At 40.9% G+C, this 59,073-nt stretch overlaps 1 protein-coding gene, 1 long non-coding RNA gene, 1 other non-coding gene and 1 pseudogene across 3 annotated transcripts; 1 reads left to right on the forward strand and 3 right to left on the reverse strand.

Moving 5' to 3' along the window:
* Positions 1–448: 448 nt before the first annotated feature.
* Positions 449–14,319, reverse strand: TMIGD1 (transmembrane and immunoglobulin domain containing 1). Its single transcript, XM_043900898.1, has 6 exons — positions 14,151–14,319; positions 12,748–13,026; positions 7,508–7,783; positions 2,376–2,479; positions 1,391–1,431; positions 449–565 (listed from the first exon to the last, which is right to left on the reverse strand). The coding sequence occupies exons 1-6, from the start codon at positions 14,230–14,232 to the stop codon at positions 562–564; spliced, it is 786 nt and encodes a 261-aa protein (XP_043756833.1). The 5' UTR covers positions 14,233–14,319; the 3' UTR covers positions 449–561.
* An 8,350-nt stretch (positions 14,320–22,669) lies between these two features.
* On the forward strand, positions 22,670–36,969 carry LOC122693396. Its single transcript, XR_006340894.1, has 3 exons — positions 22,670–22,851; positions 23,537–23,651; positions 36,852–36,969. It is a non-coding gene; the product is annotated as an uncharacterized LOC122693396 (long non-coding RNA).
* Positions 36,828–36,985, reverse strand: LOC122695875 (annotated as a pseudogene).
* A 3,073-nt stretch (positions 36,986–40,058) lies between these two features.
* Positions 40,059–40,131, reverse strand: TRNAA-CGC. The gene has a single exon. It is a non-coding gene; the product is annotated as a tRNA-Ala (tRNA).
* Between the last annotated feature and the right edge of the window lie 18,942 nt (positions 40,132–59,073).

A 59,073-nucleotide genomic window follows, 5' to 3' on the forward strand; every position in this document is an offset into this window, starting at 1 on the left:
TTTTTTTATAATACTGAATTCTTTCATTTAAAGGAATATCTTATATTCTGAGATTATATCATTCCTTTTTTAGTCCTAGAACATTTCTCTCTTGAAATGACAGTGAAGGTAGATATAATTAATATTACTTATGTGTTTCCTTGGTAACTTTAGAAATTGATCCCTCTATGTTGTGCCCAACTCCTGTGTTTTTTTGGTAGTGTACTGATTCGTGAAACCCAAATGTCTGTTAATCTCCTACCTAGAAAAATACACAATAAATGTAAATGGTTGCCAAACTTTTCAGGACAAATTTCAATTAATTAACATATCCTTCAAGGAGAAGACTTTAAAAAAATCTTACTTTTCAATCTTAACAGCTTTCTTCCTGAAAGTGTTCTGCAAGTATATCAAATTAGTCATAACAATTACTGCTAAAGTGCTTAATGAAACACTTCTTCAAAACCTCTGACAATTAGACAGAAATGAATTTAATAATGGCAATAAATACAGATGGGACTACATAAATCAAGGTGGTCCTGATGCAAAACTCTTGCTGTAATAGATGGCATCTCAGTTTTCTCATCTGAAATGAATCAAGAAATTAATCATCAGGATGATCATAAGCACTAAAGAAAAAAAATCAAAACAAAATCATACTGTTGATGAATAGAATGCTAGATTTCTAATTTATATTTGCTCAAAACTTTGATATAGTTCCTTGTATTTTGGCATCTAGTAATACTGCTAAAATTCTAGAAAATTTATTATCTTAGTGATTTTTTTAAAATTTGAAAATTCATAGTCTTGGAAAGAATGCCTCCATTCTTTCTATCCACTGCCTATCTCAGATATGCTGGAGCTAACAGACTAAAGGAAGCTCCAAAGAGAAGGCAGTATTTTGGATGAGGAATGTGGCTTCTGACCTGCTTGTGGAGGAGAAGGCAACGGTGGCTTCCCTCAGGCTTACACCGTTTGGCAATAAAAGGCAGTTGGACATGCATTAGCCTGCAATTGCTTAAAGAGAGAGGAGGCTTGAGACCAAAAGCAGGGAGGCTCAGGAGGAAGGGGATGTACATGTGTGCAGATTGCTGGTTCACTTTATTATACAGCAGAAACTAACACAACATTGTAAAGCAATTATAGTCCAATAATAAAAGAGGAAAATGAAAAACAAACAAAAAGATCAAAGGTGTTCTCCATTCTAAGCAACCTTCCAACCTCGCCTCACCCGTCTTCCTCTAGAGTGAAGGCAGATTCTCCTCCACCCTCCGTTCTCCTCTGGACCGCTTCACCTTCCAGCACCTCCTGTCTCTGGAGGAGTTTGCCCGTGATGGGTTTTATGATGCACACTACCAACTGCTATCCATCTGCTTGTGGAAAATCATTGAGCCCAGCCCAGAGTACTTACAAAGCTGTTCTGCACTGGGGGCCTTGATCCCTTCTGCAGAGCTGAAAGTAAACACAACAAGGGGCAATGAGTTTGCTGCTGTGCTGAGGCTAATGGAGAAACATTTTGAATGCCTCGAGGTGGCTCAAGGGACAGGAAACCCAAACGTCTGTTAATCTTCTATCTAGAAAAGTACACACCAATGCAGAGGTGGCTGGGAAAACAGCCAACTCTGCACAGGTCTAGGTCTTATTTCTTTGATCACATTTATCACTTTTATTTAACCTAAGAAAATGTAATTCCACACTGGCTTTTTAGAGACTTTCGGCCACCTTTGCCTTCCTTTGGGACTAGATTGACTGGTGGAGTCAAAGGCATAGCTTTAACCTATGCAGTCTGCATCACGTACTCTGCATCACTCTAACCAACAAGTTAACCATTCAGCAATTCAAACTCCAATGTGCTGCAGCCAGGGCCTGTGGCTGTGCCCAAGAGGTGAGCAGCAAGGGCCATCTTTTTCACACAGATCTCTGAATCCAGAGCTGATGTGCCTCTATATTTATTTCTTGTACCAAGGCACCATAACAACAATCAAGAGAAATTTTAAAGAGAGAAAAATCAGCCCCTACTTTTAACACTGCAACTATTTTCATTCAGGTCTGGTCTGTATGCACTTCTATCCTTTGTAAAGTTGTACTCCTAATATAGGAACAGCTTTTATTCCCTTGAGCCACTTCCAATTGAGATCTCATGGTAGAGAGACCAGATTGTTCAAGTATGGTTCCTGACACTGTAGTCAGTTATATCACCAGTTCTTTGCCTTTATTTAGATGACCTTATGGGAAGATTCCCCTGGAAGAGAGCATTACAACCCACTCCAATATTCTTGCCTGGAGAATCCCATAGACGGAGGAGCCTGATGGGCTACAGTTCATGGGGTCACAAAGAGCTGGACACAACTGAAGCAACTTAGCAAACATACACATAGCTTAAAATACTCAGATACCTTCATTATTCTTTTTCTTCTGGCAATCAGTCCAAAGACCAAGGTCAGAAAGACCACAACACATGCAGCAATAATGGGTTCTATTGGTACAGTCGAGGCTTTATCTGTTGGAAATGCAAAGACAGGAAATAAGAAAGTAACATTTATATGCTTATAATTTATGTACTCCAAGTATGTTCCAGCCACGGTGCTTTGCACTTAACATTTTGCATCCTCTTAATTAAATTTCCAAACAATTCCCAAATGTATTATAATCTTTTTTTACAGGCAAGGAACTAGGGGCTTTGAGAGGTTAGAACGCTTGTCCAAGATCACAGAATTAGTAACTAGCAGAGACAGGTTTTGAATCCATTTCTTTTTGGAAGGATATAATTTATTATCTATATTATTCATATTATTAACATGAGTAACTCCCCCAAAGTCAGATCTTTTTGTGCGTGATCCATAACTTTTGCCATGCAGAAAGCAGAAGTAGGCCGAAATCAATGCTTTTTCCTGTCTTGCAAAACCCGAATGATATTGTGAGAATTTCTTAAGGGAGAAAGAGAGAGAGGAGGTTTTAAAAGCAAGAAGAGGAAAGGTAAGGAATCTGATGGATTAAGGAGAGAGAGGTCTGTGGGTCCCAAGAGCAGCAAGACCCTTGTAGCTGTGCTGTGATGGTGCCCCCAGCTGGACCAAGACATTATAGAGGGGAGCTGCACGGTGCCCCTAGGGAAGAACTCTGAGCATCAGCCTTCCCAATCTTGGCAAATATTTTCATCTCTCTCTGGGTTTCCTGGGTGGTACAGTAGTAAAGAATCCATCTGCCAATGCAGGAGATGCAAGAGATGTGGGTTCAATCCCTGGATCAAGAAGATCCCCTGGAGTAGGAAATGGCCACCCACTCCAGTATTTTTGCCTGGAGAATCCCATGGACAGAGGAGTCTGACGGGCTACAGTCCATGGGGTCGCAAAGAGTCAGACACAACTAAGCAGGCACACACTCACACACATTACATGATGTGGAAGAACAGAGAGTCTACTTTTAACTAGAGCTAGGGCACCAGCTGCCTACAAGTGAAAGCCCATTCCCTGTTTTGTTTTCTGAACATCTGGTAAACTCAGAGCTCTTCTGTATTACAGGTAGAGTGCCTGTATTTGTTCACTCTTCAAGAGCTTATGAAATATTTGAGACCTGAAAAAAAAAGTATTGGCTCCTAAGTGTAAAAATAAAGTGGCAAAATTAATCAGAACTAATAAACGTTTGTGTGCTATGTGTGTGCTCAGTTGCTCAGCCACTCAGTCATGTTCAACGCTTCGTGATTCCATGGACTGTAACCCACCAGTCTCCTCGGTCCATGGGATTTTCCAGGCAAGAATACATCCAGGGATTGAACCCATGTCTCTTGCGCCTCCTGCACTGGCAGGTCGATTCTTTACCACCGAGCCACCTGGGAAGACTTTAATAAATGTTTAAGCTTTTATCAAATGTAACTTTGCTTCAACTATAACCCAACTGTTAAATAATAATAATGTTTAAACCACAAGAGCCAAATTAATAACTAATTTATAATAAAATTCAAAATGTATGCAAGTTTTAAATGCCCTTTCCAATTTTTAGAGCAAAAAAGTGTAATTATTACTTCATTTTAATATAGTTGATATGATATGAGGTGAAACTTACAAACGCAAGAATGCTTAAAGTTGGCAAAGCTATTTAAATGACTTTGTCTAAGCTCCTGGATTCTGATGCCCACCTTAGGAGGGAGAAGGGCTCCAATCGTGGCTATGATAAAATTTTTGAAATTTATAAGAAATAAAGAGTGTGTTATTTACTGTATAATTGAGTTTGTGCAGTGAGTGCCATTAACAGATTTTTGCTAAATGACGACTCTGCACTAGGTGCTGTTCTTAGCCCTGCAAAAAATAGAACAGGCATGGAAGGATCCAGTCTCTGAGGATCTCATGTTCTAGTAGGAGAGACAGACATTAAAGGAACAAAAACTACAGACTGAGATTGTATTTGTAAAGGACAAAGAGTTATGAGATAGTACAATACATGAGGGGTAAAAGGAAGAAACAAGGGGAAGAGAAGATTTTAGATTAATTTCAAAGTCTAAGCCCTATATACCTCAAGGTTATGAAATGGGCTTTATCCCTTCATAATTGTATGACACACTATTAATTTTTAAATAGTATTTTAAAAATATCTTTGCCTAATTTATTTATTTATTTATTTAATTTTACTTTTTGGCCACAAGGCACATGGGATCTCAGTTCCCCAACCAGATATCCAACCCATGCCCCCTGCAGAGGAAGCATGGAGTCTTAACCACTGGACCACTAGGGAAGTCCTACTACTTACCTTTTAATCGTTTTCTTCCTATTATGTGTCTAGTTCTGGTTCTGGATAATTTTAGAGAGTAGATTAAGCATCTTTGGCTCTTGCTCCCTTTTGGTTGTTGCTAACAGTTGTCCTTATGAGGGTACGGTAGCATCAACCCTCTGGAGAAGCTCCAGAAGTCCAACTGGACTCCTTAAAAGCGCTGACTCTGAAACAGCCAGCCCTGGGATACACTAAAAGACCTCTCATAGGGGACACCCTGTACTTGTAGTGAGTGCCAAGGAAAGATGTCAAAATGAAGGAGAGGCAGAGGTGGGGCAATTGGGGGAAAAAATCAGAAATCAGCCACCGATCGGAATGTTTTTACCAAGCTGAATAACATGAAGCCACACATAACAGATTTCACTCCATACACAAACCTGAAAAAAACTGCCTGACCCACTGGTTCACTCTGGATTCCAAGTTTCTTTTGAAAGTGAGTCTGGCAACTGTAACTGCATCTCTTCCCTGCACTCTCTTATTTATAACCAGATCTGGTATTCTCCCCCTCCCCAGCCCTGCCCATATTCATTATGGTAAAATAATCTCAACATGTGGCTAAAGTCTTGTGCTCAAGAAAAGATCCGTGATGTCATTTCCCACTTTGCATGGCCTCATTTAGAAACTACCCCCACTGAACCGTGAAGTTAGAAGAGCTCATGGCAAACCTGGCATTTCGCCTGGGCGCTAGCAGCGGAGCGCTTCTGCTCCTCAGGCACCCGACAGCCGGGGAAGTCATAAAGCAGCAAGAAATCAGAAAAGCCAGTTGGTTTGGAAGCGGTCCACCCAAAACAGGATACCGCCCACCTGAAAACTAATTTGCCAAGCTGGCATCCTGCTTGCTGCACAAGCTGCCTGTTTAATGTGACATGGAGCAATTATGATTCCTTTTTAATCAAGAGTTTGTGGGTTTGGTTTTTAAAGGAAATAGCCACTGGGAATACTGTCACTGTTCCACAGAACAAATTACTGAACGTGCCAGTAATCACAGTGATGGGCATTCAACTGGCAACCATTCCTCCTCATCATCCATTCTATTGGTAGCCCGCTAAGAATCCCTATGGTCACATGACCAACAGGGGTTCATTTGGCTTCCTGAGGCCTGGCAAGAAAGACAACGAGGGGGCACAGGGAGGCAGGTGGCAAAGAGAATCATGTTCTCTCAAGATACAGGAGCCGCAACTTGTTTGACTGCTTCTAGCATCCTGGCCCCACACCGGGAAATGTGTGCATGAGCATTTCATGCACCTGCTCCACCAAGTATCTTGCCTTTCTCTTTCTGTATGAAGGAGAAGTATGAGGACAGCGAGACACTTGGCGCTTTATTTGTTCCTTGTTGTCGCAGAGGTCATAAACCTGGGTAGAGAAAGCATGAAGCCAAGAGAAAGAACCCATTTCCCGCCATTCTCCCCATCTCCCTCTTCTGATTGGCCTATAGGGTACATTTCAGAGTTAGGAGTGATTTTACAGATCCATTTTCTTATCTAGTTAGTATCTTTTTTTCTCTATGTGTTGATGACTTCTCTCCTGTTTCTTATTAAGTTGTTAACTCAAAAGTGCAATTCCTACAAAGCTTGTTGCCCAGGAAAATTCACGGAAATACTCCTCCAGAAAACCCAGCAGATCTATCTCCTACTACTTGATTCTAGAAAACGAGCCTTTGCTCAAAAAGCTGTATCCTATCTGGAATGGGAATAATTCCCCTAAAAGAAAGGACTAGAATTCCTGGGGTGGAGATAATTCTCCAAAGAAAATTCTAGCTACTAATCATAATGGCCATCATTATTTGTTGTCACAAAAAAAATATTTACCAAGTATCTGAGTTTTGTACTGTGCTGTGAAAGTGTTAGTAGCTCAGTCATGTCCAACCCTCTCCGACCCCGTGGACTGTACCAGGCTCCTCTGTCCATGGAATTCTCCAGGCAAGAAACTGGAGTGGGTAGCCATTCCCTTCTCCAGGGGATATTTGCAGCCCAGGGATTGAACCTGGATCTCCTGCAATGCAGGTAGATTCTTTACTGTCTGAGCCGCCAGGGAAGCCCTTTGTACTATGATAGATATTACTTAAAAAGAGTGTTACCTTTGTGGATGGACCTAGAGAGTATCATGCTCTCTGTCCATTTGACAGATAAAGACAAGTACTGTATGCTAGCTCTTATGTGGAATAAAAATAAATGGATGTATAAAACAAAACAGAAACAGACTCACAGATGTAGAAAACAGGCTAGTGGATACCAGTGAGGAGAGGGAAGAATGGAGAAGCAAGATAGAGGTATAGGATTATGAGATACAAACTGTGTAAACAACAAGGTATATTGTACAACAGGGGCGTCCCAGGTGGCACAGTGGTAAAGAATCCTCCTGCCAATGCAGGAGATGCCAGAGACTCCCTGGGTGGGGAAGAGCCCTGCAGGAGGAAATGGCAACCCACTTCAGTATTCTTGCTGGGGAAATCCTGTGGACAAAGGAGCCTGGTGTACTACAGTCCATGGGGTTGCATAAGAGTCAGACAGGATGAAGCACACACACACATTGTCCAACACAGGAAAATATAGCCCTTGTTCTGTGGCAATATTCGTGAAATAATATACATTTAATTATATATATATTATATATAAAGAATATATAATAAATAATAATAATATTCTGTGTAACAATGTGAAAGGGAGTATCATTTGTAAAAATATTAAATCACTATGCATTACACCTGAAACTAACATAGTATTGTAAATAAACTATATTTCAGTAAATAAATAAACAGGAGAGTTACCTTTGACAATAAGGTGAAAGTCCTTGGTCTTTGTTTCTATCAGTGAACTGGCAATACAGCTGTAAGTCCCATTGTCAGATTTCTTGACTTTGGTGATCGACAGTTGAAGATACTCGCTTGTCTGTTGGATTCGGTGATGGGTCTCTAAATTCAAGATGCCACTGTCTCTATACCACATCATTTGAGCCCGGGGGTTGGATTTCACATTGCAAACCAACTTCACATCACTGCCTTCCTCAGCTGTTTGGAAGTCATTTCCACTTAGGAGAGGAGGAACTGCAAGATTGAAACATTTAGGTTTAATTAGCAGATAAGCATTATTGTCACTGTTGAAGATCTTCCTTCCATCTATCTCATTCATTTTACAAACATTTATTGAGCGCCTACCGTATGCCAAGTACTGGGCTAGGAACCAGGAATACAATGGTAAGTAACATACATCCATTCTCTTTTTCTTTTTTGGCTGTACCACACAGGATATGGGATCTTAGTTCCCCGACCAGGGATCAAACCTGCGTCTCTGTATTGGTAGCACGGAGTCTTTACCACTGGATGGCTAGGGAAGTTGCATACATCCATTTTCAAACTTAAAAGAGCTTTTAATGTGGTGGGGAAGATAAACCATGAAACAAATGTATATAAACATGAGTATCTGTCAAGTAGATGATTTGTAACACATGGAAGCATGTGTTACAAAGCCTTGAGACTTTGCTGAGAACTACTATTAAAAACCAATCTGTGTTACTTTGGGATAAAACAGTGTAATACTAAGAAAGCAGGCACTGCAGTGAGCCCCAATTCTACTACCTACATTACCTACTGTGACCTAGAGAAAGCTTCTTAACTGTAAAGTAACTGCTTAGTTTTCTCATCTAAAAAGTGGGATAACACCTTACGAGCTGCTGTGAAGATGAAAGGACAGAATGCCTGTGAAGAATTTACCGCAATGCTAGTTACTATTATTATTGTGGTGGTGGTAAAGGTGGGGCGGTTTGAGGGCTCCCCACACCCTCTATTTTTGCATTGTATGTGATCACACTTGCCCTGACCACAGATTTACCATGCATATTTGCATTTCCACAATGATCTTCCAGAAATAATGTCCTTCTCTCAGAAGGCACTCCAGTTGTGGCAACTCTGGCATCCATGAAAGGTGAGCGTGACCTTGAGCCCTTCTCATCCCTCTGTGTGAACGACTTCTTTTTTTTTTTTTTTAAGTCTTTATTGAATCAGTTACAATAATGCTTCTGTCTTATGTTTTGGTTTTTTGGCCACAAGACATGTGGGATCTTAGCTTCCCAACCAGGGAGTTCCCTGTAAGCAACTTCTTATTCCCTTCATGATAAGGACATCTGTAGACCCATGTGTCAAACACATTTTTCTTCACCAAATAATTCCAACCCTTACTCCCACCAGTGTTTTTCAAAATCTAGAGGGAGAAATGGCCAAGCTGAGTCTCCCCTCTTCTCCATGCCCCTTGCATGTTTTTTTGGCCAAGGTACAGAAGAGTAATAAAATGCATGAAAAATGGTGGGATTGCTGGGTCATATGGTAGCTCTATTTTCAGTTTTTTTAAAGAAACTCCATATGTTCTCCATAGTGACTGTATCAATTTACATTCCCATCAACTGTGCAAGCAGGTTCCCTTTTCTCCACACCCTCTCTAGCATTCATTGTAGATATTTTGATGATGGCCATTCTGACCTGTGTGAGGTGATACCTCATTGTAGTTTTGACTTGCATTTCTCTAGTAATTTGTGAGGTTGGACACCTTTTTTTTCATGTGCCTCTTAGCCATGTGTATGTCTTCTTCAGAGAGATGTCTATTTAGGTCTTCCCCCCATTTTTTGATTGGCCTGTTTGTTTTGTTGATATTGAGTTCTATGAGCTGTTTGTATATTTTGGAGACTAATCATCAGTTGCTTTATTTGTAAATATTTACTCCCATTCTGAGTGCTGTCTTTTTTTTCTCATTTCTGGGTTCCTTTGCTGTTCAAAAGCTTTTCAGGGCAGGAATAGAGATGAAGATGTGGAGAAGGGACATGTGGACAAAGGATGGGAAGAGGAGGGTGGGATGAACTGGGAGATTAGGATTGACAGATACACACTACCATGTGTGAAATAGGTAACAGGTGGGAACCTACTGTGTGGCACCGGGAGCTCAACTCTGTGCTCTGTGATGACCTGGGGGTGGGACAGATGATGGGGCGGGAGGGAGACCAAACAGGGAGGGGATGTAAGTATACATATAGCTAATTCACTTCACTGTACAGCAGAAACTAACATAACACTGTAAAGCAATTATACTCCAATAAAAAATGCATGAAAAGTGGGCAGTAGGAAAGAGAGAGAGGCAGAGAATGAGGGAAAAAGGAGCTTGTATAATCTGCACACTGAATAATTAGACCCTAAGTAGGCTGTGTTATTAATAACTCTCTCAGAAGAATGACATTTTGTTGCTCTTTGGAATGTGCTTGAATTCTGTATCCATGTCCAACAAGGATGTTATATGGTATTCAGATTGTAGGAAGCTGTGAGAATAGAGAACACGATGGCCAACTATACCAGTTCCACTTATGGACAGGTCCTATTAGTTATTCCTTTTTATTTAACTATTTAAAATGAATTTTACTGCACATCAGCTCTACATGCATGTTCCCTTTTAAAATTATTAGTACATTTCAGATAAAGTTAAGGTCCTCCTTGACTCCATCCTGGCCACTTCCTGACTCCCCAAAGATACCCAGTGCTACGAGTTTTAATGTAAATGCTTGCAGATCATTTTTTTGCAAATATTGTTTTAAAAATACATATGTTATACCCATAGGAAATGTATTGGTTTAGGACGGTGAGAAGGATTTACACAAAAAACTTCATTCTCTCAATAACTTGCATACGTTGAGAGATATTCATGTTGAACCACATAGTTCTAGCCCATTGCTTTGAGAGTGCTAGAGTATAATATCTGACCCTTTACTCATTTTATTTTGATGGACATCAGGTTATTCTCATTTTTAAAATGCTAAACAATGCCTCAGTAATCATCCTTGCCTATGTTTTTTTGTGCATATGTGCATGTATTTCTCCAGGGTTAACATCTCAAAGCAGATCTGCTGGGAGTTAGGGCAGGTACACTTTAAATTTTGATGGATATTGCAAAAGAGGTGGTCTCAATTTATTCAGCAATAACACATAAAAGAAGCTTCTAAACATTCTCCACCAAATAGTGTATTATGACGCTTCCATTTAGTTCTCAGTCTGCCATTTAGAACAATAATCCATAATATTTCCTCAAGATTGTACATGATATTCTTGCCACTTTATGACCTCATTTTGATTTATTGATTGATGAGTTTATGTCAGTTATTGTCACTATGAATCACTGACCAATTTTTTTTTATATATGTGCAACAATGATATTTAAGAGGTTATTATAGAGATAATATTAAATACAGAATCAGGCTGGAAAACTGAAAATCATTCCTTTAAGCCACTGGATCATATATCAGCACTTCTACTGTGTCTCTATTTAGAAGGTACAATGGAAAGAGCACTGGATTAGGAAACTGGGGATTTTGTGTTCTGTTCTCAGCCCCAGATGTGATCTCCAGATTAGGGCTCTCATTCTGGGCCTCAGTTTCCTCATCTGTCATTTTATAAGGATTTCAAAACCTCCAAGGTAACCCTGATAGTCTTGGATTCTAATAAAGTTGCCAAGGGATAGCTTATTAAAAATCACATTGGGACTTATTAATTGGGACTAAAAATCACTTATTGGGACTTCCCTGGTAATCCAGTGGTTAAGACTGTGCTCCCAATACAGGAGGAGCAGGTTTGATCCCTGGCCAGGAAACTAAGATCCTACATGGCGAAAAAAAAAAATCAGAGTTCATTTCCTATATTCATAGGAAATAAAAGCTCGTTTGCCCAGGAACATGTAAGTGATTCATTCTGAAAGCTTCAGGATGCCAGCAGATTCTGGACCTGAATTCCTTGTCATTTTCTCCACGCTTTTACCTCAGGAGCAATGGCATCAATTTTTCACAGAAAAGTTTGCTGAGCTCATGGGATCAGATGGCTTTGACTTTTTATTACCAGGTTCCAAGTCCAGAGCTTTTCCTACCAGACCATGCCATGTTATTACCCTTACTCACATCACCCCTCACCACACCAGCCACACCTGCCTCATATAGATCCAGTTTTCCACCCAAACCACCTAAATGCTCACCTCCATGAACATATTCAAAGGACCCCAACCTCAGATAGTTCCACCAATGGGTTACCAATACCTGTAACCCAACCATCAAACAGTTTCATCTTTGAGAGTTTAAGGTGATGCTAAAAGATCCCCAGCAGATATTTTTCTAAGTAGAATGCAAACACTAGAAACCACAAAGGAAAATATTGGTAATTTTAAATATGTAAACATTTAAAATTTCAATATAGCAAAAAAGTATTTTTTTTCAATATAGCAAAAAAAGTATTTTTAAATGCCCAAAATAAATAGAAGAAATGCTTGTAATTAATTCAAAATAAAAATGGCTAATTTCCTTAATGTATTGGATTGGCCAAAATGTTTCACCAACATCTTACCAAAAAACCCAAACCTAACTTTTGGCCAATCCAATACAAAGCCCTTAAACAAATCAATAAGAAAAAGGTAAATAACCAAATAGAAACATGGGTAGAATATATTAACAGGCATTTTGTAGGAAAGAGACATGAAAAGCTAATGCATTTATGAAAAGGTCAACACCCTCATTTTTAATTTAGAATATGAAAGTAAAATTTCAAATCAGGCTGGCAGATTCTTAGATTTTGAGGATGCTCAGGCTCATGCCAGTATGGGGAATACGTACCCTCCCGCGCTGTTGTGGGGTCATAAATAGGGCAGTTTGGCAGTATCAAGCAAATGTTAAAATACGCATACTCTTAGGGTCTTCCCTGGTGGTTGAGCAGTTGAGAATCCACCTCCCAAAGCAGGGGACTCGGGTTTGATTCCTGATCAGGGAACTAAGATCTCACATGCCATGGGGAAACAAAGCCCATGCGCCGGCAGCTACTGAGCCCACACTAGAGTGCATGCGCTGCAGCTAGAGAAAGCCCATGCACTGCAACAAAGACCAGTGCAGCCAATATATTTATCTACACGCACATACTCTTTAGAAGGAAGCTGCATCTACTACTTAGTGTAGTACAGACCACACAGACTGATTAGCCGTCTCTTTCCCCTCACTCACAAGTGACATTCAGCACCACTGAGATGGACATCGACTGATTCCTCCGCAACTTGCAGGTAAAGGTGATGCCGTTGTCATTTTCACTGATGCCCGAGACACAGACAGAGCTGGAGTTGATTTTGTTTCCAGACTTCAAATCCACTCTCCCGTCTTGGCGGTACCAGAGAAGTTCTTCATCTCGGGTGTGGTTTTGAACAGCACATTTCAGAGACTCTTGGAGGCCAGGCTCAGTGTCCAGAATATAGTTTTCAGTTTTACCATTCACACTTAAAACAGAACCTGGGAGTGCAGGAAGAGACTATTAAGATAGAGTGAACAATCTAAATGGCCCTCATTAGAGAATTGGCTAAATAAATTCTGTTACATCGGTACAATGAAATGCTCTGTGACAATTAAAAATAGCCATATTGACCTATGTGGTTTTACAAGGAAAAGATTGATAATGCACTATTAATTAAAAAAAATAAAAGGTTGAAATGATGGTTACCACATGTTGCTGCACATGGGAATCATCTGCCTAGCTCCCACCCCTAGACATTCTGATTAATTAATATTAGTGTAACCTGGGCATTGGGGGGGGGGTGGTCTTAAAAAGTTTCCAGGTGATTCTAATATGCAGTGAAATTTGAGAACCACTGGGTTAGAAAACGATGTGTATGGAATTATCCCATTTATACATACACACTCTCTTTCATATATATAAAACCTGGAAGAATACACAGCAAAACATTGAGTAGTTATCTCTTAATGATGGGATTTTACTTTTCTTTATTCTTCTCTATATTTCCTAACTTATGTTACAATGTCTGTTTATTACTTTTTAAATCAGGAAGGAAAAGGTTTCTTTCAGGTTGGGGTGGGGAACAAATGCAGAAAAGATTTTCATGTAAGTGGCATGCTCAAATAAACAGCAGAGGTTTATTTTAAATAAGATTAGTGAAAGAAAGTGAAAGTCACTCAGTCCTGTCCTACTCTTTGCGACCCCATGGAGTATACAGTCCATAGGTTTCTCCAGACCAGAATACTGGAGTGTGTAGCTGTTCCCTTCTCCAGGGGATCTTCCCAACCCAGGGATCAAATCCAGGTCTCCCGCCTTGCAGGCGGATTCTTACCAGCTGAGCCACCCGGGAAGCCCAAATATGATTAATAATGAAATATTCTAAAATGTAGGAAAATTCTGGCTGTGGCTCTGAAGAAAATATTTCACCCAGTCTTCTACTGTTAGAACCATAAAAACATTTTTCCATTTAATTTTTCACTATTTTATCTGACTTCTCTACTCTGAAGCATACCATCTATATAATCTTTCCAGTTTGGATTTTCTCTTTTCCCAATTCCCTTGATCATTTTATAATCTGAAATTTTCTTTATTTAAATAGAGGCCCCAAAGAATATTAACTTACTTGTCATCACACGTGGCAGAAATAGAATCATTAAGAGAAGAAATCTGCACCTTTGTATTAGGCTGCTGGTCTTCTGTGCCATCTTTAATGAATTTAAGTCTGATCTGCCAGGGGAAAAAGGCAGCAGTTGGTTCTGCACTTTGGTCTACACTGAGCTTATGAACCTTCCTCTTGTCTATTATATATTTAAAATAAAAAGTCCCAGATGAGTCATTCCAGTTATAACGGTACTATTTCTAGTTTTTAATTAAACAATCCTGTTCAAAGTACTTCTAGTATTCAGGGTTTTTTTTTTTTAAGACAGCAAAAAAAAAAAAAAAAAAAGGAAACCACAAGGAAATAGGCTATGGGAGAGAGGACAGCTATAGAGCAAGCCCTGGGGAAGGTAAAACTAGTCTTCCCTAGATAGAATGTCTTTTTAAAATAAATTATTTATTTTTTTATTGAAGGATAATTGCTTTACAGAATTTTGTTGTTTTCTGTGAAACCTTAACATGAATCAGCCATAGGTATACATATATCCCCTCCCTTTTGAATCACCCTCTCATCTGCCTCCTTACCCCATCCCTTTAGATTGATACAGAGCCCCTGTTTGAGTTTTCTGAGCCATAGAGCAAATTCTCGTTGACTATCTATTTTACATATGGGAATAGAAGTTTCCATATTACTCTTTCCATACATCTCACCCTCTCCTGTCAGAATGTCATTTTAAAAAGAGAAATGAAATTTACTTTCTTCTCAGATAGCCCCTATTGCACAAAGTTGAAAGTCTTTCTTGACTCATTCTTGGTAAAGTTGCTCTCTGCTAATAGAGGGTTTTTGAGACTTTCCAAATCCCATAGATTCAAATGGTTTGTACCTTAGAAAACACTAAATTCTGACATAGCTTCTAAGTCTTAAACCACATTCATCTGTCTTCCTGCTTCCTTCCACTCCGTCTTAACACTCCTCCCTCTTGACCCAGTATAGGCTAAAAATAATAAGTAACGAAGTTCTCTTTTCTTCCTTCTGCGTTTTTGCTGCTGTCATCCCTCGCCTAAAGATACTCCCTGCTTCCATCTGGGAGAAACATGTATTTATTACTTCCTTTCAAGAGGACCACTAAAAATATAGTAGCAACACACATGGAATGTTTTCTAAGCAACAGACATTGTGCTAAACACTTTACATTCATTTATTTCAGTGTTTCAATCTCAGTTAAGCCCCTAACAATCTTTTTGAGGTCATTTCTAAAGGTCTGGAGAGATCATATAACTTGACATTTGGTAAAACTATATCATCTGTAAATATTAGGGTGAAGATCCTAACCCAGGACTCCTAAGGCAATGTTCTTAACCACTCTGATGCCAATGTGAATATTTTCTTCCTTAAAGGCAGAGGAGAGGGTGGGATAAATTGAGAGAGTAGCATTGAAACATATACATTGCCATATGTAAAATAGATAGCTAGTGGGAGGTTGTTGTATAACACAGGGACCTCAACGTAATGCTCTGTGACAAGCTAAAGGAGTGGGATGGAGTGAGGCGTGGGAGGGAGATTCAAAAGGGAGGGGACATAGGTATACTGACGGCTGATTCATGTTGTTGTATGGCAGAAACCAACACAACATTTTAAAGCAATTATCCTCAAATTAAAATTTTTTTTTTAAATCAAAGAAACTGCTGTTGGGTCTTCCCTGGCTGTCTAGTGGTTAAGACTCTGTGCTTCCAATGTCGGGGGCGGGGGGGGGGGCACAGGTTAAATTCCTGCTTGGGGAGCTATGATCCCACATGCTGTGTGGCCAGAAAATAAAAATAAAAAGAGGTCCTTTCTGGTCCTTTCTGTTAATCCTTTCTGGTCCCTAACCACTCCATGGGCCTTAGCAACTTGGAGTTTTGTTCTCTTTACACAAATATTAACCTTCAAGAGCTGGAACGTACCTGTGTCACTTGGGGGCTGGCTCTGCTCCTCCCCATCCCAGGCCTGTCCTGACAGGAGCAAGTTTCTTTCCTGCCAGGTTCAAGCTGGCAAACTTGCATCAATCTTTCAGTAAGATGATATTAGAACTAATATTGATTCTTTTGTCATTTAAAATTTTTTCTAGTAAGATTTCTATCACAGCACTCTTAACAGTGATCTCAGAATCTGGTCATTAATAGAGTTTTCTCAAGCACTATCCACTATAGGTACTTAATAAAAACTGAGAGTATGAGCTTCTGGGAAGACCTCATCCTACCCTTTTAAGGAAGACTGCTGTCTCCCTCTCCCTCCTGCCCCATTAAGACAGCAACTTTTCAAAATGAATTTCCCCCACTTGACTTGTTTTTAATTTTAATTTTCATGACACTCTACTTTCTATACAAGGCAAAGTCTTACCGCTTACCTGCTGAGCTCTGAAAAACTGACTTCCGTGGCCAGTCGTTCCTCCATCTGGGAACCCTGACCTCTTTTCCTGTTGACATGTTTATAATACTTGAATTCGAACACTTTATGACAGTAGGGTCCAGTAAATCAGATACATTGGGTTCAAAGTCTGTTTCTCTTTGTGGGTTCTTAGAGAAGACAGTAATTGGGAAAGGCATCTTTTTGAGATCTAAGTTCTTCTGTGTACTTACATTACTGGGTGGGGCCAGATATTACTAACAGGGATGTAATTGTTCCAAGAAAGCCTGACCTTGTGCAAAAATGTGTAGCACATCTCATTGATGCTGTCATGCTCAAAGTTAGGTGGCTGTACTTGATAATCTGACAACTTCAGAACTGTAATGGAGCAAGTCCAAAGGGAGGTTTCATTTTCACAATAGCTAAAACATTTGAAGATTCCACGCAACTTAAGTAATGCTGGAAAAATATTACTTACCATTGGCAATGTAAGTACAAGCCATACTGAAGCAGCTATGGCCAGGAAAGTCTTATCCCTCTGAGGCTCTCAACTGACTGGGAATCCTTGCTTTACACTTTCAAGAATTAGCTGTTTGAAGATAACATTTTTTAATTGGTTAAAAATATGTATGTTTCTATATTTATTATAACTGAATATTTATTCAGTTATTTCCATTGACAGATGATCATAATGATTGATTAGGAAAAACAGCTTTCCCAAAGGCTATTTGAACATCTCTGATATGGTAGTATTATAGTCAAATTTCTTGAAGTTTTATTTTTTAAAGTTTATTATAAAAATATTAAGTGAATAAAAATCAAATTTTTGCTGTATTAAAAAAAATCATCCTAAAATATCCACCTCTGTCTCCAGAGAGACTCATAGCAGTATTATCTCTTTTTGCTTACATTGAGGGCAGTTTAAGATGGTTTAGTTTTAGTGGGATCTTAGATATTGTTGCTTTATTGTCCTTATTGAATAGGGTTAAATAATATTTTTCCAAAAGCCTTTGAGCTAGAAACCAGCAAGGCTGAAGGACATATATGCTGGTGGTGGAGAACCCAGAGCAAGGATCATGAACTCAGTCCGCAGATCATTTAAAAGCATGAATAGGGCCACACATAAAATAACAATTTAAATTTAATTTTATTCTGTGCAAGCTAGTTCATTGTTGTCTGGAAGACAAAAGGTGTTTAAATATTTAGATAAATAGTAATGACAACATTTACGTCTAAAAGACTCCAGTTTTTTTATGAGATACTCTATTTATCTTATTTAACTCTTGAAATCACCCCTCCCCAAAACAAGGAAAGATTTTGCAGAGAAATAGGTAAAGTAACTTGCTCAATTTCAATTAGCAAAGGCATTTTTACGGTAATATGTCTTTTACACTAGTCATACTAGCTGGCTGCAGGCATAGAGAAAAACAATAAAAGACGAAATGCTGCATATGCTAAAATTAAAAAGAAATGTATTCATCTGAGAAACAGCTTTAAATCTAGAAATACATATTCATGACTAACTTATACATAGGCTATAATAATTTGGTAATTAATACTCCCAATTTAATCCCTTTCCTAAAGAACCTCTAGTGAAACAAAAACCCAACTGAAAAAAAAAAAAAGAACCTCTAGTGGTTCTTATGTTCCAGTTGACATGGAAAGCTAGATCTTAGGAGGATTTCCCTCTAAACTCAGAGAATGTTCATCCACGCAAGTTTCCAATGGCGTACAAGTAAAATCTGATCAGGTCTGAAAGCAATCAGGTCCAGCCAATCAGAAATCAAGCTGTGGGGCAGAAAATCAGGATTTAAATAAAAGTTACAATTAGAACCACCAGAACTGGAATGACATACGTTTGAGTTCTTAGTGCTCAGAGACAGTATGGAAATTGTCTCCACAGTAGGAATAAGAAGGGCTGGTGAAAACTTTTGCCTCCTGATAGAATATTGAATATTATCTTCATCAGTGGTTTATTGGCTTCATTTTCCTCCAGATGGTAACTTTCAAATGCTTGGTCTTTTTTTTTTTTTTTTTTTTTGATGAATTTTGAACTTTTTTTTTTCCCATTTATTTTTATTATTTGGAGGCTAATTACTTTACATAAATGCTTGGTCTTAATTAGCACAGGGAAATGAGAAATGGAGGTGATTCACACTTTTCGTTTTCTTCTTCTCTAGAGATTTCCATTCCCTTCCCTTAAGAACCTGAAATGGCTGAGGGCTACACTGATTAAAATAAATTACACTGCTATTTTACACCAGTAAAAAATGTTGATGGAATTTACTTATGCCCGGTCCATTGAAACAATAAAACCCGCAGATATCATAAAGGAGAAAATCAGTGTATGGTACTTAAGAACATTGTATTTAGTATGTTAAAAATTATAAAACTAATTTTAAAATGTTGTGTTAGATAAGGTATGATGTTCAACTGAGAAAGTTAAAAAAATAGAGGCACTTTGTGTAGTTAATAGAATATGTGTGAGGGAAAGCTCATAGAGGACAGAAGAATAAAATGGGAAATATATAGATTGTTTTTCTTTGGTCATTTTCTTTAATTCCCCTTTACCTCAGACCTAACCCCCAAAACTTCAGATTTACCTCTAACAAAGAGATAATCAGCACCAAATACTGCTTTTAGAATCTGCAAATAGTTTTTATCTTTATTAACTATCACACATTATATAACTGCTTTCCTTTTTCATGTTAATTAATATTTTATTCTAAACATGTTATCTCTGATTTATAACAATCTCTGAGATTATGAAATCTGAACTAGAAGAATACAAAGGAACAGTTATTTGACCTAAATATATTGTGTAATAGTATCTGAATTTAGAAAATTAAATAGCTACATTGTACTGTGACACTTATATAACAATTTCTGTAAGTTATCTAGCAAACTTAAGGCTTTCTCATTTCATTTCTGTTTGATTCACATATGGAAACTAATCAGGGTGATAATAAAGCCAAGAATTCATTTCAGAAAGTTTAAAACAAAAATGATTTTAAAATTTAATATAGTTGTACTTTTTCTTCTGTTACTACCTACATAAATAATAATTAAAATTAAACATCTAATTTTATTTTCATGTATTATAAAATTTGACATAAAAGCAAGCAGTTATGCATTTTTATAATTTTGTTATATAATGAAATTCATGTTTATGTGTTTATAATAAAATTCACATATTTATGAAAAAAATATGTTTGTTTCTGATATCACTTAGATGCAGAATCTAAAATATGATGCAGATGAACTTATCTACAAAACAGAAAGAAACTCACAGAGAACAAGCTTGTGGTTGCCAAGGGTGGAGGGAGGCTGGATTGGGGGTTTGGGATTAGCAGATGCAAACTATTTTGTATAAAGAACAAGGTCCCACTGTATAGTACAGGGAACTATATTCAACTATATTCAGTGATAAACCATAATGGAAAAGAGTATGAAATAGAATGTATTTTATATCTATAACTGAATCACTTTTCTGTATAGCAGAAATTAATACAACATTGTAAATCAACTACACTTCGATAAAATAAAGTTTTAAAAATACACATATTTAAGGGGCTTCTTTGATGGCTCAATGGTAAAGAATCCACCTGTCAATGCAGGAGGCAGGGGTTCAATCCCTGCTCTGGGAGGATCCCACATGCTCCAGAGCAGCTAAGCCCATTCGCCACAACTACTGAAGCCCCATGCCCTAGAACCTGTGCTCCGCAACAAAAGAAACCACTGCAAAGAGAAGCCTGCACACTCCAACTAAAGAGTAGCCTCCACTTGCCACAACTAGAGAAAAACCAGTGCAGCAATGAAGACCCAGCATGGCCAAAAAATTTAAAAAAAAAACAACAAAACTCGTTTATGGTGTTGTTCCAACATGAATTTTATCTGGCAAGTACTATTGTTCCCATTCATACAAGAATAGAATAAAAAATTATTTATGGTTATCTGTACATTTTTAAAACATTGGTTAAGAACATCAGAGACCTGCTGCTTCCTAGCCGTGTGACTTTATAAAGTTATTTTACTCCTATGGGCCTTAGGTTCTTTGTCAATATGATGTGATTAATAATAGTGTCCTCCCTACAGGGTCATTTGAGGATTACATGAGATAAAGCATTCAAAGCAGCTACACAATAAGTTCTTATTAAGCAGTAGCTGTTATTATTATTAATATAGTCTGGGCAAGGCATAATAAACATAGCCACACTGTAGCATTGTTTCAGTAAGAATCACAACTAAGAGCATTTCCTGTTGGCTGGGTTGCAAGCACTGTCTAAGCAGGTTTTATATATATATATATATTTTTAATTTATTTATTTGGCCGTGCCAGGTCTTAGTTGCAGCATGGGAGATCTTTAGTGGTGGCATGTTGGATCTAGTTCCCTGACCACGGAGAGAACCTGGGCCTCCTGCATTGGGAGCGTTGAGTCTTTAGTCACTGGACCACCAGGGAAGTCTTGAAGCAGGTTTTGAGTTTGTTTCTGTACAAATCTAAGGGCACTGGGTTTTACTATTATAATTTAGAACTTAACAGAGGATTGATGTCTTGGTCTGGGTCCCTCCAAAGCAGACCTGAAGATAAAACTTCACATGCAATTAGTTTACTTAAAGGTGATCTTAGGAAGCACAGAATGGAAGTGAGATGAGAAAGGAAAGAAAACAAATAAAGGATGTGTTAATGAGCAGGTTACTGTGGTCAACTGTTGCTATGGACCCTTTGACAAGTTCTAGGGAACACACCTCAGAATTGACTCATGTAAGGAGAGGAAGCTTGAGTATTTATCCACCAACTTCTCTCCATCATTGGTTAAGGGGCATTCTTGGTGTTGGCTCCCCAGCACTTCCAACCCACTCTGTAAAGGTACAGTGCACTCTCCTGGTCTGGTTGTGAATGTACAGGCAGACAGGAAGTCACTGGCCATACGGGAACTGTTTGCAGGTGACCTCTAGGCAGGCCAAAGGGATGTGAGAAAGGTAACAACATCAACTTCTAGAACTGGGTATTAGATGATGTTGGGAAATAAGGTTAATTTACTCTTAGATGTGATGATATGGTGGTTATATAGGAGAATGTCCTCATTCTTAAGAGATGCCTGCTGAAATATTTATGAGTTAAGTGTCATGATGTTTGCAGCTAATTTTCAAATGATTCAGCAAAAATAAATAAACACACACACACAAAACAAATACAGCAAAATGTTGACATTTACTGCATCTAGAGTCCAGGTTGAGTATATAGATCTTCATTGTACTATTCTTTCAACTCTTCTGTATGTTTGACATTTTCCTTTTTCTTAGTATTTATTTATTTTTGTGTGTGTCAGGCCTTAGTTGTGGCTCGTGGGCTTAGTTGCCCTGTGACACGTGGGATCTTAGTTCCCCAACCAGGGATTGAACCCACATCCCCTGCAGTGGAAGGCAGATTCTTAACCACTGGACCACCAGGGAAGTCCCTCACAGTTTCATAACTGAAACGTTGAGGGAAAGTATTTTGCAGACTTTACTGAGTGCCCACTATATGCTGAGTACTCTAAGCCTTGGGGATGCCTGTCCCATCCAAACCAAGATGGGTTTCTTTGTTATGAATTAGTAAGACTTGGCTTTTCAAGTCATTCAACTGCCACTGTGGAGAACTGTTTTAATAACTACAAGTCAATGATGTCTATAAAATGAATGGTACCCCCTTAACTGCACAGCGTTAGATGGGTACCCTGGATGATACAAAGAAGCTCCTGATCTTATAGGGTCTTCCATTCTAGAGCGGAAAGGTAACTACGGTCAGGAACTTAGTTAGGGTGCTTTTTCAGATTAAAAAATGGTATCATGGCGCCCCTTCTGGAGAGTCAAAGAAGTGATATATTGCCCAGGACCATGTACATTGTCCTTGGAATATTCCTCTTTCTTTCCTAGGACTGATAAGCAAGAAGAAATCATTCAGCCCTTAGAAGTTAAGCTTAATAGTTAACCATTAAGCCTAAGTAGTTCAGCTGGTTGGAGTATTAACAGAGTCCAATATTCCATGTCCTCTGCAAGTAGCTCAGGCCCAGAGGGTGAAAACATAGCAACCTCGAATGTGGAAATTTCCAGGAGTAGAGACAATTCACTCCACATCAGACCTCCGTACTCTGGACAGAGGAGGGTGTCCAAGACCGGGCAGCCACGGGGGTCTGAGCTAAGTGAGCGCCGAGAAGCACCTGGGGAGTCTCCGGCCACCTTTCCTTCGTCAGGAATCTCATCTTTAACAAGCTCCAGGGTGACTGACACCGAGGTTTAGGGGTCTCACTTTGAGAACCATGGCCCATGAGACTAAGCATTGATGAGGGTGATGAAGGTAGGAGCCCCTTAGCTCAGGATAAGCGCCTAGTACAGTGCCTAGTGCTTGGTGTGTACTCAAGAAACAGTAGTGCGAATTCCCTGGTGGTCCTACGGCTAAGACTCCATGCTCCCAGTGCAAGGGATGTGGGTTCAACCCCTGGTTGGGGAACTAAGATCCCGCATGCCATACAGCATGGCCAAAAAGTAAAAAAAAAAAAATAAAATAATAGTAGTGGGAGGCGGGGTTCAAGAGGGAGGGGACATATGCGTACCTATGGCTGATTCATGTTGATGTATGGCAGAAACCTCACAACATTGTAAGTCATTATCCTCCAATTAAAAATTAAAAAAAAACATTTTAAAAAGGAAAAAAAGAAACAGTAGTGAAAGAAGGAAGGAGGGAAGGAAGAAGAGATGGGAGGAAGGAGCAAGGAAGAAGAGGTCACAGGTCAGCAGGGTCAGGCCAGGTTGCTGGGAATACCACTGAGGGCTTTAATGTAACAGAAAAACGAGAAATCTAGTCGTCACAGCCTTGAAATGATAGAGTGGTTCTTTGAGCAACTCAGGGACCCAGCATGGTGCTGTTCCATCCAGAATTTGACACAGTATTTACCAAACTGCTTAAAATTGGTCATGGAACTTCAGAATTTCCAGCTTCTAAACAGTGATTAATGATCCTCTAACTTCTCATCCTCCATTAGATTCCTTCATCACCGAGAATCTTAGACCTTAAATTAAGACCTGAAAGGCTGCCTGTCTAGGGTTGCCACATTTAGCAAATAAACATCCAAGACATCTACTGCATTTGAATTTCAGGTAAGTAACAAGTAATTTTTTAGTATAAGTATGTCCTGTGCAACTTCCATCTGTTAATTTATGACAAAGCCAATGTTTGGAATATGCTTACACTAAAAAAAAAATCATGAAAATCTGAAATTCAGATTTAATTAGGTATTCTATCTTTAATTGGGCAACTCGACTTCTGGCTAATCCTCCTGTTTTTTAATAGGTGAGGAAATGAAGTTCAGACGTAAAGCGACTTGTCCAAAGTGACATGGGGTTAGAATCCATTCAGGATTCCTCGCTGCCACAAGGATCCTTTACCCAGTGTCTTGCTTCAGAGTTTCTTTAGACGGCTTCTTTGCTTTTTTGTTTTGTTTTGGGGTGTTTTTTGGCTATGTCGCGTGGCTTGTGGGATCTTAACTTCCTGACCAGAGATGGAACCCCAGACTCAGCAATGAAAATGCAGAGTCCTAACCACTGGACCACCAGGGAATTCCCAGCTTGGCTTCTTGACCCACTAGGGATGAGTTTTAGAGTGTTTGTAAAGTCCCTGAATTTTAGGCAAAAACACATGTGTGTGTGTGTGTGTGTGTGTGTGTGTGTGTACAAGTGCATGTGGGTATTTTTCTGGGGAGATAGTCTCTGCTTTTATTTATTTATTTATTTATTTTTACCAAAATATCAACTTTATTACTGAAAAAGAATGTATTGGGAAATGTGGCTTGTATTTACAGGCAAATGGGCTTCCAGTAAGGAACCTCAGAGTCAGAAGAGATCCCCATCCCATGAGAGGTACTGCGGCACCTCTAAAGATGGTACTCCACCAGATACCTCCTGCCAACATTGGCAGGGCTTTTCCTGTTATGCCTATTTAGAGACTAAGAGCAGCCGAGAGTGCGTGATCTCTGCGGACAAGAAGTCTCTGCTCTTTCAATTAGCTTCTCAAGAGTCATGATTTTAATAAAATATTAAACTGTACTTTTTCATAGGACTATGTTCTGCTTTCAAAATGCAGAACATCTATGACTTTGGACTGAAATTGCATTTCTGCTTGCCCTACATCCCTTCATTCCCTGGCAAAGCACTGGGTCTAGACATTCTAGGAGATGGGTAGATTTTGTGTACAAGTATACAGTAAAAATATCCACTATATCTTCTTTTTTTGGCCGCACCACACAGCGTGCAGGATCTTAGTTTCTCAACCAGAGATCAAACACACACCCTCTGCAGTGGAAGCAGAGTCTTAACCACTGGATCTCCAGGGAAGTCCTTCCACTACATCTTCTATGTGCCATGCAGTGGCACAGCCATCCACCCTCCACAACCTACCTATATCAAAACCCCGAATTCCTCTTGTTGTTGTTGTTATTTAGTCACTAAGTTGTGTCTGACTCTTTGGGACCCCTTAGACTGTAGCTCCTCTGTCCATGGGATTTCCCAGGCAAGAATACTGGAAGTGGGTTGCCATTTCCTTCCTCCAGGGGATCTTCCCCACCCAGGGATCAAACTCACATCTCCTGCATTGGCAGGCAGATTCTTTACTGCTGAGCTACCAAGGAAGCCCAATTCTTCTTATCTATCCTGTATCTATAAAGAAAGCTGAGTGCCAAAGAATTGATGCTTTTGAACTGTGGTGTTGGAAAAGACTCTTGAGAGTCCCTTGGACAGCAAGGAGATCAAACCAGTCAATACTAAAGGAAATCAGTCCTGAATATTCACTGGAAGGACTGATGCTGAAGCTGAAACTCCAATACTTTGGCCACCTTGTGTGAAGAACTGACTCATTAGAAAAGACCCTGATGCTGGGAAAGATTGAAGGCAGGAGGGAAACGGGACGACAGAGGATGAGATGGTTGGATGGCATCACCGACTCGATGGACATGAGTTTGAGCAAGCTCTGGGAGCTGGTGATGGACAGGGAGGTCTAGCGTGCTGCAGTCCATGGGGTCGCAAAGAGTCAGACACGACTGAACGACTGAACTGAACTGCATCTTGTATTGTCCTCCCTCCACTTCTTAGACTAGCAACCCAGAGCTGACAGGTCAGAACACCTTTCAGAGAATAGGAAGAAGGGAGCAGCGATGTGACCTTTGAGACTGACCACTAGAGGTCCCTTCTCATCCACAGTGATCCTGAAGTTAGACTTTGCCAGAGGTTGACAGAAAGAAAGTGAAGTCTCAGTCGTGTCTGACTCTTTGCCACTCTATGGACTGTAGCCCTCCCTCCAGGCTCCTCCCTCCATGGGATTTTCCAGGCAAGAATACTGGAGTGGGTTGCCATTTTCTTCTCCAGGGGATCTTCCTGACCCAGGGATTGAACTTGGGTCTCCTGCATTTCAGGCAGACTCTTTACCATCTGAGCCACCAGGGAGAGAAGAAATTTCCTTAGACTAGTGGGGCCTGTTACAAGCATAATTAGGGTATTCTGTATCAAGCAGTGGGAAGAAGCCATGCGATCCAACACGAGTGATGCAGAATAAAATGGTTTCCTAAGAGGTCAGATAGTGTCTTCCAGTGTAAGGCTCGAAGGCAGAGTTTTAAGCAGAAACAGGGGCCTGGAGCTTCCTCTTCAACCAAAAGGGAAAATGCAGGGCATTCCACCCCTCACCCACATCAGACAAACATCCAATTTCCTTCTGAGTGTAGTCTGGCTCCAGGGACATATTTACTGGAAGTTAGGGATGCTTCTGCAAGAGACCCTCATTTGTATGGACTCATTCTATAAAGGCCTTGACCTCGGTAGCTTTATAGTTGTAATTTTGTATTTTTTTCCTTAAAGAAGGCCCCCAAGTATATAAACACTAGGCTCCATAGGGCTTGGATCTAGCGCTGTCTGGCTCCCTGATACAGATTTCAGGGAGGAAGGAGGTGGGGCAGAGTTTCAAAGCGACGTTTCCCTAGATACTAATGAGAGAGCGTTTCCTGTGGGATGAGGAAGAGGTTCATACATGTGCCAAAAAACCAAATAGCCTCCTAATTTCCAAAGAATTGTAACTGTGGGGGCACCTGAAGTCAGGGAGCCCCCTCTTGCCTGCTCAGAGCTTTCCTTGGCCTGCGGAAGTTCGCGAAATCTTTAGGTGAACTCACAGACCTGTAGCATCCTGTTGGCTGCTTTCTGAATAAACAAATGCTCTTGCCAACCATTGTGTTAGATTTTGGAGAAAAAAACCCAACCAAGCAAAACTCCGGTTCCAGAATTTCTGTGAGCTGTGATGAGCCATGAACTTTACAAAGGATTAAATAATCAACGAGGGTTGAATGAACAATTCTGTTTGGGATGTACGGATTGGATTTAGTAATAAAAGGCAAAGCAATATCCACAACTTTAGAAGCAGATGAATGTAAGGAGCTTTCTCTGTTTCTGAAAGAGAATATTCTGGAAACCTGCAGCCAGCAATGTGCTGGAACTGCTGGTACCGACTGGCAGAGCTGACGCTGCGCGTCTCTTCTCAGCTTTGCATTCAGGGACTTCAACTTGGTAGCCTGAAATTGGCCCCACCGGGAGCATTTAAACCAGTGAAATTAACATCCTTTACAAATCAGGGCTCTCCTCTCTAGGACTGGTGGTTAGACTTTTACCAGAACATAACTACCTGCACCCTATCCCTGAGGGCTTCCTAGGTGGCACAGTGGTAAAGAATCTGCCTGCCAATGCCAAAGATGCAAGAGACATGGGTTTGATCCCTGAATTGGGAAGATCCCGTCGAGTAGGAAATGGCAACCCACTCCAGTATTCTTGCCTGGAAAATTCCATGGCCAGGGGAGCCTGTCAGGCTAGAGTCTAGGGGTCGCAAAAAGTTGGACACGGCTGAGTGACTGAGCATGCACCCTACCCCTAATCTCCTCTCCCCCTCCCTCCCCCCACCCCACCCACTCACACATCACAGAAGCTACCTGCAGGCACATCCCTCTGTGTACATGTGTAGGCACACAGGATCACCTGTGTACACTTCCCCCTTCACAGGCAGGTTAGAGGTCAGCAATCCCCCTTGCTCTGTCGTGCTGACATCTTTAGCGCTTTCCTACTAATTACTTCCTGATCCCAGACAGTGATCTCTGTCTCTCCCTCTCTTGAATTCACAAGTGCTCTCTCCCTTACATCATGAGGCCCAACTGTGAAAGTTCTGAGCAATAATATAGTCAGGACCACAGATTTTCCCAACCGGCCCCTAAGTGAGTAGTAAACATGACATCAATGACTGCACAGTATCATTCACGTGAAAAGCACGTTAATATCTGGCCAGTGTTCTTCTGAGATGCTCAGTTTTCATCAGGGGACAGCCTGCTCTTGTAGCGCTTAGAGCAATTGAAGATGAGAAACTTTTCGTCAGATGGACAGAAGCAGGCAGAGAAAAGTCATGTGGCTTTCTCAGGCCAGCCAGACCCAAGAATGGATGTCACTTCTCAGCCTGAAGACCTTGAGCTACCAAGTGTTACATAGGAGACAGAGGGAAGGGGACTGACATTTTCCTGACTGCTTTATACTAGATATTCCTGTAATTAAATCGTCATTATTCCCAATTTCTGGACAAAAAGAACAGAGACCTGGGGGGTTTAATCTATTCAAGGATACATAGCTAGTAGGTAGTAGAATATTTTGTTGATAATTTAAAAAATTTTATATCTAAGAATGCGTGTGTACATGCATATCCTAAATCCACTCCTCAAAGCAACTCTTTTCAGACTTTTGCTGTTTCTTCTGGTAGTGATTGCTATCAAACTTTTCCTATTTCTTCTGGTAGCGTTGCTATCTTTAACCAATAGACTTAATAGTGTAGAATAATGAAGGCAGTGATTTTGTTATTTAGTATTTATATTTGTATTGTGAATACCTAGAATAGTGCATCATAGCATATCATAAATTTTTATCAAAAAATACCAGCATTTCTTTTTTAAAAATTCTTTTCCATTATAGTTTATTATAAGAGATTGAATATAGTTTCATGTGCTGTAACAGTAGGATCTTGTTGTTTATTTTATACACAGTAGCTTGCATCTGCCAATCCCAAACTCCTGATTTATCTCCCCATTTTCTCCTTTGGTAGCCATAAATTTGTTTCCTATGCATATGAGTCTGTTTCTGTTTTGTAAATAAGTTAATTTGTATCATATGTTAGATTTCACATATAAGTGATGTCATGTATTTGTCTTTCTCTAACTTAACTTCATTTAGTATGATAATCTCTAGATCATCCACGTTGTTGCAAATGACATGATTTCATTCTTTTTTATGGCTGAGTAATATTCCACACAACCATATATATACCACATATTCTTTACCATTCATGTTAATGGATCTTTAGGTTACTTCCTTGTCTTGGCTGTTGTAAATAATGCTGCTATAAAAAGTGCTGTTGTGAAAAGTTCATGCAACTTTTTGAATTTGAGTTTTCTCCGAATACATGCCCAGGAATGGAATTGTAGGATTGTATGTAACTCAATTTTTAGTTTTTTTAAGATTTTTGTTTTAATGTGGACCATTTTTAAGGTCTTTAGTGAATTTGTTACAACATTTCTTCTGTTTTATGTTTTGGTTTTTTGGCCACTAGGCATGTGGGATCTTAGCCCTGACCTGGGATCTAACAGGCACCCCCTGCATTGGAAACATAGGCTCTTAACCCCTGGACCACCAAGGAAGTCCCTCAATTTTCAGTTTTTTAAGGAACCTTCATACTGCTTTCCATAGCGCCTGCACCAATTTACATACCCACCAACAATGCATGTATACCATCATTTCTTGATTTATTAATTGACCTCCTGTTGTGAGAGAGAAGGATTTAGTGCACTAACCTTTCCTTTTCATCTCCCCAGTTGCTTCCTGCTAAGGTTTCTTTTTAAGAGTGCAAGTTTTTATTTGTTTATTTTTAAATTTATTTTTAATTGGAGGATAATTGCTTTACAGTGTTGTGCTGGTTTCTGCCGTGTAGCAACATGTATCAGCCCGTAAGTACATGTATATCGCTTCCCTCTTGGCCCTCCCTCACCCCTCATCCCACGCCTCTAGGTCATCACAGAGCACCGGGCAGAGTTCCCTGTGTTATATAGCAACCCGTTAAGGTTTTATCAATATTTATGACTCCTCAGTTGATCATCTTTATAATTAAGTAATGTGTGTACTCCTTCATTTCTTGTTCCATAACTATGGATCGTATCTTTGGACTCCATCATGAGAGTCTTGATCACAAAGAAGGTCTGCCTGACTTGAAGACCCAAACACTTTGCAATCCACACTGAGCCTCCCACACTGACTCCTTCTGGGCCAGTCAAAGTGTCTCTGCCTGATTGGGGGAATATATTTTAAAATAATTAGCGCTGGGAATGGGTTTTTATCTACAGGCATTCTTGAACCAGTGTATACCCGGACAGAACAGTCTGAAGATAGTGGAGTAAGTTTATCAAACTGAAGTTGCTTAGTTCAGAAGTGTTCCAAAAAATATGCACAATCCAGAATTTTGATGGCAGGTTATACAATTGCTGAAACTCTGCTGTTCCTTAAGGTGAATTCCTGCCTTTCCCACAAGGCTGGACTTGCATTTTACCATAGGGATACTTTGAGCCTAAGAAAGTGGTGGGCATCTTGGATTCTCCACTGCTCTCCTTGGCACAAAATGCCCCATAAACACCCCATACACATGCCCTGAGGCAAGTTATTTCTTGGTATGCCATGAAAAGGAGAGTGGGAGTTAAGCAAAGCCCTGGCATAAGCCTGGGTGTGGGTTTCACTAGAGAAGGTCATTGATACCGTGGAGCAGAGGCTGTGAAAGGAAAACAGACATGGCCTTTGTTTCCCGGGGGCCTCTGCCTGGCATTGACCCACACAACACAAACACTGTCCACGTTGGTGCTTGATACGGGTTTTTTTGTTTGTGTCTTTTCCCTGCCTATTTTCGACAGATCTGCTTTTATCTGTACTTCCTTGTCCCTGGCAACTCCCACTCCCTGTTCTTAAAGGTCTTTGCTGGCTCTGCATATCTGAGTCAGACGGACACTTGACCTACAGATCGTAAAGCTGTCAGGCCTTTGGACTTAGGCAGCACCCACGGCAGACGGCAGGAGTGCTCACGGTCCAACAGTCTTCTGCTAGTTCAGTGACCTGAAGAGAACCCCAAACACTAGTCCTTGCCCTGGGCTCCCCTGGTGGTCCAGTGGATAAGAATCAGCCTGCCAAAGCAGAGGACATGGGTCTGATTCCTGGTCTGGAAAGATCCCACATGCCACACAGAGCAACTGGGCCTGTGAGCCCCAACTACTGAAGCCTGTGTGCCTAGAGCCTGTGCTCCGCAGCTAGAGAAGCCACAGCAGTGAGAAGCCGGTGCACTGCAGCTAAAGAATAGTCCCCACTCTCCGCAACCCAAGAAAGCACGTGGGCAGCAAGGAAGAGTCAGCACAGCCAAAAATAAATAAAGCAGTGTGCACATGTCAAAAGGAAAATAAATGAAGGAGAAGACACAATTTGAAAAAAAAAGTCTAGTTCCTGTCTTAACCTAGCTCCGCCTCTGCAGTTCAACAGGTGCATCCAGCTTGCTATAAATTACCCCCATAATCTAGACACAGCCAGTCAACCCATTCTAGGTCCTCACCCATTACCAGTGGGAACCTGGCAACGTTTGCTAAAGCTTTTTGCCCTGTACTTAAGAGACGTGTGCAATTCACTGCTATGACCTGAACTGCAGCTCAGGTCATAGCAGGACTAAATGTGAATTGTACATGTTTAGGATTTGGACTTGAACAAAGTCACATCATCAGTTAGGAGTAACAGGAAAAAGTAGGCATGACTCCAACGGAAAGGCAACTTTATTTTTCTTCCATATATACGAAATCCAAAGATAGCCATCCCAGGGTTGGTGTGGCCCCTCAGAGTGTCCTTTCATGTTTCATCCTTCATGAATTCTAATTCCAAGGTTACCTCATGGGTCAGTTTGGCTGCTGGAGTGTCAGTCATTACACGCATGTTCTAGCCAACACAAAAGCCTATGGAAGGGTACACTGCTTTCCCGTAGGGCTGCTTCCTCAAAATTGCTCACACCAACTCCTTACTTTGCTTGTACCAACTACTGCTTATACTTCATTGACCAGAACAGTCACATGACCACATTTAACTGCAGGAAAACTGATCACTGTTGTCCTTACTCCAGGTAGCCATGCACCCAGTTAATAAATGGGAATTTTGTTACTAAGGACAAAGAGGGAAATAGATACTGGGGGACAAACAACAGTCTCTCACCTCTGGGAGAGCAGATCAATAAAAGACTCACTGCCCTAATTCAAACCTCTCTTGGTCTCCATGAAGTGAAGTGTTAGTTGCTCAGCATCCAACTCTTTTGTGACCCCATGGACTGTGTAGCCCACCAGGCTCCTCTGTCCATGGGATTCTCCAGTATTTCCATGGGGTCCCAAAGAGTTGGACCTGCCTGAAGCCACTTAGCCCTCAGGCATGCACACCTGACATGTGGGATCTTTAGTTCCCCCATCAGGGACTGAACCCGTGCCCCCTGGAAGTGGGAGCTCGAAGTCCCATGGACCACTGGACCACCAGGGAAGTCCCCTGACACATTTCTAACAAAGCGACTGGGGCAGAAGGGATGGACGTCACTTCTGAGATTAGGTTACAAAAACACTCTGGCTTCTGTCTCGCTGGCCTTCTCTCAGTCTCTTACTTGCTCTGAGGGAAGCCAGCTACCTTGTTGTGAGATGCCCCGCGGAGGGGAGGGGGCATGTCATGGCAGGGAATATGTGGCAGTGAATGAGTTGCCGTCTCCAGTCCACAGCCAGGGATGACTGAGTCCTGCCAACAGCCACCCAGGTGAGCTTAGCAATGGATTCTTCTCCAGTCACGCCTTGAGACTACTACTCCAGTGAAAAACTTGACTACTACCTCATGAGCAATCCTGAGTCAGAGTCGCCCAGCTAACCTGCACCCAAGTTCTTGCCCCACAGCAACTGTGAGGTCATAAATGCTTATTGTTTTAAACTGGTAAGCTTTGGGGTGATTTGTTATGTGGCAATAAATAATTCATACAGCTTGTTTGGATCTCCTAAAGAAATTCTGCTGGTTTATTCTTAACTTTTAAAACTTGTTGCTATATGCATTTTGAAGTGGCAGGTTCAGGCCTTGCAAGAATGTGAACACAGAGCTGAGATAATCTACTTGAAAACAGAGAAATATCTCTGCAGGCATTATGAGCATCGTCGAGAAGAAATACTATCAATCCCTTCCTTTATTTAAAAAAATGTGTGGGAGTGCCTTCCTTCAACAGACAATATGCCTCCATTTAGAAAAGCAGAATCTTGTTCCTCCTAACTAAGATCACATTTACTCAGTGGTTGTGACCTGATCATATTTGCAATCTTTACTCTTCCCTTTATCCTTGATTCAGGGCCAGAGTGCATGTTGTCTGCTAATTGTTCTCTGGGAACGAAGCAGGAGATTGGCATTCAAGTGCAACCTTTTATTCCTGCCATCACACCTTTCTTTGCTAAACATACGGCCAGGTTTCCATCAGTACTGACTCCAACATGTATTTTCTCACAAGATACGTATTATAGATGAAAAGTTTCTTCTCCCATAGCATGCATCTGGAGTGATAAATAGAATTAAATGTCATGGAGCATTTCCCCATCATATATGTAGCAAACATATGTCAAAGGCTGATCTGTACATAGCACACCAGCCGTTTCCTTCCTTTGTAATGGGAAATAGCTTCCAGGATGCACACATGATAATTGTTCTTTCACATCATATGCTGTTGAGTTTTTGCAACAGCCTAGACTGTATTTTCTTGGGCTCCAAAACCACTGCAGGTAATGACTGCAGCCATGAAATTAAAAGACGCTTGCTCCTTGGAAGCTTGGACAGTAAAGTGTCTGCCTATAATGCGGGAGACCCGGGTTCGATCCCTGGGTCCGGAAGATCCCCTGGAGGAGGAAATGGCAACCCACTCCAGTATTTATGCCTGGAAAATCCCATGGACTGAGGAGCCTGGTGGGCTATACAGTCCATGGGGTCGCAAAGAGTTGTACACGACTGAGTGACTTCTCTTCTTCTGCTCCTTGGAAGAAAAGCTATGACAAATCTAGACAGAGTATTAAAAAGCAGAGACATCACTTTGCCGACAAAGATCTGTATAGTCAAGGCTGTGGTTTTTCCAGTAGTTGTGTAAGGATGTGAGAGGTGGACCATAAAGAAGGCTGAGCACCAAAGAATTGATACTTTCGAACTATGGTGCTGGAGAAGACTCTTGAGAGTCCCTTAGACAGCAAGGAGATCAAACCAATCCATCCTGAAGGAAATCAACCCTGAATATTCATCGGAAGCACTGTTGCTGAAGCTGGAGCTCCAATTCTTTGGCCACCTGATGCAAAGAGCTGATTCATTGGAAAAGACTCTGATGCTGGGGAAAATTGAAGGCAAAGGAGAAGGGGGAGGCAGAGGATGAGATGGTTGGATATTAATGGCATCATAGACTCAATAGATATGAGTTTAAGCAAGCTCCAGGAGATGATGAAGGACAAAGCAGCCTGGAGTGCTACAGTCTGTGGGGTTGAAAAAAGTCAGATACAACTTAGCAGTTAAACACAACAAAGACTTTATAAAGGACTTTTGTTTACTTTCTCTTCAAGCATGAAATGTGTCATTAGCTTCACATTTGGATTCATATCTTGTTGGCAATAGAATGATTTATAGCCTTGTTTTGCTGAAGAAAGGTAGATTTCATTACTATAGAAACAATGTTGCCATAGTTTCGATATTTTCTGTCTGCCTTTAGAAGCAAAATTCTTCAATTTGAAAAGTTCTTCTTCTAGAAGAAAAATACTATTTCTTTATCAGAGAGGTCACTTTTGTTTGAAAATGACAATAAAGAAATAAAGGGTGGTTTATGCTCAGATATGAGCAAGTTCATAAACAATACACTGAGAATAGAGGTAAGTAACTTGCTAGCCCAGAAATAACAAATTTCAGACACTCATCATCCTTTCCTACTATATGCACTGTTATCTTTGGCTTACTTGTGCAAATTAGCCATATTTTCAGATGCTTATTCTATAATATACAGGGTCATACCCTGTATTTTCACAAGAGTCCTGTTCACTATTTGACTTTTTAATTCTATTCTGATTCATGGTATCACATTACTATATTAATGATTAAAAAACTTTAATAATAGGTCTATTAAAAAAAAACTTTAATAATAGGTCTATTGATGTATAATTTGCATAAAATTTGCCCTTTTAAAGTATGCAATTCAGGGACTTCCCTGGTGGTCCAGCGGCTAAGACTCCACGCTCCCAGTGCTGGGGGCCCAGGTTCAATCCCTGGTCAGGGAACTAGATCCCACATGCCACCACTAAGAGTTTGCATGCTGCAACTAAGACTCTGCATAGCCAAATAAATAAATATTTTAAAACTGTGCAATTCAGTGGTTTTCAGAATATTCACAGTTGTACAACCATTGCTATCTAATTTTACATAGAAACCCTGTGTGCCTTAGCTGTCACTCCCTACTTCCCCCTTCCTCTAGCCCCTAAAAACCACTAATCTACTTTCTGTCTCTATGGATTTGCTTATTCTGGACATTTCCTATAAATATAATCACTCAATATGTGGTCTTTTATATCTGACCTCTTTTACTTTGTATGATGGTTTCAAGATTCATCCATGTTGTAGCATGTATCATAACTTCCTTTCTTTTTATGGTTAAATATTAAATTAATTAATTAATTAATTAAATATTAAATAAATATTCCACATATTATAATATATGTGGATATACCACATATTGTTTATTCATTCACCAGTTCATGCACAATTAGATTGTTTCCAATTTTTAGCTATTGTGATTAGAGCTTCTGTGAATATTTATGTACAAGTTTTTGTGTGGAAGTATGTTTTCATTTCTCTTGAGTGTATACTGAAGAGGGGAATTGCTGGGTCGTGTTTAACATTTTGAGGAACTTTCAAAGTGACTGCATTATTTCACAATCCCACCAGCTACTATGAGGGTTGCAATTTTCCTACTTATTAGTCATCATTTATTACTAATTTTTCTCTTTTAGCCATCCTGGTAGGTAGAAAGTGGCATCTCATTGTGGGTGTTTGGTAACAGCTTTATTGACTTATAATTCACCTGCCTATAATTCACCTATTTAAAGTGCACAATTCAGTGGGTTTTAGTACATTCACAGTTGCGTAATCATCACCACAATCAGCTTTGGAACATTTTTGTCATCCTTCAAAGAAACTCTGTACCTTTTAGCAATTTCACTGTGGTTTTTATTTGCATTTCCCTAATGAGTAATAGTGTGGAACATCTTTTCACCTTTTTTTTTTTTTATTAGTTGGAGGCTAATTACTTCACAACATTTCAGTGGGTTTTGTCATACATTGACATGAATCAGCCATGGAGTTACATGTATTCCCCATCCCGATCCCCCCTCCCACTTCCCTCTCCACCTGATTCCTCTGGGTCTTCCCAGTGCACCAGGCCCGAGCACTTGTCTCATGCATCCAACCTGGGCTGGTGATCTGTTTTACTATAGATAATATACATGTTGTTCTCTTGAAACATCCCACCCTCACCTTCTCCCACAGAGTCCAAAAGTCTGTTCTGTACTTCTGTGTCTCTTTTTCTGTTTTGCATATAGGGTTATCATTACCATCTTTCTAAATTGCATATATATGTGTTAGTATGCTGTAATGTTCTTTATCCTTCTGGCTTACTTCACTCTGTATAATGGGCTCCAGTTTTATCCATCTCATTAGAACCGATTCAAATGAATTCTTTTTAATGGCTGAGTAATATTCCATGGTGTATATGTACCACAGCTTCCTTAACCATTCGTCTGCTGATGGGCATCTAGGTTGCTTCCATGTCCTGGCTATTATAAACAGTACTGCGATGAACATTGGGGTGCATGTGTCTCTTTCAGATCTGGTTTCCTCGGTGTGTATGCCCAGAAGTGGGATTGCTGGGTCATATGGCTCTTTTCACCTTCTTATTGGCCATTTGTACATTTTCTTTGGAAAAATAGCTATTCAAGTCTTTTGCCAATTTTTCAGTGAGTTATTTTTCTCTTCATTGTTGAGTTGTTAGATTCTTTATATATCCTAAACACAAATCCCTTATCAGATAAATGATTTGCAGATATTTTTTGGGTTGTCTTTTCACTTATATTTATTTACTTATTTTTCTTTTTTCTGCTTCTTTCCCCCCCATGTTCTGGTGCCTGAGAACAGAACCAGTAGACCAGAAGCCACCGGGATCAAAGACATGATGCTGAGGGGACCAGAGTCTTACCCCTTTCCTTCTACTCCAAACATTATGGGAACAAGGACCACAAGCGCCATCTCTGCCAAGACATACATGGAGGGTGCCTTTTCACTTTCTTGGTAGTGTTCTTTAAAGCACAAAATTTTAAAGTTTTGCTGAAGTCTAATTTACTTATTTTTTTCTTGTGTCATTTGTGCTTCTGGTGTCATATCTAAGACAGCACTGCCTAGTCCAAGGTCACAAAGATTTACGCCTGTGCTTTCCTCTAAGAGTTTCACAGTTTTGGGTCTTATATTTAGGCCTATTATCCATTGTGAGTTAATTTTTTACATACTACAGTATGAGATCAGAGTCCAAATTCATTCATTTATATATGGATATCCAGTTGTCTGAGCACCATTTGTTGAAAAGACTATTTTTTCCCCATCAAACAGTCTTGGCACCCTTGCTGAAAATCAGTTAGCCAAAAATGAGAAGGTTTATTTCTGGACACTCAGTTCTAGTCCGTTGAGCTATGTGTCTATTCATATGCCATTACCACACTATTTTCATTACTATAGTTTTTGACTAGATTTTGAAATTAGGAAGCATGATGCCTCCAGCTTTGTTCTTCTTTTTCAATATTGTTTTGGCTATTCTAAGTCTCTTGTATTTCCATATGAATGTTAAGATCGTCTCACCAATTTCTGCAAAAACAGATGTTGATATTTTGATAGGAATTTCATTGGATCTGTAAGGCAATTTGGAGTAATGCCATCTTAACAATATTAAATGTTTTGATTCATGAGTATGGGATGTCTTGCTAGTCATTTAGATCATCTTTAATTTCTTTCAGTATTTTGTAGTTTTGGTGTACAATTCTTGCACTTCTTTTGTTAAATCAGTTACTGTTTTAATTTTTTGATGCCGTGGAAATGGAAACTGTTTTCTTATTTTCATTTCATTTTCTTTGGAATCAGTCATAAATCTCTTTTTTTCACTGTAGCTTTTAAGCCATTTCTGGTTCTTTCATATTTCAGACCCCAACAAGTGCCAGTGTTTCTGAAGTTGAGTATCTGATCCAGTGAGAAGCAGCACTGCCTCCTATTGAACTTGGGATTGGCTGAAAGCCATCTAGCTTAGCACTGCTTCTCCAGCCCTGTTATAATAATCCATGATGTGTTACATGAAACAGGGCAGAATAATCAAGTGCTCTAAGAACAATCTCTAGAGTTAAACCACCCAGACTCCAATCCACCCACTTCCACCATCTACTAGATAGTGACTTTGGAGAAGTTATATAATCTCTGTGTCTCAGTTTTAAAAAGGGGATAATAATATTATTTCAGAAAGTAATGAAGATTAAATTAATATATGTAAAAACTCAGAACAATACTAGGAAGAAGTAAGCTCTGTAGTATTTGCTTTTATTGTTGTTGTTATTATTTTATCTAACCATTTATCGATCAATTTATTTTAAATCTGAGACTCAAACCCAAGCATTGATGAATGAGAATATAAGGTAGGAAAGCCATAACTGGCAACTTAGCTGCTAAGGTCAGGCCATGTCCTGTAGAAAGAATGGCCCAGGCCAAACACTAAGTTACTGACATTGGCCTCCTGGCAGGAGAGGATCAGGATCAGAGCAATGCTTTACTACAGTGATCTTCAAAAGGGCATGTGTGCTCTTTCCTGGGGGTGCAATAGATGCTGCCCTGGGGTACAGAAAAAATACTACAATTTTTTTTTTAAGTTAAACTTTACTGATATCTAACATATGAACTGATGCTGGTAGCCAGAGGCTGTTAGCTAACTTCTCTGTACACAAGTTGTGTCTTAATGATAAGAGAAATCTAAGAGGAATTTGTTTGCTCTAGTTTATCACTGTTAACACCATTTTCATAAAAACAAAAACAGGGACTTCCTCGGTGATCCAGTAGTTAAGAATCTGCTTTCAATGCAGGGGATGTGGGTTTGGTCTTTGGTTGGGGAACTAAGATCCCACATGCTTCAAAATACAACTAAGACCTGATGCAGCCAAATAAATGAACATTTAAAAAATGTTAAAAAAAAAAAACCCAAACCCCCCAATTTTTAAGTGATAGAGTCCTTGTAATATTGTGTAATGAGATGGGGAGCAACAGTAAAAATCAACTGTATCAAATAGGTTTGGGACTTCACTGGTAGTCCAGTGGTTGGGAATCTGCCTTCCAATACAGTGGACGTGGGTTTGATCCCTGATCCAGGCAATGAGACCCCACAGGCCACGGGGCTACTGAGCCCATGCTAAGACCTGACACAGCCAAATAAAAGAAACAAACAAAAATAAATAAATAAATAATAAAAAAAGAAACAAACAAAAAAAAATAAACAAAAAAATAGATTCACCAGTCATTGAGAGTGAAAGTGAAAGTGTTAGTTATTCAGTCGTGACCGACTCTCTGCTACCCTGTGGACTGTAGCCCTCGAGGCCCCTCTGTCCATGGAATCCTCCAGGCAAGGATAGTGGAGTGGGTAGCCATTCCCTTTTCCAGGGGAATCCTCTCGGCTCAGGGATCAAACTCGGGTCTCCCGCACTGTGGGCAGATTCTTTATCGTCTGAGCCACAAAAGACTGTGCTACCTGCTCCTGCTGCTAAGTCACGTCAGTCGTGTCCGACTCTGTGCGACCCCATAGACGGCAGCCCACCAGGCTCCCATCCCTGGGATTCTCCAGGCAAGAATACTGGAGTGGGTTGCCATTTCCTTCACCAATGCATGAAAGTGAAAAGTGAAAGTGAAGTCTCTCAGTCTATCTGACTCTTCACGACCCCATGGACTGTAGCCTACCAGGCTCCCTAGCAGCTGTTAAAATGATAAATACATTTATTTAACCAGTACCTTTAAAGATAAGATGGTGTTAACAATGAATGTTACTGCTTTTTCAAAGACACACTTTTTATTGAGAGAGCATTTTATTTAAAATGCCTGGAAATGTTTCCATTTTTTATTTTATTCCTGAAATTAATACAACTGTATCATTGCCTATGAAAAATTTAATTCATATGCTTAAAAAATTGGAAACAGAATCTTCTAACCTATTAATATTCCAGACATAAATTTATAATACCTTGCCCTTAAAAAAAATACTTTATTTGACTGCATCAAGTCTTAATTGTGGCATGCAAATTCTTAGTTGAGGTATATGGGATCTAGTTCCCTGACCAGGGATTGAACCTGGGCCCCCTGCATTGCGAGTGTGGAGTCTTAGCCACTGGACCATCAGGGAAGTCCCCAGAGGTGATGTTTTGAATGAAAAGGAACAGATTCAGGAAAATGAGGGAATGAAAAGACAGAAGCAATAATTTCGATGACTGATAGAAAGTAGAAAGAAAGGAAGCACTGAGATGTCAGTGACTAAACTTGGAGAAAGAAAAAGTTCTTGAGGGTAAAACAATGGGTTTCACTTTAAATATGTTGAACTTGAGTGCCTTTTGGAACATGAACTAAAGGATCTAAGGAGCAGTTGAGAAAAGACCGAGTGACAGTGACTAAAAATGACTTTTTAGAGAAGTTTTACAGTCCATATGTTTTACAATTCTGACATATATTGCTATAAAGATAATATGCGTTCATGGGAACCAACAGATTTGACTTCTTAAAATATGAATACACTTTAAGATACACACGGCTCTTTTTTTCCTTCAGAACCTCCCACTATAGCAAAAGATGGGTGAGAGAGAGGATTAATGTGGAAACACTGCTTTGGGAAACTTTGGTTTCCCACTCTACCATTTGGCAGTGAGGCAACTCCGGGGATTCATTTAACTCTTCTGAGGCTTGATCTCATCTTTGTTCGTATATTTACTGTGAGCACTGAATGAGATAATGTGTAATAAAGTTCTTATGTCATTGCTTTGTACAGTTCTGAAGCATTATTTAAGGTTAAATAAAAACTAGTTCTAAATATTGCTTGGTCCCTATAGTTCTTGGAAAACAAACTGACTACTGTGTTATCTTTTATCTCAGTCTGCTATATCATTATCTACACATTCACATGCTTGTAAAACCTGGACCTTGTGGTATGTCTGTTCCTAAATAAATATTTTCTCCCCTTCAATATTGCTGTAAACAGTGGCACCCATGTAGCATATGTTTGATTTTCTTTTACTGTTTCATAAGAAATGTATATACTTATATGCTTAAATGTGTACACACACTCAAAGACACACACCTAAAGGTCACTCACAAAGTTTTTGGTATTTGAGACTTGAACTGAAAAAGAACATTAAAATTCCCATATTTGGATTATACTTATAACAATAATTAGTGCGCTTATGTTCTGGACTCAATATTTGTGTCCTCCCCAAAATTCATATGTTGTCAGTTTAATCCCCCATATGATGATATTAGAAGGAGGGGCCTTTGGGAGGTGATTAGGTCAGGAGAGTGGAGCCCTCATGAATGGAATTAATGCTCTTGTAAAAGAGACTCCAGAAAAAAAAAATAGAGACTCCAGGGCACTGGTGGTCCATTGGCTAGGACTCTGGTCTCAATGCAGGGGTCTCAGGTTAGATTCCTAGTCAGAGAACTAGGTCCTGCATGACGAAGCTAAGATCCGTGAGTGCTAAGGGGCTTCAGTAGTGTTCCACTCTTTGTGACCCTATGAACTAGCCCACAAGGTTCCCCTGTCCATGGGATTCTCCAGGCAAGAATACTGGAGTGTGTTGCCATTTCCTTCTCTAAGGGATCTTCCTGACCCAGGTATCAACCAACAATTCTTACGTCTCCTGCATCGACAGACAGGTTCTTTACCACTAACACCACCTGGGAAGCCCAACTAAGACCCAGAATAACCAAATAAATTTTAAAAATAAAAATAAGAGATTTCAGAGAGTTCTCCTGCCCCTCTGGCCATGTGAGGACACAGAGAGAAGATGGCCATCTATGAACCAGGATGTGAGATATCATCAAACATTAAATATGCTGGTGCCTTGACCTTTGACTTCCTAACCTCCAGAACTATGAGAAACAAATTTCTGCTCTTTATGAGCTACCCAGTCTATGACAATTTGTTGTGGAAGCCTGAACTAAGACATCTTACGTCTACATAGAATTCTGCAGTTATAGAAATTGTATTCATTAATAAGAGACAAGAGAAATCTACTATATAAATACATTTAGTGTCCCTGAGGGAGTACATGCATGCTCAATCACTCAGTTATGTACGATTCTTTGTGACCCCATGGACTATACCCCAACAGGCTTCTCTGTCCATGGGATTTCCCAGGCAAGAATACTGGAGTGGGTTGCCATTTCCTCCTCGAGGGGTTCTTCCTGACCCAGGGAATGAACGCAAGTCTCCTGCATTAGCTGGCATATTCTTTACCACTGAGCCACCTGGGAAGCCCATAAGTCCCTGAAGTAGAGAGCACAGAAAATGGAGAAAAAAGTATTCAAAGAAAAGAAAGTATACTTTGCTGAAATGAAGAGCAGAATCTACAAATTTAAAGGATACACTCTGTTGTAGGAAAAATTAACACAGATGCATAGAAACATGACCTGGCCACATACAATGACTAAACTCATGAATTAAGTGAATAATCCTTCATATATCTAGGCAAAAAACACAAGTCACTTGTAACAGGAAGAGTTAAATCTGGGTTCAGACTTATTCACAGCAAAGATCCATGTTAGATGTTAGAGCAATATTTATGAAGTTCTAAGGAAAAATGAGGGTGATCCAAGAATTTTATACCTGGTCAAATTTCTGTGTATGAAGGCAGCCAACAAATAGTCTCAAATACGCAAAGGCTTGGTCCAGGTAAGGCACACGCAAATACTTTTTAAAAATTTGTTTCTTGGTTGTGGTTTATTTATTTATTTTTGCCTATGCTGAGTTGTGGCAAGTGAGGGCTACTCTCTAGTTGTGGCCCATGGGCTCTAGAATGTGGGCTCAGGAGATGTGGCTCACAGGCTTAGTTGCCCCATGACGTGTGGGATCTTATAGTTTCCAGACCAGGGATCGAACTCATGTCCTCTGTACTGGCAGGCAGGTTCTTAACCACTGGACTGCCAGGGAAGTCCCATTCAGTACTTTCCAGAAAAGCTACTTAATGAAGAAAACCAGCCAATGAAGACATTTCACAGTCAAAAACGAGGGGACGGGGGAAATAGGATATAACAAGACTAGTCACGAAGTCGAATCTATGTACATTTAAAAATAAGGCGAAAGAACTGCAGGCGTCGCAAAATATGGCCTACATGTTTGAACAAGGACGAAGAGCTGGCCGGCAGAGGGAGAAGGACATCCACGCAGTGGGGCGGCTCAGTATGGAGTGTCAGAGCGGGTGGAGCCAGGAGAGCGTTCCCTCAGGGGGACAGCTCAGCATGGGGTGTCCATCCGAATCTAAGCAGGGTGCCTTGTGTCGGAGTGCAAGGAGTGGGAGCCTGTGAGAGGGAAGAAGGGTGTCCACATGGAGTGGTGATGGTGGTGGTGGTGAGGCTCAGTGCAGGGTTTAGACTCTGAGCCACATGAGGAAAATGTCCATGCGTGGGGGTGACCTAGTGAGGGTATCAGAGCCCAAATAGGGTGGAGGAGGGCCTCCCTAGGGGTGCACAGACTGGCGTAGGTTGTGAGACTGGCATCCCGTGAGAGCAGGATGAAGAGGAATCCCCAGTGGAGGGACATAGAAGTTTTTCTTATGATTTTTCTAAAAGTAGGTTCTTAGTTTTTTAAATGTGCTTTAACACATCAGATTTCCCACCGCCCCCCCCACCCCCCACCGATATTGCCGCTACTTACCTGGCAGGAAACAACATAGAAAATAGATTTAAAGTCTTATTACTGAATGTCTACAAATAGTGGGGTTAACATATTAGATCACATGACACTGATTCCTTTCTCGCATCTAGTTCAGTTCAGTTCAGTCGCTCAGTCGTGTCCGACTCTTTGCGACCCCATGAATCGCAGCACGCCAGGCCTCTCTGTCCATCACCAACTCCCGGAGTTTACTTAAACTCATGTCCATTGAGTCAGTGATGCCATCCAGCCATCTCATCCTCTGTCGTCCCCTTCTCCTCCTGCTCCCAATCCCTCCCAGCATCAGGGTCTTTTCCAACTCTTCGCATCAGGTGGCCAAAGTATTGGAGTTTCAGCTTCAGCATCAGTCCTTCCAATGAACACCCAGGACTGTTCTCCTTTAGGATGGACTGGTTGGATCTCCTTGCAGTCCAAGGGACTCTCAAGAGTCTTCTCCAACACCACAGTTCAAAAGCATCAATTTTTCGGTGCTCAGCTTTCTTCACAGTCCAACTCTCATATCCATACATGACCACTGGAAAAATCATAGTAATGCATAAATAATTTTTACTGTATCAACAAGGAATTTGTTGTGCTAATTTAATAATAAAATATTTTAATGCTACTTAAAGACTGTAGACTTGGTAGACTGCATAGAGACCCTGAAAATTCCTGGACCACCTCACTTTGCAATGCCCTGTTCACCTCTTTCCTAAATAGGCCCATGAAGCTCAGTCAGCATTCAGGGTTTCCTGGGACACCACCCACTGCAAAGTTTGAACTTTAGAGCCAGTTCTGAATTTCCTTGTGGTTTCACACTTACTGCATTTTCTTCTCACCTTGCCACTACCCACGCAGACTCAGCCTTCTTGGCTGTGTCAACTTTGGGTTGCTTCACTTCCTGGCTTCGGGGAAGCGGCAGCTGTAACCGCTTTCGCAGGCTAAGCAGGTGCCCTATATAAGGCACGCAAGTTAGAGCGGAGATGCAGAAAGGCCATAAGGGCACTTTCTGATGATGCTGGGATGTGAAGAATCTTGCTCCCCCAGCCCTCACTGTCGGCCTCCGGTGAGGTCTCTCTGATCTCCCATCGTTCACAAACTGTCTTGGAGATATTTTGGGGGTGATAGTCTCTTCACATGGATGAAAACTTGTGCTCAGGACACCGGAAGTGCCATTCAGGATCAGAATAATGGTTCAGTGGGCTCAGGGTTTTTATTATTGCTTTCAGTGCTATCAAGCTCCATCAGCAGCAGTTCCAATCTCTGGCCTCCAAACTGGTGCTGATATGAGAAGATTTTTAAAAATTAATCTGTAATGAAATAAGACAAGTAAGAAAAATGTGGGAGAACATGTCCAGATGTTTTGGGGGAAAGAACTGTTTATCCCGAGACTATGTCCTTAAGTTTTGGGGTTTGTTTTGTTGTTTTTGTTTGTTTTTGGTTGCACCGGATCTTAGTTGAGGTGCAAGAGCTTTCTCTAGTTGCCCCTAGGCATGTGGGATCTTAGTTCCCCGACCATGGATCCAACCTGTGTCCCCTGCATTGGAAGACGGTTCCTCAACCACTGGACCACCAGTTAAGTCCCCTTGCATTTTTCTTTATAGTTTCAGAAATATCCCTCTTTTTGTGAAATGCAGGTGATAGTAAATGGTGGGTTGTTTGCTGTTTTTCATGTGTGTTTTGTTTGGAAAAATAAAAAGGAGACAATCATAGTCTCTGTACAACTTTTTTCAATACTCTCTTTTTAAAAAAATTGTACTGAGATACACGTAACTTGAAATTTACCATCTGAATAATTTTTAAGTATACGGGGCAGTGGTATCAAGTACATTCACAATGTTGTACAACCATTATCAACATCCATCTCTGAAACTCTTTTTTGTCTTGCTTTACCCATTAAACACTAACTCCCATTCCCTCCTCCCCTTCCCAGCCCCTGGTTGCTGTCATTTACTTCTGCCTCTATGAATTTGACTACTCTAGGTACCTCATGTAAGTGAAACCATACAGTATCTGTCTTTTTGTGACTGGCTTCTTTCACTTAGCATAATGTCCTCAAAGTTCATCCACGGTGTAGTGAGTGTCAGACTTTCCTTCCTTTTGAGAACTGAATAATGTTCCATTGTGTGTAAACATCACTTTTGTTTATCCGTTCTTCTGTCAGTGGATATCTGTATTATTTCCACCTTTTGGCTATTGTAAATAATGCTGCTATAAATACGGGTGTACAAATATTCTTTTTTTAATTGATGTATGATTTCCATAAAATGTACAGACTTTAACGATGTTTGATGAGCTTTGACAGACATATTGATCAATATAGCTGCCACCATATAGAACATTTCTATGACCTCAGAAAGTTCATCAGTGTCTCTTCCCAAACAAACTCCTCCCACTCTCCTCATCTTTATCACCATAATCAATTAGTTTTGCCTGTTCTAGAACTTAATAAAAATGAAATCATACAGTATGTTTTCTTTTGTGTCTGACATCTTTTGCTCAATAGAAAGTTTTTTGAGATTCAGCCACATTACTGTAACTCATTACCTTTCATTACTAAGTGTTATGCCATTATATAAATATATACAATTTGTTTATCCATTCTTATTTGGGTTGCTTCCAGTTGGGAGCTATCATGAATAAAACTGCTAAGAACATTCTTGTATGTCTTTTTGTGGACATATATTTTCATTTCTCTTAGGTAGAGGCCTAGAAATGGAATCTCTCTCATAGGAGAGTTGTATGTGTAACTATTAGAAAATGCCAAAAAGTTTTCCTAAGTGTTTTATTTTGTTTTAAGTTTACCATTTTACCCCTTGGCCCTCAGCAATGTCTGAGAGTCCCAGTTTTTCCACATGTATTTTCCACATTTGGTATTGTCAAATAAAATTATTTAAACAGAGAATGGACTTATGGACACCTGCAGGGGAAGGAGAGGGTGGGATAAAATGAAGGAGTAGCACTGACGTATTACACTGCTGCTAAGTCACTTCAGTCGTGTCCAACTCTGTGTGACCCCATAGACGGCAGCCCACCAGGCACCCCCGTCCCTGGGATTCTCCAGGCAAGAACACTGGAGTGGGTTGCCAATTCCTTCTCCAATGCGTGAAAGTGAAAAGTGAAAGAGAAGTCACTCAGTCGTGTCCGACTCTTAGCGACCCCATGGACTGCAGCCTACCAGGCTCCTCCGTCCATGGGATTCTCCAGGCAAGAGTACTGGAGTGGGGTGCCACTGCCTTCTCCAGGCGTATTACACTACCTACCATATGTTAAATAGATAGCTAGTGGGAAGCTCCTACATAACATAGGGAGCCCAGACCGGAGCTGGGTGGGATGGGGGTGGGGAGTGGGAGGGAGGCTCATGAGGGAAGGAATACATGTGTACTTATAACTGATTCACATTGTTGTATACCAGAAACCAATGCAACATTGTAAAGCAATTATCCTCCAATTTAAAATAAATTTTAAAAAACCTACCCTGACTTGGCAGTTATACAAGCTTTTCCTCCCTCACACAATAAAACTGATGGAAAAAAGAGAAAATTTAAAAAAAAATTTTTTTTAACCATTTAAATTGATACATGGTAGTGATAGGGGCAGAATGAAGGGACAAAATAGGTGATTAAATAGTTAATCCCACTAGGGGATTGTAAGTAGAAAAATATGGAGAGACCCTGAAAGTTAATGATTACTGGAGAAAGCAGGTTTGCTTAATCACAAAACCAAGCAGGCTTGCTTAGCAACAAAACCATGCAACAGAAGCTTGAGACATGCCCCCAAATAACAAAATGATGCTTGCATGAGACCTACATCCTGCCCAGTGAGCAAAGTGAGTTAGCACCCCCAAAACATGTTCTTTGGCCCCTAAGACATGTTTTTTGCACAATACCCCCCAAACAATAAAACAATAGTAGAAAATAAGGCCTACAAACTGCCCAATGGTGTTATCAAGTTAATGACCCCCCAAATAGGCTCTGTGCCCACAAAAAAAACAATCATTTATGGGAAGGTGACTTTTCAAAATCAAAGACCCTCATTTTACTGAGACCTAAAAATATGTTTCCAAAGTGCTATGACGGTCCTGGCCAGACCATACAGGGAGGGACAAGTAAACTTCCCTGCCCTCCCTGGGGGAGGAACCGATGATGGAAACGTGCTGTCTACTCAAAAAAGACAAAGTTCTTCTCCCCCTCCGCATTTTTCCTTTGATTATAAAACCGTAGCCCACTAAGTTCTCAGGGCACAGCATTTCTCGCTCACCTTCTTGTAAGCCTCACAAGCGTTCTATTCTAATAAAGCATTCACTTCTTATCTACCACTTTGTTCTCGGTGAATTCTTCTCTGCATTGAGACATAAAGGACTATGATACCAGAGCTCTTTATTTTCTTGGGCTCCAAAATCTCTAGATGGTGACTGTAGCCATGAAATTAAAAGATGCTTGCTCCTTGGGAAAAAAGCTATGACCAACCTCGGCAGCATATTAAAAAGCAGAGACATTCTTTGCTGAGAAAGATCCGTCTAGTGAAAGCTATGGTTTTTCCAGTAGTCATGTATGGATATGAGAGTTGGCCCATAAAGAAAGCTGAGTGCCAAAGAACTGATGCTTTTGAACTGTAGTGTTGAAGACTCTTAAGAGTCCCTTTAGACAACAAAGAGATCAAACCAGTTAATCCTAAGGGAAATCAGTCCTGAATATTCATTGGAAGGACTGATGCTGAAGCTCCAACACTTTGGCCATCTGATGTGAAGAACTGACTCGTTGGAAAGGACCCTGATTCTGGGAAAGATTGAAGACAGGAGGAGAAGGGGATGACAGAGGATGAGATGGCTGGATGGCATCACTGACTCGATGGACATGAGTTTGAGCAAGCTGCGGGAGTTGGTCATGGACAAGGAGGCCTGGCGTGCTGTAGTCCATGGGGTTGCAGAGTCAGACATGACTGAGTGACTGAACTGAACTGACCAGAGCTCTTCGGAGTCCCCCTGAAATGACACCAATCTGTTTCAGTAGTACCTGTGCAACCTAACTTCCTTCAGGAATATTCTACCAGATGGCTTTGCTAGGACAGGATTCTTTAGATAAAAGTTAAAGAAACATGACTTAAACCAGTTTAAGTGGAAAGCAGAAGGTATTGCTTCCTGCAAGCAAATGATGGATGGAGAGGTGGCACTGCCCTCAGGAGTGACTGGTTCTCTTCAGATCACTCTCTGGCATATCTTCTCCTCTCTGCCTCTCTTTGCGTGTTGGCTTCATTTTTGAAATTCCATTGTCCCTGTGAAATCAGAACTTTGTCTTCAAGCAAGTATAGGCTTCCATCCACATAGCCTTCCAACTGAGCAGAGAAGAAAGCACTTTCCCCTCAGTTGCAGTTAGAGTACTCTGATGATCCTGATTTGGGATTCATGCCATCCCTGAACCAATCACCGTATTTATGGTGGAGCTCTGTCTGGGTTGTGTGCCTGCTCTAGGGCTGGAGATTGGAGAAATTGTGATTGGGCAACACTGCCATAGGTATATTTGGAATGGGGAGGACAGTTTCCAGAGGAGCAGAGTACCTTTTGAGGCACATAAAACAATAAATGGTTATATATATGCCTGACTTCTAAGGAAAATCTGTATTTCCATGAAATACAAATGTCTTGGAACACTCATTCTTCAATTCACTGAAACCACAAATCAGTGATATAGCCCAGACCCTTAAATATTTTTTTAATTGAAGTATAGTTGATTTACAATGTTGTATTAGTTTCAGGTGTTCAGTAAGTGGTTCAGGTATATATACATACATAGGTATATTCTTTTTCATATTCTTTTCCATTATGGCTTATTACAGGATATTGAATCTAGTTTCCTGTGCTATACAGTAGGACCTTGCTGTTTGTGTATTTTGTACATAGTAGTTTGTATCTGGTAATTCCAAATCCCTGGTTTATCCCACCCCCACCCTTTTTCCACTGTGGTAAGCGTTACTTTGTTTTCTATGTCTGTGAATCTGTTTGTTTTGTAAATAAGTTCATTTGTATCATATTTTAGATTCCACATATAAGTGATATCATATGGTATTTGTTGTTCTCTTTCTGACTTATGTCTCTTAGTATAGTCTCTAGGTCCACCTATGTTGCTGCAAATGCATTATTTCATTCTTTTTGTGGCTGAGTAGTAGTACACTGTACACACACACACCCCATCCATTTGTCTGTTGATGGATATTTATGTTGCTTCCATGTCTTGGCTACTGTAAGAATGCTGCTATGAACATTGGAGTGCATGTATCTTTTTGAATTAGAGTTTTCTCTGGATATATGCTCAAGAAGGAAGCCCAGGCACATTTAATCTCACTCAATATGTTGTACATCTCTCAGCCATGGGCGTATCTAACCATCCATGAACCAATTCTATGGTCAGGGAACTAGATCTCACAGGCCTCAACTAAGAATTTGCATGCTGCAATGAAAATTGAAGATCCTGCAAGACCTGGCACAACCAAATAAATAAATAAACATTAAAAAAAATTCCTTTCCCTGTTGCCAAATTATCCTCTTTCTACTCATTAACAATCATTGAAGTTAAGAGAAATTGGGAGAGAGAAAAGCTGCCACAGTGGTGAGAAAGGCAAATATCATCCTTCCTCTTAAGAGCTTTTTAAGGGTTGGGAAGGTGCCCACAGCTAGGGCACCCCTTAAGGCACCAGCAAAGCAGGAGCATTAGAATGAGAGAAACATTCATCTTTCATGTCATCTGAATTTTGTAATCCTTAAATCCAGAAGGAAGCTATTTTGATTCTAGAACATATGCAAGGTTTGTGTCATTTTGAAAAATAAAATTTGAATTTTATTTTAGGAATGGGAAACCATAATTTCTTTAGTTCTTGAGGCTCTTCTTAATCTGGCCTGAATTGTGTTTTCCTTACTTCTATGTCCGGAGCTTGGATCTGGATCTGGCATAGAGACAGTGCTTAGTCAAGTTCTATTGGACAGATTAATAAATGGATGGAAGACCCACAGAATAGAATGAAATGCTAGAAAAGTTTTGGGAGTGGGTGTACAGCTGCATTGGGAAGCAGCATTAGACAACCTGCTAGAACATCTGCTCTGGTGCCCCTAGAGATTTGCTATAACTTCCATCTGTTCTGTCTTGTCTTTGGTTGCATTGGTTCAACCTGGTTTTTGAATTATTTTATGTGTTTGTTTGTTTTGGTCCTGCTGTGCAACATGTGGGACCTTAGTTCCCCACCCAGGGATTGGAAGCATGCAGTGTTAACCACTGGATCGCCAGGGTAGTCCCCATTTCAACTTGTTTTTATCTGACTTCATTGTTCGTTCCTTTTTGTGTAAGTGTTTCCCTTCTCTATTGAGCAAATGAGCTAGTAATTGCTTCTTATGAGGATCATTTTGCAAACCCACTGCTTTATCCTGTGTCCCTGGCACTCAGGGTCTCCTGGGGAGCCTTGGCTTTTGTGTAGGCTTGCACATTTCAGCAGCGGCCTTCTCCTTGTCACTGGTATCCTTCTCTCATCCCGTTTCCACCCAGACCTATAACAGAGAGACGACTGCAAATTGTTCCCATAAATAGTATCAGTCTCTTCACCTTCTGGTGCTTCGTCTTGTACTTCTGAGATATAGTCCAGCTGGCTGGGTGTGAATGTGCTTTGTTTGTGCCAATTCAGTCTCGGCAAGTATTTTCATCAAAATTAGAGGCTGAAATTGCTGACTGCCAGAGCATCCCTGGTAACTGAATATTTTTCTGGCTGGGAGGTATGAATTGTGCTCTGGGGCCTTTATGCAAGAGCTCACAGTCTCAGTTTATTTTTGTTTATATTGGAGGATGTCTTTGGATCTGGGCAGACCTGACTATGTCTGGGCAAGAGAGCGCTTAGTCCCATTTGAATTTGTTGTTAGACTCTAGGACTAGCTTTAGGCAGAACTAGAAAATAAGTATAAGGATTTCCCTGGTGGTCCAGTGGTTAAGAATCTGCCAACCAATGCAGGGGACATGGGTTGGATCCCTGGGCTGGGAAGACGCCACATGCTATGTGGCAGCTAAGCCTGTGCGCTCCAGCTACTGAAGCCCCCTGTACCCTAGAGACTATGCTCTTCAACAAGAGACGCCAATGAGAAGCCGATGCACTTCAACTAGAGAATAGCCCCTGCTCACTGCAAGTAGAGAAACCTCATGCTCATCAATGAAGACCTAGTGCAGCCAGTAAACAAATCATTTAAAAAAAAAAAAAAAGAAAATAAGGTGTAACCCAAATAAAACTAAGCTATACTCAGCCCTATCTCAGCACTGTCACATCCAAAGAAATTCAAGTGGAACTCCCATAAAACACCTGAGAAGAAAGCATGGTAAGTCTTTACAGAAGTTATCTTTAATGTGTGTCTCTCTTAAAGTCTCACATTTCTCAAGACCTTCCTCCAACTTCTTATCTTTTTGAAATTCCTCCTCCCTCATGCATGCTCTTTATTACTCTCCCCACTCTTAGGGAAGGCAGAGTGCTAGTTGTTTTTTTTTTTTTTTCTTAATTGAGATAAAACTCACATAAGATAAACTTAACTATTTCAAAGTGTACAGTTCTATGGCATTTAGTACATTCATAATATTGTGCAACCATCAGCTTTATCTAGTTTCGCAATATTTTCACTGCCCAAAAGGAAACCCTGTGCCCATCAAGTACCTCCCATTCCCCCTTGCGCTTGTATTTTCAAAACTGGGGTTGACACATATCCACTACCACGTGCAAAATAGATAGTTAATGGGAAACTGCTGTAGAGCCCAAGCTCAGCTCGGTGTTCTGTGATGATCTAGGGGGTGGGATGGTGGGGGTGGGAGGGGATATATCTATACATACAGCTGATTCACTTTCTTGTACAGCAGAAACCACACATTGTAAAGCAACTATACCTCATGTATATACATGTATATGTGTGTGTGTGTATATATATACACACATATATATATATGGCAACACACACACAGCCTCCCTGGGTGATTTTAAAGGGTAAGTGGTGTTGAGAACCATCAGTTTGATACAATCTAGTCTCTCCGGGAACTTCCCCTACTGACATCTCCACTCTACCCTGCAGGCTAAGCAGTGAAGCCAAAGAAATGTGGGGGCAAGTTCTGTTTTCAGCTCCAGTCCCATGGCAACCCTATTCCTCCCCTTTTAGCGTTTTTCTCGCTCTCTCCTGTCACTTCCACCTGTGTGCCATCCTCATGGGTCCATACCCTCAAGCAGCTATTACACAAGTCCATCCTGATGTCAGCTGACAAAACTCTGAAGATCCCTGGTGTGTTTGTCTTTAAATTGAGGAGAAAGCCTTTTAGACCCAGAGGAACCTCTGTCTAGGGGTACCCTTTAGGTACTAGACAGATGGGAGAGAAAAGGACTGTTTCAGGAATGAATGAGTCTTTCTCAGTTTCTCTTTTATCTATGAAAGAGGCAGCTACTAAAACAACTATGGGGTTTAAAATTGGGCGATAGTGAGGTCGGTCTTCCCTGCTGGCTCATTTTATAAGTGCTTAAACATTTGTTAAGGGCTTCTTAAGTGGCACAGTGATAAAGGATCCACCTACCAATGCAGGAATTGCAGGTTCAAGCCCTGGGTCGAGAAGATCCCCTGAAGAAGGAAATGGCAACCCACTCCAGTACTCTTGGCCTGGGAAGTCGCATAGACAGAGGAGCCTGGAAGGCTACAGTCCATGGGATCGCAAAGAATCAGACATGACTTCAAGACTAAACAAATGATCCTAGGTGCGTGTGTGTATGCTGTCACCCAGCCTCGTCCAACTCTGCAACCCCACAAACTGTTAGGTACAAGATACTTAATCTCTCAGAGCCTGTATTCTCATCTGAAAAACAAGGATGATGATACTGACCTCAAAGGATTGTACTAATATTTCAATAAATTGCAGCCTCAGAAACTGATTCTGATTGAAAATTGGTTTATTGAAAAGATATTGGCTGACTCACAGAATTGTTAGAAGAGTTGGAAAATCAGAAAGTGAAAGTGTTAGTTGCTCAGTCGTGTCCGATTCTTTGTGACCCCATGGACTGTAGCCAGCCAGGCTCTTCTGTCTATGGAATTCTCCAGGCAAGAATACTGGAGTGGGTTGCCATTCCCTTCTCCAGGGGATCTTCTCGACCCAGGGTTGAACCCAGGTCTCCTGCACTGCAGGCAGATTCTTCACCATCTGAGCCAGCAGGGCAGCCCAGGGACAATGCCCCAAAGTGAGTGGCAGAACTTGGGAAAGTGCTGCCACTGTCACCAATACCAACCATTGCAACCTGTCTCCCCCACACCCCCCCCACCACTGGTGCTGAGAGCTGAATGGATGTTCTTTTCCTGTGTCACCCCAGAGATTGTATGTTGCTGCCACGCTTACCCATCGTAGCTAAAAAGAATTATCCATAGTCTCTGCTTCTTTGCGTCGTTGTTGTTGTTCATTGGCTAAGTCCTGTCTGACTCTTTTGCATCCCCATGGACTGTAGCCTGCCAGGCCCCTCTGTTCATGGGATTTCCCAGGCAAGAATATTGGAGTGGGAAATTGCCATTTTCTTCTCCAGGGGATCTTCCTGATCCAAGGATCAAACCCACATCCTCTGCAGTGCAGGTGGGTTCTTTACGACTTAAGCTGCCAGGGAAACCTGGCTCCCAATTCAAAGCCCACCACAGGTTCATCTGCTTGGCCAAACGGAGGCCCATGTTCCAGGAGGCATTTTCAGACCCTGCCTTCCACGGAGACCCCAAAGGTGGAGGGTTCCCCAAATGAGGGGGGAGGGTTTCAGATGCTGTACAATCAAAAATAAGGACAAATATTCCTTTTCTAAATTAAGAGGATTAGTGAGACAAACTGCCTATTGTAAATACTAAAGCTTGTACAGGGATTAGTTATCGGCACTTTGTACATAGTTACCTATTTCACTGTGTTACAGCACTTCCTCTTCCTTATCCCTTCTTTCTTCCTCCACATGCCTCCACCCCCATCCCAGGACAGACCTGCATGCTTCATAATGTTGAATAAATAAAACCTGCTGCTGCTTAGGTTTGGTTGGTGAAGCAGTTTGGTGTTGACTGGCCATAATATTGGTTCAGAGCGAGGCATGTGACCTCCAGTGATCAGCAAAACTGATTGCACAAGGGCATCCTCTGCTGCTGAGTATGAATAAGATGAGGCTTCCCAGGCTGCTCAGCAATAAAGAATCCGCCTGCAATGCAGGAGGCACGGGTTCAATCCCTGGGTTGGGAAGATCCCCTGGAGAAGGAAATGCAATCCACTTCAATATTCTCATCTGGAGAATCCCATGGACTCCAGGAGACTGGAGTCCCATGGACTTCCACCCAGAGGAGCCTGGTGGGCTGAGGTTCATGGACTCACAAAGAGTCGGACACGACTGAACTGTCTAAGCACAGCACGTGATTGAGAAAGCATGTGGCTTTAGGAGCTTCTGCAGCCCTCTTGGGACCACAAAGGGAATCAGAATAAAGTCAACATTGTATTATAGAAGGCAAGGGTCAAGGACAAAAAGAAAGCAGGTGCTTGGTGACCATTTAGCCACAGGATATAGCTATAATCCAGACTTCTCCTTTGGACTTCTCAGTTACATGAGCCAATACATTCCATTTATTATTCAAACTAGAATGAGTCAGGATTTCTGATATGTACAACCAAAAGTAACTGATACCTGCTTCCCTCCCTCTCTACCTCATGAGAATAAAACTGCTGTCCATTTGGTTCTGGCAAATAGAGAGGGGTTTTTTGAAATACAGATGAAAATAATTATCATGGCCTCATGTTTCAGCAGCAGCCTATCTATGCCCTAGAATCAGGCTTGACTAAGATAGAATGGGCTGACCTAACCAAGGGCAATTTTTGAAAGTGATTTCAATAAACATCTTTCATTTCTCTTTGGCCTGGAAAGATAAGGACTCTGAGGAAGTAAGAGCAAACGCTATAAAAATGAAAACAAACAAATCAAGCCAACAAACCCCTCTGTTCCATATCCCATTAGCAAGTCTTGATGACATGTTAAAAAACTGCTGGTCCCTATGGTCAATGGCTGAAAACTATTACTCTCCATTTCTCTCTCCCACTCCTTGTGATGATTATTTCACATCTTTCTCTCTTTCCTCAAACCTCCAACAGCTATTACCACATCCTTACCCTCAACTGATGGCTACAACATCCCATTTCATTTAGAAAATAAAAGCAATCAGCAGAGAATATCTACCAGCTCCCAACATGTCATCTACACACTTAATTGTACTTACACTCACACATTCTGCTTTTCCATTTGTGAATACAGGTGAAGTGTCTGTTGTTTAGTCACTAAGTCACGTCCAGCTCTTTTGCGACCCCATGGACTGTGTAGCCCGTCAGGCTCCTCTGTTTATGGGATTTCCCAGGCAAGATTACTGGGGTGGGTTGCCATTTTCTTCTCCAGGGGATCTTCCTGGACCAGGGGTTGAACCCGCATCTCCTGCATTGGAGGGTGGATTGTTTACCATCAAGCCACCAGCAAAGTGTCTGTGTTCTTACCTAAGACCAAGCCTCTGCTGGTGTATTTGATCCTATGCCCTTCCTTGTCTTGGATACTGACAAGGCCATTTACCTGGTCACCTTCACTAGCCTGGGAAGTTGTCTTTTACTTCTTCCCTTTTACCCAAGTAGTTGCTAAATCTTGTCAATCCAATAACCCAAACATCATTCTAACATATCTTCTCCTTTCTATCCTCCCTGATATTGCCAGAATCAGCTCTTGTCTAGACAGCAACAGCTTTTAAGTCTGCCCCACACAGCCCCTGGAATTCTCTTGCTGAAACATGGATATGATCCATACCACTCTCTTCATAAACAACTCTGTAAGTTTTTCATTTGCTGAGGAATAAAGCGAAACTCCTTTAGCATATTTGAGGCCCTTCATCATGTGGCACCATTCTTCTTTCATAGCTATGGCTCCTGCTGCTCCTCCCAACACACCTTATATTCCAGTCACCGTTACCCTCTGTTTTCACTGGTCCTTCCGCCTTGACTGCCCTATTCTCCATTTTCTTCCCTCTTTGAGAATTCTTATTAAACACACACACACACACACACACACACACACACACAAATAATGATTTCTGAAAGCTTGTTATATGCCAAGTACCAAGAATTACATTAAATATTATACCTGTATTATCTCACTTAATTCTCAGAAAAATAAAATAACTTCCCCAAGTTAAAATAGCTAGAAAATGGTTGATCTAGAATTTGAACTCAGTTCATGAACTCAGTATTGATGAAGTTTTCTCTGATGCCTCATCACAATCAGTTGCTTTCTTCTCTGGGTTCCAATAGCGAGGTTTTTCCATTTTTATTTCATTTTGTTTTGTTTTAGTTCACGCCATAGAAGCAGTTTTATTGTCGAGTAAACACACAAGACTCTTGAGCCAGACTCCCTGGGTTTGAGTCCTGGATCTGTGGTTTGCCAGCTGTGAGATCTTGTGCCTCAGTGTATCTATCTTTGAAACAGGAGAGTTAATAGTACCTACCTCTGGATTGTTGTGAGGATTAAATGCATCAACGGATGAAAAGGTTTATTGCAGTGGCTGTTACATAGCACTGGCCCCATGGATGCATCCTGTCCTGCCTGTGTTCTGTCTCTCTCACTAGACTCTGGCTTTCTAGCAGAGGACAATCCTTTATTTATCCCCCAATCCTCCATCACCCATAGAGCAGACCTTTTGCTAGATGGATGCGCCATAACCATTTGTCAAATTGAACTTGTCAGTTTGTGGGTGTTTCTGCCAGACCATGTGACATTTACAAGTTCATAATCTATGCTGTGTTTCGATTACCTATGAGTCTTTTAGAAAAAGTGGTTACCGAAGACCAGCAGGCCATCCAACAAACTCTGCTTTGTTTTTCAAAAGCCAGGTCATTACCACTCAGCTTCTGTGAACTGGAAACTTTTTCCCAAGTTCCTTCACTTGTGAAGCCAGGACTTTCCTTGTGGGAAGGAGAAAAGGGACACCTGTCATAAGGTTAGGATTTCTCAGGGGCAGCTGAAGTTATTTAGTTGGAGTCTTCCCCTCCAGTGAGCAGTGACTGGGTCGGGAGCTTTGGGTTTCACTTTGAACAACCAGCACAGAATACCTGAGTAGGATGGAGGCTCCAGACCAGAAAGAGGTTGCAGTTGCAAGGCGGGAGGCCTGGGGATTCTTGGGAGGGCACTGGCTCAAGTTACATCACATTATTTCACAGCCCTCACATGTTTATTTACTGCCTCCCTAGGTGAGGCTGCAGGAGTGAGTTGGCAGGAAGAGGCTTCCAAGGAGAGTGAAAATGGTAGAAAAGGAAATATTTGATTAGAGGTTAACATGCCCCCTGGGGCCTCTTTGATTTGGATTATTGTAAAAGTGCACAGAGTAATGATTAAGTACTCCCTGGGGTGGGGTGGGGGAGGTGGGCTCTGTACAGAGTTGGGGCTTTGCTTCTGATGAGTTGCAGCTGGTGTGTAAGAGGCACATGAAACCAAACAGGCATGGAGGAGAAGAGATGCTCACAGGACCACAGTGACTGTGCTAAATTCATCATCCTCACCTAAGCCCGCGCCTTCTCCTGTCCTCTTCCCCAGTGAAAGCTCGAAAGTTGCTTTGGCTGGAACTTGAAGTCAGCCTACAGCTTCTCTTTCTCTCTGTCACCTTCTCTTTCCTGCCTACATTCTCTCCTAAAGGTCTTTCAAATCCATTTCCTCCTTTCCATCTCCATTGGCACTGTCCTCAAGGGTTCAGAGCCTCATCATTTTTTTTGGATTATATCTTCCTTACAGGTTTCTCAGCCTCAAGTCTTAGGCCTTCCACTGCATTCTCCACTGTTACTGTTACTTTTTTTTTTTTTTTTAAAGGGGCTCTATATTCTTGCCTGGAGAATTCTTGCATGGACAGAGGATCCTGGTGGGCTACAGTCCATGGGGTTGCAAAGAGTCGGACATGACTGAGCAACTAACACCTTCAGTTTATTTTTTATTACTTTATTTTTGGCTGCGCTGGGTCCTCGTCCTGGCACATGGGCTTAGCTACCCTGTAGGGTGTGGGATCTTAGTTCCCTGATCAGGGATCATACTTGCGTCCCTTGTGTTGGAAGGCTGATTCTTAACCACTGGATTGCCAGGGAAGTCCTGGGATTTTTCTAAACTAGCTTAACATCTGTCAGTGGCTCTCCATGTTCTTATGGATCAAATGCTCCCCAGAGCCCAGCTTGTGAGGCTCTCTGAATTCTTATTCTACTTCTCTGGTTTGTGTCCTCTATACCCATGAGCTCCTTCACAATCCTGACCTGTATGCAGTTCCTAGGATGTGCAGTATTTGCTCTTAAGCTTTCAGTGTTTGCTCCTCCTTCTGCCCAGAATACCTACCCGTTTCCTCTCCTAATTTCTCTCCTCCTG

Source organism: Cervus elaphus, chromosome 5 (assembly GCF_910594005.1).
Source record: "Cervus elaphus chromosome 5, mCerEla1.1, whole genome shotgun sequence".
In the NCBI taxonomy this organism is placed as follows: Eukaryota; Metazoa; Chordata; class Mammalia; order Artiodactyla; family Cervidae; genus Cervus; species Cervus elaphus.

Excerpts from the sequence above, each read along its gene's own strand:
- TMIGD1 (XM_043900898.1), bottom strand. The coding sequence starts at position 14,232 with ATGGCACAGAAGACCAGCAGCCTAATACAAAGGTGCAGATTTCTTCTC. Across the intron at positions 2,480-7,507 it reads CTTTCACCTTATTGTCAAAG|ATAAAGCCTCGACTGTACCA; the intron begins GTAACTCTCCTG and ends CATTTCCAACAG. Across the intron at positions 1,432-2,375 it reads GAAGAAAAAGAATAATGAAG|CTCTGCAGAAGGGATCAAGG; the intron begins GTATCTGAGTAT and ends GTTTACTTTCAG.